Below are 72,089 nucleotides of genomic sequence, written 5' to 3' on the forward strand. Positions count from 1 at the left end.
TTCATTGGCGCGAGCGGGGTACGCGTAATCTGAGGGGTGCGCAGGGAGTTTTACACACAATTTCGTTGGCGTGAGCGGGGTACGTGTAATCCGAGGGGTGCGCAGGGAGTTTTACACGCGATTTCGCTGGTGCTAGCGGGGTACGCATATTCCAGGGGTGTGTGGGGAGTTTTACATGCGAATTTGCTTGCGTGAGCGGGGTACGCGTATTGGAGCAGTGCGTGGGGAGTTTTACACGTGATTTCGCTGGCGTGAGCAGTGTACGCGTAATCTGAAGGGTGCGTGGGGAGTTTTACACACAATTTTGCTGGCGTGAGCGGGGTATGCGTAATCCGAGGGGTGCGCAGGGAGTTTTACACGCGATTCCGCTGGCGCGAGCAGTGTATGCGTATTCCAGGGGTGCGCAGGGAGATTTACACGCAACTTTGCTGGCGCGAGCAGTGTACGCGTAATCCGAGGGGTGCATGGGGAGTTTTACACGTGATTTTGCTGGTGCAAGCGGGGTATGCGTAATCCTAGGGGTATGTGGGGAGTTTTACATGTGATTTCGCTGGCGTGAGAGGTGTACATGAATTCCAAGGGGTGCGCAGGAAGTTGTAAATGCGATTTCGCTGGTGTGTGAGGGCTGAGCAGCGTTTTTAGCGTGTTTCGTGGTTGGGGGCTGTTTGCTTGTCCACTGGCCTTTGTGCCAGTGGACACCTTTTTAAGCTTACTCACCCCAGACTTGCCTCAACACATCTGCCATTGGAAAATAACGACAACCTATGACATAATTCTGGTTCAGCTGGACACATAACGAGTCTCTTGCACTCACACACCCATCCACATGCCTGATCTCTTGGGTTGCTTACCGGAGCCTAGCCACACCAAGCAATCCCAAATCTTGGCCATATGCACACATGCATTCTAAACCTCTAGGGGAATTTCCCATACTCTGGACTGTGATTCCCAAAGGCGTACCCACCATATGCGCATTCAGACTACAGTAATGGTAAAAGGGGGCTATATAAATGACAATTACAATTACAATATAACTCCTTTCAATTCCAGGTTGTTTGCTTGAAAGCATCAGAAATTATTCATGCCCTTGAAATTATATATATTTGCAAGTATTGGTTTCTGATGCTGAAAATAACCTGCAATTGCACTGATTCACTTCCCCAACTTTCTCACCAAAGCCCATCACTACACACTCTTCTCTATATATTTAATTACTCAGCATTCTTTGACAGTGTCGGCACTACTCCACAGTGAAAGCATTTCCCCTAGTAGGTTATGCTGCACTTGATTATATAGCCTTCTAACTCTCAAATCATTTTACTGTAATTCAAACACCAGGGGCTGCACTCTTCTCTTTATGTGATCACATAAGGATCAATCCTAGGACTTCTACTGTTCTCGCTCTACACCTCATCTCTTGGCAGACACATCGCTGCCTGTCATACTCATTTCACATTCTTGCTGAGAACTCCCTCCTTCTTCTCCTTCCCCAACTGTCCTCTTTAGTTCTAGGTATGTGTTACAAAATGTCAACCGGAGCGGGTGTAAACACTGTTGTTTTTTTGATTTGCTTCAATAAAAAAAATGATATAGGTGCTTTGCAAACTTATTATTAGTACAGTATTTATTGTGCACAGACCTAGCTAAGCGAAGCAAAGGAGTGCTTTACAATCGTAGTGGAAAGAACACAGTGCAGGGAGCAGAGAAACAAGGGATTGGGGAGCTAACAAATAACGAGAGGTGGGCAATTTGTCAACAAGGGATCAACAAGCAACCCGGGAAGGACACAATGGGGATCTGGTCAATCTGTATCAGTATCAGGTAGGTGTTATCATTGAGGCATTGCTTGAAGAGGAGGGTCCTGAGATTAATCCTGAAGTGAGGTGGTGAGTCTCATGTTGACAGGGCAGAGGTTCACAGTCATGGGCGCAGACCGAGAAGGCCTGTTTTCTGGTTCTAATTTTCTCAGAGAGGTACCTTGGGGACTTCAGGGTATCAGCCTTGTAGATGATACAGCATAATTTGAAGATGATGCAGTCTTGCAACAGGGGCCAGTGCAGTTCAATAAGGGTTGGGCTGATGTGGTTGAATTTGCAGAGTCCTTTGATAAGTTGTACAGCAGCATGCAGGAACCATCTCAGGCGTTCCAGGGTAGTTGACGGAAGTCCTTCCTGAATGGCATTTACTCCATCCAGGTGGGAGAGGACCAAGGTTTGGACTGTAGATTTCATGTTGGTTTCTGGGGTAAAGGGCTTGTTTTTCCCCAAGAGAGAAATATATTTGTGTCTCTCTTGCTATATGGGGTTTGAAGGGTCAATGGTGAACACAAGGGACTTGGCACAGGTAGCCAGCTGGGGTGTGAAGCCCTCAACGTTGATGGCAGAGAGTCAGGTCTGGATGTCAGGGTGATCATTATTGTTGTTCAGGAGTAGGAATTCAGTGTCAAAGTGGTTGAGCTTCATGCAAGCACTGGATATCCATGACTGGATCAATGAGAGACAGGCCTTGAGCCTGTGGATGTCTTTGATGGAGGATTTATTGAGGTAGAGCTACATGCCATCTGAATATTTGTGTACGTGGATGATGTGTGGAGCGAGGAGGGTTCCAAGTGGGTTCATGTATTAATTAAACATCACGGGGGAGAGGATGGATGCTTCCTGGATTGTGATCTGGAGGAATCTATTTGCACAAAATGGTGGTGATTAGCAAGGACAGTTTTGCTGATCCTTCTGTTTCTTAAAGGTAGGTCTGCTAATCAGACCAGCCTTGCAATACGCTCCATGCCAAAATGATAATTTAGTTCAAACAGCTGCCTTGCTGTAACCATTTATAACATGACATTGCATTGTAAGCTCTGCAGAGGCACAGAACAGGTTTAAGGGAAGGCTATATTCTAAATGGGGGGGGTGTTAAGGTGAACCATTAGTGACCTAAAAAAGCATAGTATGTCAGTCCAAAATAAAGGGAATGTCCAACCAATGTTCTATACAAATATATACACTTAAATCAAACAACTAGAACACATTGAAAGTACTGTACACAAAGGAAGAACAGAGAAGATGCAAAGTACTGGAGAAAGTAGCACTCTGAGCATAGTTCCAGGGGTGGTAGGTAAATCACTAGCCACAATAAGGATATCTTGGATGAAAACAGGAGCAACCATGACCTAACTAGTCTCTAGGCTCCAAGTGGACAGAGAGGGCACTTCAGATCAACAGTACCTGGATTCCTTTCTTGGAGAGCTAACAATGTCAGACACTGTGTAAAACGCAGGTGTGATGGGATGAAGCAAAGTTCGAGCACATTTGATCGTGTTTTCCCAAGAGGCAAGTGGGCATCAAATAGGGGTGAATGTCGTTGCTTGGTGTAGTAGAAGGGTACCACTTAAGGATACAGGTCAGAACGGTCCCAGGTATGCTAAGCAGTTAGCCATGCCAAGACAGGCTTTAGTCTCCAGGAGGGGTCAATGAGTGATGCTCCAGCAGTTTGAGTCAGTCAGTGACGGTCAATTAAATAGTGTTCTTGGGTGCGTTGATGTGTGATCAATGAGGTAGCAGGTCAAGAGCTAGCTGTATTGAGCCATGGTTTTAAACACTGTTAGAGTTGGTGTGACTCTCCAGTGATTTGATTTGGGTCCCTATGATGAGCAGTCACTTTGGGTCTAGCAGTTGATGAGACTCAAAGTGTTGAGCTGGTTGAAAGTACAAACAAGTTTGAAGTGGTGGAGGAGCACAGCAACCAGCGTTGGTGACTTCTCACTGTTTCTAGGTGTGGTGAACATGGAGAGACTGTTTCAGTGTGGTAGAACAGGGAGCTTTGGCTGGTCTGGTTCTCTGGTTGTTGTGAGGCCCACTCAGGGGGACTCAAAGACAGTATGGTTCCATTCAGGGTTTGCTCTCCCAGCTCAGGAGATTCTGGTGAAGAGTGCTAAGTCCTGATCCAGAGCAGAGATCACTCCTGATGTGCTCTGGGAGTGGGTAGGGAACATATATTCCTCTTTTCTTGGATGACTCCTTCTTCACATCAGGCTGAGAGATTTGGAAAGGACAACTTTCCCTAAGGAAGTCAGAACCACCTGCAGCCTTAAAGGATCCGAGACGGTCTCCAAGAATCTGAAGAAGGGATGGGAGACCCTTGCTTTGAATGATAAACGTCCTCAGGTGATTGGACTAAAGCTAGACTGTGTTAGTGGTCCAGTCCCTGCTCTTCGATGAAGTGGACTTTGCCCTTAAGATGTCACACTCAAAGTGTTTTGCTCCCGATGAAGTGGAGGGTACAGGAAAGAGAGAGAGGGAAAGCATGAATCAACATGGTGGAAGTTTACTTTTACTGACCAGAGGCCTCCCTCTTAACATTATCTTGCCCCTTTCCTTCTTACTGAGAACAATGGGCTTTAGAGATGCTGCACCCTAGTGTGGGGCTTCTCCTTTTAAATGAGTGTGTTCCTTTGCAGCTGCCTGTTCTGCAGATGTCTCGGGTGGAGGCTGTTACCTGCCCCCACAAAGAGATCAAAGAAGAATTCCTGCCCTTCATTTTCCTGTCCTGTCATTTGATGGGCTACACCTGGGTGACAAGAATACACATCTTTATTTGTTTTTTAATTATTTGGAGTTGTTATGGTCGCGAAAATATAGAGACTTTTCAACGCAATACAAAAGTTAAAACATAATAATAATCCATCATATTAATCATACATAGTTTGTCTTTTTACAAGTTATAATATTACACTCCAATTATTCTACATAAAGACACATACACATGAAAAATATACTCGAATTTTCGCCAAACCTTTGCAATATTTAAATCTAGATTCATTAAACTTCACATACACATTTGAAATTTATAAACACCAGCCAATTCATCATTTTTGTGTTTTCCCAATTTTTATAGACCCAGATGGTGAAGGAAATGTACTACCACGTATCTCACCAACTTCCTATTAGCGTGAAATAGCAAGCCCCACAATGTATCCGCTGTCATGACACTATACTCAGCAAATAGTTGCTTATAATGAATACATCTGACCAACAACAGTTCTGAACATTCTGTGCAGAGATGCTTAAGTGTTTCCACCTGCTGTTTACAAAAGCGACAGTTTACTAGCACAGTTCCAACAATAGTATGCCTATTTAACACATCGTTAGTCAGCCATAAATTCAAGCGAAATCTCATAAAACCACCTCGATGTACTGGGCTAGGAGATTTCACCATATAATTCGCAACATTGTGATATTGTTTCATCTCGAAGGGGTGATCAATAAAATTTTGATATTTTGAACATGCTGTTCTGGATTTAATCCAATCTATCTCCCAGATTTTAGTTTTCACTCGATCTGGATTTTCTACTAGCAAATCTGCGTCAATTTGGGCTTCTTCTAATATGCTATGAATTTTCATGCGCCACATTTTAGGGAACAAATCTACTGAGCTTAACAAGTAGGTTGATATGATGTTGGTAATACCCTTTGTTCGTTTATTCATAAGACATTTACGGTATAGCGAACATAATTTCCATTTATAGCTTGCATACAAGGAGATTAAACCCAATTCATGTCTTATTAATGGAAAAGGTTAGGAATTGGGTAAGTGCAACACTTGCTCCAATACCGTCCTTCTCTCAATGCCCAATAGATATAAGTCATCAGTTTTTGAGTCTCAGCACCATACAAGATAACTGGGGTTACTTTTAATTTAAAGTAGGTAATCAGCGGCACAATTGAAAACTTACAATACTAGCCTTAATAATACGGGCTTGCGAAATTGCCGTTTGAAGTTTTAACAATCCTTGTTGGTTATATAGATCATTTGCCAGTTGGTTGGATATACTCATTCCTAAATAGATGTAGGATGTTGCCACTGACATTTGACAATTTTGCAGAGGCCATCCCAGACTGGCTAGACTTTGTTTTCTTGTTCCAAATTGAATTATTTTTGTTTTTGGAAGGTAGATAGTTATGCAGTTTTTCTGAGCATATTCGTCCAAGGCTCCCAGTAATGTACGCAAGCCTTTTGAAGTACGTGATATGAGGACCATATCATCTGCGTACAATAACGATTGTATTTGCACACCTATAATCCTTGGGGAATCAGTGATCAACTGCCAGAAAGCATAGGTCACATCCGAAATAAAAAAATAAAAATAAAGCTGAGGCTAGCAAGCAGCCCTGCTTTAGGCCTCTAGCAGTTTCAATTGGGTCTGATACTAGACCACCCTTCGTCAGTCTAACTTAAATAGTGGTATTTGTATGTAATTGTATGATCCATTTTAAGATCTCCCAAGGGCAGTGTGCATCAGCAAGGTTTTTATACAAGAGCTCTCTTGGAACTGCATGGAATGCCATCTTAAAGTCGATGAAGACTACGTACAAGGCTTGTTTATACTGGTAGGCTTTTTGTATGATACTTGTAAGTGTGATCATGTTGATGGCAGTACCTGTGCCCGATAAGAAGCCCATCTGAAATGGATCACAGAGATTCTTACTAGTCAGCCATCTATTAAAGACATTTAATAACAATCTGGCAAATATTTTCCCGGGGCAATCGAGTAGTGCTATCGGTCTATAAGACCTAGGATCTTCACGATCACCTTTTTAAAATATTGGCAATATGATTGATTTTTGCCATGTACCTGGAATATTGCCAGTTTTAAAGACATGGAAAAATAAACGATGTAAGATACCAGCCCATTCATTCGGATACATTTTAAGCATAGCATTATGCAGCCCATCTGGACCAACAGCACGAGATGTACTTAATTTGCTAATGCAATTTTTGATATCATCGATATCAAACAAGAGGTCATAAGACAATACCTCACTTTGAAGGGTTAAATGCATATTAGAGAATGGTGATTGATACAAATCTTGGAATGATATCGAATTTGTTTGGACAGCCACTTGGTGGTTTCCTGAGGACTGATTAAGTAGGGCCCAAATTCCAGTTGTAGACTTAATAATTAGTTGCTTTAGCATTGCTGACACATCAAGCTCATTTTGTTCACATCTTCTATTTTTATGCCACATTTTATACTGTTTATTTAATATTTAATCTTTATTGCAGCATCAAATGTGGCCAACATGTGCGACCGGCAAATTTCTTGCCTTAATTCTGCTTTCTTGTACTTCACATGAAGATCAAATACGTGAATATGCTGATGCTTGATGGTATTATCCACCAAGATGATTTGCCTAAACATCTGCATAGCATGGGTATAATCATCATTCTCTATATTATTATCAAGATATATTTTTTTCCAAATTTTGATTAAGGTTATTTAAGTTAGTTCGTGACCATCTCAATCTAGTGCCCTGATTGTTCACGAATACATCAGCTATATTTGTATATGACTTCAAGTGTGTTGATATAATTAAAGAGTGTTGGGTTAACATAAATATAATCCAAAATGGCATCCTGAGGACTTTGATGCCATGTCACATGTACTGGTATGTCCCCCCGCACACTCCCATTCACCATAATGAAGTTTCTTTCCACCATAATTGTGGACCAAGTCACTTCATTCCCTGATAACTCGACTTCCATACTCGAATAGAGATGTAGATTAAAGTCGCTCAATATAATTATGTACAGTATTCCAATATCTCAATGCTAAAGTATCTAATATATTAACAAATTGTTCAAAAAAATGATCAGTTTTCAATGTATTAATACTCCAGTAGATATCAACTATCGCCAATTTCCCTTTATTGGTAATTCATTTGACTACTTGGAAGGTGGGCGAAGGGGACTGGCAAAGCTCAGTTTGAAAGCCAGTGGTTTTCTTAACAGCAAGCAGTAAACCACCTTTCGGTCTACCTAAGAAACCTTTTACAGCCGGTGTAAACAGAATCACATGAGAGTCCCAGACTGGTGGTAACAGAAGTCATGTTTCCTGTAGGGCTATGATATCAATTTCAGCTAAGTCACCAGTGGATAATGAGCTAAAATGGCTATGCCCTCTTGTATTCCAGGATATCAAGCTTATGCTTTTAGTTTTTGGAAATTGTTATGGTGACTTTGCTTGATTTGTTAAACCTGGCTTTGATGATCCACTGCATGCTGCTAAAAAATTCCTTGGCGTATGTCCTTGTGTCGTTATTACGTTGGGGGGCGTTTCTTGCATTAGACCAAAGCCCATAACAAACAATGCCATTCTTGCTTGCCAGAATGTATTTGCTACCAAAGCTGACCGCATGTACATCCAGGCTGTTGTCAGATCACTGTGATTGATAAATTCTATCTGATCAATATCTACCATTGTTATTGAAGCCAAGTCTGGAATTTCTGCACATATATTTAACACGCTTGTTCTATTCAAATCATATTTTTTGTATGGGAGATCTCTACACTTAATAATTAGACGATGTTGACTCAGATCTTATTTTTCTCTGTTTTTGGGAAAGTTTCTCCCAAGCATGGTTATTAGATCTGGCAGAAATTACACCTTGTGGATCAGTATTACTCATTGATGGAAATTGAAGCGGGCTAGATACTCCATTGTCCAGATTGGTATGAGTGGATGACTGGGGTCCCTTTAGGAATGGTGTTATCGATGGATACAATTTTCCTGTCGAGTGTTGAGGTATTACACTTTGATTAATGACATTAGATTGCATTATATATGCGTCAATAGATGCCTTAATTTCCTCGCGTATATCTTGTCTAGAGGCTGGCATTAAATTTGCAGAGGGTATTGTTAGCATTTGCATTATCTGATGTTGATGATTATTGACTAGATTTAACTTTGCGTACTCTGTCATATAAGCTTCAACAGAGACTTTGATTTATCATGTAAGTCTGCAATAGAGGTGTCAGTTTTTGTGGTGGCCTTGGTCACTAAATGATCCTGTCCCATTTGCTCATTTACACTCTCAATTTGGGCAGTACTTACAATATTGTCTTGATCAAGGCTAGATTGTTGTGTGTTATTGATTTGTTGAGTGTTTTCTTGATGGACTAGTATGATCTTTAGCGATTTAGTAGACTCAAGCTTTAAGTAAGATTCAATTGAGCTCTGAATCAGCTTCTGAATGTCTGTCATCGAGGAAGACACAGGAACATTGACATTTTGGTCATGTTTCTCAATTGTGGGAACGTTCACCTCAGCAATCTGTGGCAATTCAACTGCAACATGTGAACTTTTCAGTGTTACAGGATGCTTATTAGTGGCATCTACATCAATCAGGCTTGCCAGCTCATCAAGTGGCTTGTATGGTAAACATTTTGCAGAGATCAATTCTTCGCCAAATTCATGTCTATTGCTTTTGATAGTACTTGTGCTGGTTTTAATTGAATTTATTTTAATGAATTTTCTGGCCTTGTGCTTGGCCGACTTGTTTGTACTCTTGGTCCTCTGCGAGATTACAGGCGCGGTTTTGTGCCTTTTACATCCCCTATAAGATCTAGTTGTTGTCCCTACTGCTCCAAATACTTTAAACATGTTTGTGTGGGCGAAGGCTTTTAAAGATGCTCCAGCGTCCATTCGAGGTTTGGCCACTATTGCTGACGTAACCGTAGGATTTTGAACTTCTATAGCTACATCGATGTTGTCTGGACTAGCATTGCCCTGACCCTGAGTATCTATTTGGGCCACTGAGCAAGGTGCACTTTGCTCCACAATGCCTGGGCCTTGAGTGCTAAGGTCATTGGCCCGCGGTAAGGACAAGGGATCATTAGGGATTTTTGTGTCTTGTTCCACCACGGACCCTATGGCTTCCACACAACTCAACTCAGTCAGGGATGCCTGTGGGCCCTGCTGGGCTTGGTTCGCATTTGTTGACACCAAAGATAGGAGTCGCTCGATATACTCCGTTTGTTTTGTATCCTTCATGTCCAGCATTTCATAAAGTTTTGCTATGGCTAATAGGGCCATATTCATTTCAGTTAAAGTATTATTCAGAGCTGGGGCCTTCGGAAATGAGCTCCTGCCTGCGTGATTGGAATTAATGAAGAACTCGGAAACACAAGCTGCTGGATCAAATCTGAATTGTCTGGGCGTGGGGGCTATACATGAGACTGATTCCTCTACATAATGAGTGGATGATTTATCATTGTGCTTGGGTGTTCTTGAAGGCTTGTCTTTTTGGTCATCAGGACTGGGCAAAACTGGCGAAAATGCTTCTATATTCATTCTTGTGTGATTTTTGTCATCTCTCCCTTCTTCCAGCTATATTAAATCACCCGTATTAGAGCAAATATATAGCACTCCGTTACTACCTTCTTGGGTTTTATTAGACAAGTTAATACATTTTATGTCCTCTTCACTTCCCCTATCATGGTTAGATGAGCATGTGCCTGTCTTAGTTTTTGCTGCGCCAATACGGAGCACAGCACCGGCTGCAACATAGTTTCATCAGTCACATGAGGTGATAATTGCTGGTTGTCTTCAATAAGGCACGCAGCAATTAGAGTGGTGTCTGTAGGAGCACCATTCATATCATTTTCACTTACTACATCCATATTTCCTATATGGTGATTATCTGAGATTTCCTGCCTTACACCACAGATATGCTTACCTGTGGTGTTTCCAACAGGGGTCAAGATTCGGTCAATAGGGGGGGTGAATACAATATTACACTCATCATGGGGAGCTACGCTCTCAGTAGGACATAGTCTAATCTCATCCGACACAGATGCTGAGCGCTTGGAAATAGAGCACCCAGCACGCGGTAAAAGACTTGTCAGGCGGCTCTGAAGAAGAGCTTTGCCATTTGCATTATCTCGAGATGGTGCATCCATTTTAGCCCTTATTACCGAGATAGGAGGCATGTTACTGGTTAAGGTATAATGTTTCATCCAAATCAGAATAACAAAGAAACAGTAAAGGAAATGAAACTATTAACTAAAACAACCCTAACCGTACTCACAGTTACTCCTACTTGATAAACGTGATCTCGGTTAAAAAGGAAATATGAAACCAAACAACTTAAAATAAATAAATAATTAATAAGGAAAAAAAAGAAATCACAACGCCCTCGCTCCCAACGCTAACTCGCTAGACAGCAAGACAGCAGCCAAAACACTTTCCAAAGCACTTCCCAAATGTGCACGCACAAATGCGCGCGCGCTGTGCTTTTGTTGAGTTCTGGGAACGTTCTGAGGAAGTGGGTGTGTAACACGCAAACCAATCAGCTTGCTGCAATTGTCCTCAAAGCGTCACTGGGTCCACAAAGCCCCAGCTCGCGCTACGTAGCACGTTATACAGGCCTGGGAAAATCCTGTGCAGCAGCGAGACAGCAGCCAAAACACTTTCCAAAGCACTTCCTAAATGTACTTCCGAATACACATCACATTCCACAGCAGAGATGACTCACACATGATGACACATGTGTAATATCAATTGGATGCGGAGGTGTAATCATAAGTAGCAACATGCACTATGCTGAAACTCAGGTATAGTTCAGGCATATCTTTATTTTAGAGATGATTGCTAACCTCCACCTCACATGGACCAAACACCCCTGACCAAACTGTAACTCTGTACTGAAAGCTCATAACACCTCCCTTTTAGCCTCCATTGACCGACACGTACCTCTGAAAAAATGTACCTGCAAGCCAAAACCATCAGCATCCTGCAACAAGCAACAAATCAACCACAGCAAAAGTGTAATGAGCAAAGAGGAGAAAACCTGGCCCCATTCCAGCACTGCATCCAACCTGGCATTCCTTAAGGATCTCAGAGCAACCCACTCCAACCAATCAAATCAGACGAGGCCTCCTACGATCAGAACAGCATAGCAGAAAATGGCAACAAAAGCAGATCCTTCTTCAAATCGGTCAATCACTGTGTCAACCCGCTACTCAACCCTGCCATACCACACTCCATTGAAAAATAGACTGCCAACAACATCTTCTTCATTGACAAAATTATCCAGATTTGTAAGCAGATAGGCACCAGCTCTGCGTCCACAGACCCTCCTCATGTCCCTCCTCGTGCAATCTCCACAGCCTGGAGAATATAAAAGATACTCTCTTGAGAGGACCAGGTAGAAATCCAGGCTGCCTTCAAAGCCACATCATATACAGAGGACATCTTCCCACCATCCATCACCCAGACCCTCCCTGCATAATCTCTCGTTCCCTACTTGGATATCATCAAAAGCTCCCTTACTCAAGGCAGCTTCCCATCAACCTTAAAGACATGACAAATCCTCCCTCTACTAAAGAAACCCACTGTGCTGCCCAACGACCTAGGTAACTAGCGCCCCATAACCCACATTCCCTTCCTAGCTAACTTCATCGAGAAAGTGGTAGCTATGCAACAGCAGCAACACATCAAACCAACAATATCCTCTAAACCTACCAATCCGGATTCAGATGCAGATGCAGCATGGAGAGGGCAACCATACAAGTGGTTGATGACACCCTCAACATCCTTGACGATGGCCACCCCCACCTCCTGGTTCTACTCTCATCTCAGCCGCTTTCAACACAGTAGACCACCGGGCACTCATGGACACTATACATGAGTGCATGGGGATCAGCGACCTTGTCCTACGTTGGTTCATGTCCTACATCACTAGCAGTTTGTTCAGATGGACACCTCTAGATCACCAATGCTAACCAACACTTGTGGAGTCCTGCAGGATTTAATCTTGTCCCCAGTGATCTTCAATCTACACATGGAGTCACTGCGAGGCCTCCCAGCCACAAACAACATCCACATACACCAATACACCAAAGATACACAGTTATACATCAGATGGACTCCATCAAAGAAAATCCACAGGCTCAAAACCTTCCTCTTGCTGATCCAGTCTTGGATGGCCAGTACATACTTAAAGCTCAACCCCTTCAAGACTGAATTCCTACTACTCACCAACAACACTAAACAGTCAGACATACAGACCTGGCTATCGAACATGAACCCTGAGGGCTTCATACCCGAGCTCACCTCCTGCACCATGTCCCTCGGGTTCAACATCGACAAACATCACTCCTTCAAGGCATACATACCTAAGAAAATTCTGACACCTTGGTATTAGCTCTCTCTCCTGCAGAAGGTCAAGCCCTATCTCCCTCCACACAGCTTTTCATCTACTGTTCAATCACTGGTCCTTTCACACCTGGATGGGGGCAATGCCCTCCTTGAATGACTCCGCTCATCCTCTCTTGTGCCCCTTTGTTAAGACAGTTTTTCTGAAATTCAACTAAAGGCTTAGTAAAACCATTCAACTGAGGCAGTAGAAGACTCCACTCTTAGTATAAGGCTGTACCACCTGAGTATGGGGTAGCCTAGGCAGAGTAGTTAGGCTTTTTCTTAGAAAGTAGAGAGGCCTGTACAATCAGTACAAATAAATTGTAATACAAATGGTCCAAAGAAACACTGAAACACTATGTATTGTAATATTATAGAAAAGCACAACACTATGCTTGAAGGTACACAGACCAAAGCATATAACCTAATTTGGAACGCCTAACAGTAGTTCTAGGGAAGTCAAAACCAATAGTTACTGTTAGATTACTTTCTGTAAAGGGAAGCAGATCCTATCAGCTGTACCGTGACGCTCAGCAAGAAATCACTTAGTAAGTCAACTGGGCAATACACTTTTCAGAATAGTGGAACATCTATTTCAGGAACAGTATGAACCTATAACTTTGATTCAGGATAACACAGTTATTCTAGTGGAGTTGGATCTTGGGGTGTAATATTTTCAGTTCACAGACTAAGGGAAACAATGGGCCTCATTCCGAGTTCGGAGGTAACCATGCCGCTATTTGCGGCATGGCTGCCTCCGAACTCATCCAAACTCCGACCTGGTGAATGCAGTAATTACCGGTCCATTCCGGGGTCGGAGCGACCAGTAATTCCCCATTCACCAGGGCCATTCCCCATTCCCATTTGAGCCCCCATAGGGCTCAATGGGAAGGCGGCAATAACAGTACCGTAAATTACGGTACCGTTATTGACCCCGGAGTCCCTTTGCGGGTCCCATCCTTAACACCTGCTAAAAGCAGGCATTAAGGAAGGACCCGCTAAGGTAACTCGTAGTAGGGTGGTAAGGGTTTAACGGCACCGGTCTCGTTACCGGTGACCGTTAACCCTTACCACCCTACTCGGAATGAGGCCCAACTCAAACTTATTTTTGGCTAACACAGTTACGCTCAAGGTAAATACAACCTATGCACTTTTGTCAGGAGCTACCAGCATCCTAAAAGGTAAGTATGACCTAGGCAAAATTATTCTGGAGAGGGTAACAGCAAGTTGGTGGAAGCAACAACCAATTGGTGGTGCTCATACTATTATCCTAACAAGAATAATAAAGTGCAGCCAATAGCATTGTTTTTTTTTTTGTTGTTGTTTTTTTAAGAGGGGTTCCCAATTCACAGGTGAAGTTAACTATTTACCTACTTTCTGTTAAAATGGCAAATCATTTCTAAGGAAAGTAAGACTGTGAGAATATTTATTTAAGAAGACACAGAGCGTATTCAAGGTAAGTAAATCCTGTAAACACTTTTCAGAATGGCAGAACATGTCTATGGTAAGTAATAGCTTTTTGTAACTATTCACTATGAGAGTTTAAAGTTACCAACTAAATCATTTAAAGTAAGTCAACTTTTCAACACTTGTTTTACTTTTTAAGGCAGACCCCCTTAAAGTATCCAGCCCTTCTCAATTCTAGTCCATGAGTTCTCTCAGAGGCAGAAGAGGGATCCTAGAGGTCTAGGCGACAGCTTTAGGCAGGGTGAGATAGGGCTCAGTTGCAGGCAAAGTTCATAGTTCCAGAGGAAGACTGTTCGAACAAGTAAGTATTCTATTAGTTGAGGGTCCAAGTACTTCACAGAAGACACTCTAGGAGGATTCCAGCAGTGGGTCTGGGTGAACTGGACGAGGGACCTCTAAATTACAGAAAACACCCCACAACTACAAAGGAATCACAATAGACCCAAAGTAAGTAAATATAAAAGCCAGCACAGTACCTCAGCATAGAAGAAGATGTTGCACAGCAGGAGGACTTTGGGATCTGCAGCCAAAACCCTGGTAGTTGAATTCTTTCATCAAGAAGACAGAAGGCAGGACACTGGAAAGAATTTTTCAGCCAGGATCAAGGTTTTCCTCATGGCTGGATGGATGCAGCTCTGTGGATTTGGCACATTTTCAGGAGCACAGAAGAAAACAGAATATCAAGGGTCAGAATCTCATTGTTTGCAAAGTCCAGCACTCTGGCAATGGGACATTTCATACTGGATTTGTGTCTCTGGAGCTTAAGCAGGATGCCCAATAGGATTCAGCAAGATTTGAAATTCGGAAGATCATGTACCACACAATGGCACGAGGTCTAAGGCTATTGGAGTATTGTCGCAGCACAACCTGGGATGGCTCAACATGCAGTACATCTTGTATCTAGTGTGTCTCCCCAGGTTATGGGTCGTGGATCATCATTTTCGGAGGCTCCAGGTCAGTTAAAAGGAAGGGCTATTTCAGGCTACGGTTAGACAGCAAGCTCTCTGATTGCTGGAAATTGTCTCAGCTGCGGTTTCTTCATTGTCCTCTTTGGTTTTGGTTTCAGTGGTCGACTACCTCATCACCTTTCAGGTTTGCACATGTATGGGGGAACCCAGCCAATCAAACAGCATTGCAACATTCAAACTTGGGGACTTGGCAATCCTTCCAGGACATCCAGCCTCCCAGTTTGAGCTGGAATCTCACACTCAGGCTGGAAGACAAAAGAACTGCAGAGTGTTGGACTCCTGCCACACTTCCTGCCTTCACAGCCACTCTGGAGACTGGGTGGAAGTCCACAGGACTCCTGCCGAAGTCAAAAATCACACAAAGGAATTTCCCACGCTGCAGGTCAGGGGAAGGAACAAGAAAGGAAAAGGTACACTAGAATGGGAAAAAAAGAAGACAAGTGCCATTTTGGTAAAATGAACAACCATGGGTGCCTTTACCTGGGTTGCAGAAACAGTCTGTGATAAAGGTGCACCAAATTAATAGAAAGGTTCACTTCCAACAGCCATTAAAAGTAGGTTTGTCCTTGTAACATAAATGTTACATTTAGAATGAAAAAGTTGATACCCAGTATCCCCCCAGCACTCCACATAAGGTGGAGGGGTGATGGTCTCACCTAATAACATGTACAAGGGATCAAAAAAAAATATTATTATTATTATTATTAAAGATCCTTTCTACCCTTGGGAACTGTAGTTTGCACAAGGTTAGCCAGAGAAAGTTAAAAGGTGAGCCCCAAGCGCAACCAAGCAACAATAGGCAGTATGTGCCAAAAATTGTCAAAGACACTATGGAGAGTCTTACAAATTACCACCAAAAGAGTAAACAACTCTGTGAGTGTGTAAAAAGGTTCCCACTCACTGAGGCAAACATCCACCAATAAAATTTTGATACAGGCCAGGGAGATTTATCATTGCTATGAACATCTTACCTAAAACCCTGAGAAGTGCCCTACACGTGGGCGCACGCCTCATCAAGGGTCTACGCAGATACAACCACATCACCCCGGCCCTCATCGACCTTCACTGGCTCCCACTGTGCATGCACAGACCAACTTCAAGTCTTGCTGCATCCTATGTAAGGCAGTCACCCTCAAATCACCCAGCTACCTTGCAGAGAAACTCAGCATCTCCGGCAGACAGAGCACCATCAGAAGCCAGGACATGTGCAGACCTGAAATCCACCGCTACTAAAAGGAAAGGACCCGAAGAGATGCCTTCTCTGCTTACGGCCCAAGACTATGCTGCCTCCTCCCTGTCAGCATCTGACTCGACCCCATGCTCCTACATATCCCATAATAACTCAAGACCCACCTCTTTAACAAGTCTCTCCTCAACAACACTTAGGTCATCCTTGCGCCCCCTGACTAGCCTGATGACCTCCCCCCCCTCTGCTCCCTGCCACCCTATGGAGCTGTAACCCTCCCCTGTGCCTCTCTGCATCCTACCCCCTGCTGTATATTTGTTCTGTTTTTAATACTGAAAACACTCTTTTATGCATCTGTACAGTTGTATACCTCTGTGGAGTGCTCAGTTGTGAATCTGTATTGTTCTATACCACTGTAAAGCACTTTGTTGCTTTTCAAAGGTAGGTCAGCACTCAATAAATACAATAATAATAATATAATAATTGTGTTTGAGATTTATACATATATATATATATATATGTGGAATGAATTGTTTATTGAGCTATATATAAAATAAAACATATTTTAAGATTACATATGTGTGTTACCCAGTACCTATTTGGTCCATGGTCTGGATGATCTCTCTTTTTTGAAAGAGAACAGAGGGATTACTCGAGAGCGAAGGTTCTAAGGAGAAGTGACACATTGGCTCCCAGGTTTTGACTTTTTTGTTTGCTGAATGGGCAGAACCTCTGTGTCTCAAAAACAAGCCCACGGTCTCTTTTTTGTTGCTGTTTGCATACTATGTCAGCCAAACAAGGCCTCACTCCACTGCAGGGATGACTAGTTTACATGCCTTAATATAGAAGGGGACTGCCATCGTATGCACATTAATGTCATTTGAAGTACTCCTCTATGGCTAGCTATGTTACGCTAATTAGCTTCCATACTGCACCACCCTGTAGTGGTCCAAACGCTATGGAGCATGTCTGTATCAGGTTCTTTTTGCCACTCTGCACCCTTAGGGTTAACCAGACTATTGCCTGTGCAAGAAATGGACAATGAGAAATGGGAAGAGCAAGTGCGTATCCGAAATAGTATGAACGACATCAACAATAATGAGGACCGGAAGTGACTAGCGCTTGTGGTGATATAGATGCATTGGAGTCATAACAAATGTATGAACACGAAAAGCTGATTGCAAAAGGGAAATCTCCAAGGCTAGCAATAATGCGCATGTTACAGTGAGGGTAGTTTCTAATGTTAGTACGAGCATCAATGGTTGGGAGGTTGTGTGGTGGGCATGAAATGTGCCCAAGCCGTTCCCGTGAAGTCAGGCGAACATGATTTGATAATCATCAAAAGCACCAAACCGCGAACCCCCAGATGCCATTCACATGAAGTCAATGAGCAGGGCCTACGTTACAATTCATCTCTGACGAGAGCGTCACGAGGCAACGCAAACAGTGAATCCCGCGGGATGCTCGGCTACAGTCACTGAGCGTTGACATGCGTCGCTGCGGGTCTGACTGAAGGATCACGGGCCAGTTCATAAAGGAATCCCCTGGACTCTTTATGACACAGCCACTGAACAGGGCAAGCCTGCGTGATCCGGCGTGGAGCGGCCTCGAATCATATTTCCCGGCCCCACACAGTGACTGGGCGTCCTGAGCATCACAGCAGGCCTGACCTCACAGCCATGCAGCCGAATAGACTAGGCAGTGCCATGGCATCATTCTCCCACTGTGAGGGAACCACTGTAATGCAGGCCTGGTATTCAAGTCAGAAATACGCGCGGTTAGAAAAATATAATCTTTACTGTTGTGTCCTTCTGTTTCGGAATTGTGCTGTGAAGTACTAGGTCCATAAAACGGTAAAATAAGAAAAATGGTGAGAGATCACAAGAAAGTATTTCATCTAATTTAAAACATGTGTGCACGTGCCATCTATCCTACGCTGTGTAAACAGGTTGTCTTAATTAGTCTAGGTGTTAGAAACCAGTGGATGAGGATTAGGTTGCTTATATGTGACCATGAAGATGAGTACGGAGAGGTGGGACATCAGGACTAGGAAGCGGATATTGATTGATACATTGATTCATTGAAAGACAGTTGGAAATACATTGTGTTTGTGAATTACATCTACAATCAGAGGTCAGTACATAGATTTAAAAATGGCACATGGGAAAGAAAGAAAGAAAGAAAGAAAGAAAGAAAGAAAGAAAGAAAGAAAGAAAGAAAGAAAGAAAGAAAGAAAGAAAGAAAGAAAGAAAGAAAGAAAGAAAGAAAGAAAGAAAGAAAGAAAGAAAGAAAGAAAAGAAAAAAATGAAAGATAGGACAAAGGGCCTCATTACGAGTCCGGCTGTAACTGAGCCGGAAAAAAAGGGGATTCGGACTTGTATTACCATTCCGCTTCCGTGATTCCCAGAATTACCGTGGCATTACTACCCCGGTGACCCGGGAATTCCGGAGTCGGAATTGTGTAAGTCCCCATGCGGGTTGGGGACAATGGAAACACTGGTTCCGTCTTTGACGGAGCCGTTGTTTCCATTTCCGCCTGCAGGCGGGTGGTGTTAAAACCGCCAGGTCAGACCTGATGGGAGTGACACCTCCGGCCTGCAGGACTCTTAATCAGCCGGTCCGGAAAGAACGGTGGTGGCCGTTTTACCACCACCATTCTTTCCGCACCGGCAGGGTCCTAATGAGGCCCACAGAGAAAATAGGAAAATGCAGTGCAAAGAGAATATTGCACCTGTTAAAAGTGTCTCAAATTGTTTCTAGAATGCTCTGTCTTTCATATTTTCTGGGGGGTATCAAACTTCTTTCACACTTTCCATTGCTTGCAGTCAGCATCTGAGATATTCTGATTAGAAACGTACAATACAGGCCTCTGTCCTGTAAGCTTTTGGTCTGATGTTCATTGCTGATTTTAGAAAGGAGGCTATTCTTTTGGTAATTTCTGCTGTGTTGTCACTGAGTAGAACCATGATGGTTGGCTCAGTTGCACGGAAGACTTACTTTCACAAAACCGCAGTCTGTTCTTTAGTAATGTGAAGAATGGACATATAAGAACAACATATATACGAGTTTATGTTACTAGTCTGTAACTAGTCTGAAGCAAGTGCGACTTGTTGATGTAGACTTGCATCTATGAATGTTGGAACAATTTCCCCTTCATATTGTGCAGGTTGAAGCCTTTATTTTTATTATTAGCGGCCATGTAGTTATGGTTAAGTCGCTAAACCCATAGGAAGAACACTTTTTGGGCGGCTTATAACTTCGCTCCCCCTGGACGAATCCTCACCAAACTTTGCAGAAAAAGTATATGGCCCACTCTGATTTTTTTGCAAAGTTTGGTGATGTTTGGTCAAGGGGGGGGGGCAAAGTTATGGGTGGTCCCAAAAAGTTTTTTTTTCCCATAGACATGATGGGGAAAAAACTTTGCTCAAGCCTACAGCCCAAACTGCTGGACGGATTTTCACCAAATTTGCGGCAGGAGCAGCAGCTTGGTCCCGAAAGCATGCTTTCGTTAATTTGGTGTAAATCCATCCAGTATTTTTTTTTAAAAATGTCTAAAACGTAAGGCAAAAAAATGAGTGATAGCTATGTCTGGTCCGTGGACTCACTTCCCTGTTCGGTCCACGGACTGGCCTCTGATTGGATGTGCTGTCCACAGACAGGCCTCTGAATGGCCAGAGAAATTCGCTGACTTTTGCGTGGTCTGCGGCCATCGGGGCGCAGCCGCTGATTGGGTGGTGGGAAAACGTGAAATGTGTTGGTTTTCCTGAAACGCCCGCTGGATTTGGATCTTGGATTCGCTAACTTTTTGGGTTCCGCGAACAGCGTGGTGAAAACATTTAAAAAAAGCAGCATTTCACTTGTCAAACTCAACAAACAATCTCTGGGAATGTGGGGGGGGGGTGAGGACTGGATTGGATATGGTCATAATAAGCCAAAAAACTGGCTGTTTCACCCCCTGAAGTCTGCGAACACTCCAGATGTCCTGGCACAGTCCTGTGGTGTTCGCTGACACTTCAGATGTCCTAGGACATCTGTACCTATTTCTGCATTAAAGGGTTGGGGAAAACCAGTTTTTGGATGGCTTATAACTTTTGTGCCACTCAATGAAACTGCATGTATTTTTGCAACTTTAGTCTACAACTAATCCTGAATGGTTCTGCAAAGTATTGTGGGATTCTGTCAAGAGAGGGCAAAATTAGAGGGGGGTCCCAAAATATTGTAAAGGCATATAAATGTGGTGTCATTTGACGAATCTGCACAACATTTGGCAAAAAGATTTTGGATCTAGATATAAATGGTTTTGTAAAGTTTGGTGGGATTTGCTCAACAGGGGGTGAAATTAGAGGGGGTCTCAACATTTTTAGATGGGTTATAACTTTGTTGCTATTTGACAAATGTGGACACAAGTTTTGAGAAAGATTATAGACCCAACCTTCAATGTTTGTGTAAAGACTGAATGGATTTTGTCAATTGGGGGCTAAGTTATATGACTATTGTTTGTACATACATTTTGACACTTTTAAAAAAGAGCAAACTCGTGAGGAGCATTGGCAAGGACATTAAAGCATAGTTTCTCAAATGTGCCCCTGTTTTATTTTTTGACAAGTGTAATAATGTAGGCTCAAAAAATAGTCATAGACCTTTGGTGACTGAGGTATAGCCTGTGGCCGTGGGCAGTAGCCAGATTGTCTGAGTCATGGCATAAGGTCATGACGTGGACAATCTGACTACTGGCCATTACCGCTTTACCGCTAGGGACGAAAAATGGTGTTAACGTGTCTTTGTCTACCAAGGACCGGCTATTTGGTAAAGCTATTCAAAGGTAGAATAGGTTTGAAAGGGAAAAACACTGCTTGTGGTAATATGTTCATAGGGATTTGCAGGTTGAAATGACAAGGGAAGAGGGGCTGTGTACGGAGCCCCACCTTCTGTTTCCATGTTGGCTGTCTTGGAAAAGGCGTCCCGCTGTAGGAAGAAAAATCTATGTTTCAGCAACCTGGGTTCCCGCTTTGGGAACCAGGGGTGCTAATGGCCTTTGTCCCCCATTTCAGGGGCTGCAATGGACAATAATGGTTTGTAGCCCTCCTTATGTATTTGTTTATTTATTTATAACGCACCAATGCCTACAGACATCAGGCTGTGTGGTTACAGTATTTGTTGAGGAAGATGAGGTGGAGGAAGGCAGCTTACTACTTGCGGAGAAAGGAATAACCTCTCCGAGAGCATTGCAGTCATTGGATTTGGTGTGGCGGCGTATGCAGGTGGTCCCGTAGGAGTACTGTCCAGGTAGTCTGCGACTGAGTACTCAATGTCATCAATGATATTTGTGATGGCATCTTTGATGTCCTGGGTGTTAGTCTTAGTAGTGCACGGTGGTAGTGCAAGTTATGGTTGCTTAGCTTACCATAACTGGTGAATATCAGGGGTTTTTGATTTTACTTATAACCACAACATCCTTTTAACAAAGTTTTTTAACTGAATTTCATAGGTTTTAATTAGTGCAACTTAACCATAACGTCCCTTTAACAAAGTTTTTTCATTGCATTATTATTATTATTATTATTACTATTATGGTATTTAATGAGCGCTGACCTAGCTTTGAGAAGCAACAGAGCTCTTTACAGAGGTATACAACAGTACAGATGTATAACAGAGTGCTTTTCAGAGATAACAGAGCAGATATGCAGTGAGGGGGTAGGATACAGAAGGGCACAGAGGAGAGGTACAGCAGTACAGGGTGACCGGGAGGAGAGGGACAAACTGCATCTACCGAGTCAGGTGTGTTAGGGAGAATTCTCTGTTTAGGCTGAATTTCCTAACCTAGTGAGTCCCCCAGCAGCTTTGCTGGATTTCTGGAGTTTGTTTTTTTCCATCCTGCCAAGAGTGAGACTCTTTTTCTCCCACTCTTGGACATGTATGTGTGTAATTCCTTTGAATGTCAATGTGTTCTATGGGCTATGGGGTCTTTTACTCCTTATGGTCTCATATGTTTTTCTATGTGTGTTACACCGCACCCTACGTGCCGTAGCACTGGGGCGTCGTAGCGGACCCCCACCATAGACTCCATACCCGGGGACTGACTACTGTCTCCCCGGGCATGTAAAGTCACCATTGGCTTTACTAGACCTAAATTTACTAACAGAACTAGTACAAACCATCTTATTGTGGACGTACTAGTAGGGGTAATTCGATTACTCCTGGATCTGTTATTCGAGGGGGCACTGTCCCGTCCCCCCTCGTCGAATTTTGCCTGGTGGCAGTGGAAACTACTTGTTATGTTCACCCCGACCATAACCCTATGGGATTCGTCCCATTGTTGGAGATTGATACTTTTTCTCGTTAATCTCTAACGTACCACCGGTCTACTTATCTTAAATACGTTTATCGGATGGTATTTTCTGCCAGAACTCGGTTTGTAAAATGGCGTCTGTGTTTGTCTCTGTGACTCCTAAACCAAAGGTTGAGCCCTTTGTTCCACTTTTGGCGGGCTCTGTACAGAGACCCTCCAAAGTGGTGCCATTCTGTCTGGGTTACCACAGGGGTTTGGGAGGGGGTTTAGTCACCCTGGACCGAGTTGCCTTGCCAACTCCGGTAGCACTCTGGAGTGATTGGCCCAAGTGGTGAGCCTCCCCGCTCACCACTTAGCATGTGTTGATTGACAGCTAGGCTGAATGAATGGGGGTTTTCTGCATAAAAGCAGGGCTTTTGGGACTGGATCTTCAGAAGTCGCCACAGGACCTAAGAATCCGACGAGGGTAACGCTGAGCCGACCTGCACGATGAGACCTCCGGTGGAGCCCTGCAGAACCGACTCACCACTTCCCGACGACAGAGGAGATCTCCCTGCCGGAGAGTCTCTTCCCCTGGCTGGTGGGAACAACCAGTCCCCTTTGCTTTTTATTCACCTCAGGATGCAGTGGTCGAATTGCCCGTGCAGAGCACCTCGGCAACCGGATAGCCACTACCCCTGTACCGCGACCAAAAGGTGGTGCCTTGTGACGGAGCACTCCGCGGCTGCACTCTTCCCTGGTGGTGCACCGGACTTCACTTTCCTTCGACGACGAGAACATCTCTACTCTTGGCAAAGACCCAACGTGCATCCACCACCAGGAACAATTGCCCCCGCCGGAGCTGCCCTCCACAACAAGGTACCGTGTCCGCCTGGCTTCCCTTTCGATCGGTTCGAGTGAGGTGTCTTAATCCTCTCCTTTCCGTTGGGTCGCCTCCAAGCTTTCTCACGTATTGTTCTGAACTGGTTCAATCTGCCGATAACAATTTGCTACAAAGACTCAAACGCTTCTCCACTAGAGACTTTTGGGACATATCGCCTTGCCTCTCTCCGAGTGGACCTGGCCTCTGAACTTTATGATCTATTGTGGTTCGTGCCTTCTTGCCTTGCATTTTTCCCGTGAAGTATTGAACTGTGTTGATTTCGTAACCTGCTTATTTTTCTCTCCCGTCCTAACCAATATTAGAGTGCCCTCTAGGTTGAGGTATACACCCCTGTCTGTAAATAAGTGGTGCCGGTAGAACCTAGACTTGTCGAAATATTGCTAGGGGGATTGATCATTTCTTCTTCGTAGAGCAATTGTGTTTGATTTGTTTGCCGTGATAGTGCCATAGTGTTTTTGATAGATGTTTCGTTATAAATAAATACCTTAATATCTTTACACTGAGCCTTGTTGCGTGTTTGTTTGTCTTACTGTGAAGAATTGCCCTATCTTGTATACTCCACATACTGCTTAACTCTTCTTGAGGGAAGTCTGACTGCTCAGCCACAGCTACCAACAGTGAATCTGTGTGGTACAGACTGCTACCAAGTGGGTTTACTGCCAAACACCTGTAGTCCTAAATCTTTTGCAGTGGTCCCAGAGGGAACTGCACAGGTTTCCGCCTAACAAGGTGGCACATGGGTGATGTGGTGGGCTAGGTGTTGAGGAGGAGAGATTCCTTGAAGAGATGGGTCTCATTCTTTTGCGCCATCTATCTGAGATCTTCTACTTTGCAGTCATTTTCGTGCAATCCCTTTTCCTAAACACCCCTTCTGATTCTTGATACAACTTGCTTGATAAGATTTCTTTTTGGATTAGACGGCTGATTAGTTCATACAGCTGCAGCGGCTTAAGGAAAATGAGGATTTATTACATATTTCAGTGGGTTCAGCATGTTTTGTGACATTTTTCCTTCTAGGCTGTGTCTACGATTTTGGACCCTGCTGATTTTAAGTCTAAACCTAGCCTGTCAAAATGTAATCTCCTCGTCAGATTCAGTATCCAAAAAGCTGTGGGAAAACCACTTGGCAGCATCATTATTCATCCACATCTTTGAACATTTCTAGGGAGAATGCACATCTTATCCTTTGGGCATAGCGTGTGTTTAAGGCGTAACCAGAATGTTCTGCATGTTTACATTTGTTCTAGATATGATTTCAACTCAGGGCGTGAGTGATAGGGATTACAAGGTAAAGGTACTGCGTCACTTGTTCCATTATGTCTTTCTCAATAATAAAAATGGGGATTTCAAATACTTTTGCCATTCCTAAAAATCATCATCGTTGATGTACTATATTTCATTTTACGAATGTTTTCCATGATGTACGTGGTTATATTGTGTAAAATTAATTCCAATACTTTTGTTTGTCCCTACCAAGATAGACTTTGTCTATTATTTGATTTATAGCCTCAAATGGTAAATCATTAATATAGAGGGAGAAGAGCGCGAGTGTCAAAAGCCAGAACTGTCTCACTCGCCTTGAAGTTTGCAATAGTCTTCCTAATCTTCCAGAGTGAGTGATTTCATGTATGATGTGGTATTTTTGGCAAGCAGACTGGATTTTTCTAATAAAAATTAATTGGAACAAGGAAAGGAGTATATGTACATTAGCAGTTGGGTAAGACACTTTAGCAAAAAGAAATTCGGTCTCTTGGAGTTTTAGGAATATACAGATGGTAAATTCTCAAATTGTCAAAGAATATAATAACATGACAATCGAGGGAAAAATGTATCTATTTGGAGAGGATTGGTTCCCACGTTTTATTCAAGAACGGTTAGAAGCAATTAAGAACTGAAAAGGGATACTGACTCTGCAGTAGCATGCCTATGAGCATATAGGAAAAAGAGCAAGAGAGATAAATGAATAAAATATTACAGTAATCAAGAAGGAAAAAATTATGTGTTAAGTATGGCAAAAATATGCAAATTGGATAAAAAGCCATAGGTATCTCTTGGTGCAGCAGGATGGTGAATTGACAGGGTCTGTTATTTTAGCCAAAAGCACTGTACATTTCTAGACTCTGGTTAAATGGTTGAACCATGATGAACATGATGTTCAATCTAACCCTATAAATGAGGAAAGAAGAATCAAACATTTTGAGATACTTTATAATTATAGTATCTAAGAACTGCAACACTAAAATAGGGAGTGATGCACCTTAATCGGGCATTCTTCAAACCCAAAGATGGGATGTTCAATGTATGAATATAGCCCAACCAATTGATATTTGTGGACCATTGAGGGATATTGATAAGAGGATGACAGACTGTGTATTGGATTAAGAGTAATATTGGTGCTAACAGGTTTGATCATCGTGACATTGATATTGGATATTATAGTAGTTGAATTGTAGGAGTTCCAAGCCCATTGTCTACCTTTACAAAGACTGATTGGGTCAAAGCACATGTCGGTCAGGCATTTAGGAAACAGGACATATAACATATTTGATGTCATATTATGAGTGATGCTAATTCTCTGTCCATTGTGAAGATGTTGATGATTATATTTGTTGGATTATAATTCCATTTACTCTATGAAATTGGTAAAGCACGATTTGTCTCGTCTAAATTCTTCTCAACTAATAGGGAGAAATGTTGGAATCTTAAATTCAAATACGAGATTATCTTTAATGTAATTAATAATATATCAAAATCACGAGCACCAAGCCTTAATGGGTTAAGTAATGCTGTAAAAAGGATGCTCCAGAATTATGGTCTTCTATCCTTCTCTTGTTAGTTAGCGATAACATAATGAAAAAGGTTATCCCCCTTTTAATGGAAAATGTCTAATATCATCACCATATATCAAAAGGGGGATAAGCAACATCCTATTAATGGTAGACCCTTCAACCTCTTAGATGTTACAGCAATGTTGTAAAGAGAGATTGAATCCTGGATAAACAACACTGATAGGGTGACAACATTTCAAACTGGATTTCAGAAGGGGATAGGAAACCCACTAAATATTCTAATTATGGAGGTTTTAGTACAAAAAAATAAATAAAACAAAAGCAACTGTCCTCTGTGTGTTGCCTCAATAGATCTGTTGCTTGCTTTTGACATGACGGACCATGGTTGGTTGTTGGAAAAATTGAGAAGATGGAAGTTGCCAGAGAACCTTATGAATATAGCAATTTACCAGCATAGTAATATTGTGATCAGGGTTCTTATTGATATGCAAGGTGAACTTTCAAGACAAATTCCCACTATGAAAGACTTGCACAAAGGCTGTGTTTGCACCATGCCTTTTTTATTTATTTATATCGGATTTGAAGGAGTACCTAGACAAGCGGCCTATGTTCCTCCTAAAATAACATATTGCAGTATTAGCCGTATCACATATGTTGAGGATGTTGTAGGGTAAGGCCTAAAAATGTATGTTATAAAAGTAATCCAATGAGCCAATTAAAAGTGCATGGAATCAAGAAAACACATGTTTATTGCATCCAACCGCAGCTAGGAACAATGCTGGGAACAATCCACCAATCATTCAACTTCATATCAAACATTGTTTCAGAATACATTCAAATGAATATTCGCTGATTGGTCAGTCGTGGTTGCTCCATAGGAAATTCTATACAAAGCCTATCCCTATTGGTCTGTCCTATCCTTATAATCACTACCTAATGGTAATGATCTCATGGCATGGTGGGACCATCTAGTAGGCCGGTAGAGAGACACTCCCAGGACCCCCCTTGTTTGTGCATATTAAGTAGCTTTGGGTTGTCACCCTAAGTTACTAGGGTAATCCAGACGTAGAACCCTTGCTCACTGTTCTTAGAGAGGCACAGCTCCACCTCACTGACGAGGCCCAACCAACCCAAAACACGTGTCTGGGGTTGCTACTAGCACTCTTGCTCAGAAGAGAATTGCCTGTCATTTTGGTGCTGGATTGCCATTGGGCAGTACAACGACTGATAGGTAGGGGATATTTCTCTTCTGTGAAAGGATGGTGAGCTAAAACCTCTGGTTGAGACTTTAACCTGGGATATAGACTGTTAGAGAGACACTCGCAGGACCCCCCTTGTTTGTGCATATCAAGTAGCTTTGGGCTTTCACCCTAAACTAATAGGGTAATCCAGACGTTGAGTACTTGCACACTTTTCTTAGAGAGGCACAGCTCCACCTCACTGACAAGGCCCAACCAGGCCAATATATATCTGGGGTTGCTGTTGGTGTGTACAGTGTGACAGCAAAAAGGAATATTTCAGTTCCTTTCTTATGAGACGAAAAGGTTGGCACCAAGTTATCATTCTCTCCCTTGTGACTGCTCAACCGGCAGTTAATGTTGCGACTTTTTGTTGAAAACTTGTTTCCCATTTATTTCCTTTCTCATGATGTGCCTTCATGAAGTAATGGGTGACTGATGAGGGACTTTTTTGTGGACACCTTCAAGTGCAGTACCTCGCGACCAGTTACAAGTTTGTGCTTTTCACTTTTAGATATTTAGTTGAAAAGGATGAATATTTAGATCAATCCTCGCATAGGAGTAAGCTACTACAGAGACACAGAGACCCTCCACTCCGTTTGTTCAAAATGGTATTGCTGGGATGAGCTTACAGTTGTCGGTGCACCACAAAATAAAGAAATGAAAACATCATCTTGACAGAGTGTTTTAGATTCCTTGAAGGTTTTGAGTGTTGTAGCTTTGTGGATGACACGTGTTTCGGCAGGTTTACATTGCCTTTTTCAAATCCAGGCCTTGCTCACTTTCGTGAATGCCAGCATAATGCAAGAAAGGGAGGTAAGTCATGGGTTCAATCCCACCTCATACGGAGGTGTCCTCCGTGTGCCGAGTGGTCCGCGGACATGTGTTTTGGCAGGTTTACATTGCCTTTTTCAAATCCAGGCCTTGCTCACTTTCGTGAATGCCAGCATAATGCAAAAAAAGGAGGTAAGTCATGGGTTCAATCCCACCTCATACGGAGGTGTCCTCCATGTGCCGAGTGGTCCGCGGAAACGTGTTTTGGCAGGTTTACATTTCCTTCTTCAAATCCAGGCTAAATATACATATAACATAAATGAGAAAAAAATAATCACTCTTGAGAATCACTTACAATGTACAGTTATCATGTCGTCACTGGGTGCAAATATAGTACTCTAGTCATGGTGTCAAAGGTGTGAGTTTTAGTGGAGCTCAGTGATTAGTTGGTCCAAACTGTAAATAAGTTCATATACATTAGTGGAAAAGTTAGTAGGGGAAATGGAGATGATGGTTGGTACAATTTTCAAATTAGTGGGTATGAAATAACTAATTATATATAGGCAAGATAGAATATAATATGGTAGTATAGACATGGTAAAGGGTCTTACCCTTGCTCACTTTTGTGAATGCCGGCATAATGCAAGAAAGGAGGTAAATCATGGGTTCAATTCCACCTGTGTGGAAATTGCAAACGGACCCATTAGTCTCATGCCCTGTGTTCTAGATTGGGTGTATTGTTATTTATTGGCTCATTATTTTGTGTATAGCTTAATTTGCTAGCGACTTAGTTTCATAGTAGTTAGATAACACGCTATTGGAAACTATAGCCACACACAATGTAAACATTTGTTGTAAGTAGAATGAAAATGAATTGCTTTGCATGATTATCCACAACAGTAATGAACGCATAATATTGCCTTCCTTTCTGAGGCTTTAATTTGTATTTGTTCAGATAATACAGATCATACCGTCTAAACATGGTTCAACATTCAAAATATAAGGAGATAAATAGCGCGTGAACATGTTATGCTCCTTTCCGGGGCTGTTATTTGTATTTGTTCAACTAATACGATCATACCATCTCAACACAGTTAAAGATTCTAAATATGAGAAGATAGATACATGTGCGCACGTTGTGCTCCTTTCTTTCTGAGGCTTTGATTTGTATTGTTGAGATAATACGGCTCATACCGTCTAATCACAGTTCAGGATTCAAAATATAAGAGGATAGATACACATGCGCACATTGTGCAACACATGTATGTAGAATGGTGGGATAAAGAAATACAAGACCCCCTGTGTATGGGTGGGTAAAGAGCGAGGTCTTACCTCATTCGGATGTGTCCTCCGTGTGCTGAGTGCTCTGCGTTGAGTGTGCCGGCCCGTGTACGTGAATAGGAAATAAGTCCTTCCTTATTGTTTTACACGGCAGCCATATTTTGGGAAGTTCACAACGTGAGGCCAATAGTTAGAATATGAAATATGCCCAATTAAAGATGTGAGCTTAAGGTTAATACAGGAAAACCAGATTGTTTGCTTGATCACAAGTGTGTTTTTTGTTATCACATTTACGGATGATTTTAGAAAGGTAAATACTTCACACAAGATCAGCATATATGATTTAGGCTAAATTTTGCTCTCTAACTGTTCTGGATAGCGAGTATTGACACCACATAAATTGCATTGTGGTTAATGTAGTTTAAGTCAAATATGCAAACAGGAAAGGAAAGAGGGAGTAGGGCAAATAAATACTAATTAAATATGTTTCATAAGGATTAAAGGTTTTGGCTTGTCCAGTTAGCACAAAATATTGCATAGCTCGTGATGCCAGCTGTTTGAAGAACAACATGTATATGTACAAGTGTATTCACATTGTATAGGAGACAAAGAGAGATGCATAATACATATAAGAGTATCAGTGCAGAATGTACAAGATATAATATGAGGCAATAGGTACATTAAAAGAAATGTGCCATTTCATTATCAGAATTCAGACCAAATTCTACAGATCGATAGCGCCAGATTAGTCTAGCTTCAGCTCTTCTTCTGAGATGTAGTTCCTCATTACCACCTCTTTTGTTCCTCTGGATTTTTTGTAAGCCAATAAATTTGATGTCTTTTTTATTGTCCATCTGGTGAGCCATTTGCCAATGTTGTGACAGGGGCAGGATGCTGTCTTGACTGCTTATTGCTGAAATATGTTCTCTTATGCGTGTTCTTAATTCCCGTATTGTACTTCCAATGTAGATGAGTTGACATGTACATTGAATTTCATAAACAAAATATTTGGAGCGACAGTTCATTTGTAGTTTAATTGTTGTTTTGATCCCATTTTTGTCTGTAAATGTGGTAGTTTCAGGTAGGGCGTGCTTGCACATAGTATAGAATCCACATTTTCCAAAACCTGGTTGTTGGAGCCAATTTGTTTTAATTTTTTCATCATAAACCGGTAGTAATGATGGACTAATACTCATTTTTAAGATTTTGTCTGTTTTAAAGATCAAGGTTGGTGTGTTTCTAATGTTCTTGGCGATGTGAGGATCCAATTTAAGAAGGTACCAATTATTTTTAAGTACTTTCCTGATCACTTTGGTATTTTCACAAAAAGTGGTGATAAATTGAACTGTGTCTTCCTGTTTGGTTGGTTTAATTTTAGGAGTCAAAGTTGCTTGTCTGTTCATTTGTCTAGCTTTGGTTCTTGCATTCTTTATTGCATTTCTGGGGTACCCCCTGGCAAGAAATCTATTAGATAGTAGTTCACACTCTGATTCAAAGGCTGATGTATTTGTGCAGTTCCTTCTGGCGCTGATGAATTCCCCTTTAGGAATATTTTTGATAAGCGGTTTGTAGTGACAGCTGGTAGCAAAGAGAGTTGAATTAACTTCAGTTTGTTTTCTGTAGGTTTTGGTTATTAATTTGTCTCCTGAAGCGAAAATTGTGAGGTGTAGAAAGTTTATTTCTGAGTCATTTGAGATTCCAGAGAACTGTAGACCAAAAGTATTATTATTGACTTGTTCCAAAAAGATGTCCAGGTCAGTTTTGGTTCCATTCCAGATTAGTAATACATTGTCTATGTAACGAGTCCATTTGACTATATGATTTTTAAAAGCTGTTAGTTAGTAGATGAACAGATTTTCAAACATTCCCATTACAAGATTAGCAAGGGCTGGTTCAAATTGAATGGCCATTGCGACGCCACATGTTTGTTTGAAAAAAATAATGTCAAAGATGAAGATATTATTTTCAAACATGGTTAGCAACATTCCTTTAACATACAAACATAGCTGAAATGTGATGCAGATTTGTCCTTAAAAATATAGTCCATTGTTTTTATTGCTAGGTTGTGTCTGATTGAAGTATAGAGGGCTTTGACATCCCAGGTTGCCAGCAAATAGTTGTCTTGCCACTGTATTTCAGCCAGTATCTTAATGATTGAGGTTGTATCCTTTAAATAAGCTTTCACCTGAGAGACCTTAGGTTTAAGTACATTGTCAATATACTCGTCAATAGGTTCAGTGGCCCATCCAATGCCGCTTACAATTGGTATACCCTCGGGAATTTTTTAAAAGGGCTTTAGTAACCTTAGGAATGAAATAGATAGTGGGTCTGGTAGGTTTAGGTATGGATAATGTTGTCTTTCATCATTGGTGATTAGGCCTTGACGATGCCACCCGTCTATTAGGTACTTGAGTTCTTGTGTGATTCTTGTTGTAGGGTTACATGTGAGTTTCTCATAGCAGTTAGCGGTTTCAAGATGGTTTTGAGCCATTTGTAGGTAATCAGACCGATTCATTATGATAAAGTTCCCCCCCTTATCTGCTTCATTGATTACAAGTTGTTTGTTTGCCTGGAGATTCAGTAGTGCAGATCTTTCCTGATTTGTAAGGTTATTTGCGCCATGTTTCCAGTTTTTGTGGTCAGATTTTTTGAAAGAGTGGTGTAGATCATGAGTAACTGCTTTATAAAAAGCATCAATCATATTGTACGGTGCCAATTGAGGTAAAAAATGTGATTTTGGTTTGAGTTCTTTAGAGGTTAAGGCTGCTGACTGAATCCGTAACTCATGCATAGTTTCATGTATTAGGTAATCGGCCGATTCTCTGATTGATCTCAAAAGGTGGATATTACCCAATTCCTCTATTGTTATATCACTAATGTCTGGTCTTTGAGTTGGAGTTTTCCTTTTCTCTACTTGGGTGGCAAACAAAATGTTTTAACTTCAATTTACGGACACATTTGAATAAATCAATATGTAGGTTAAATGGTTCACGAAAAGAAGTCGGGGCAAAGGACAGACCTCTGTTGAGAAGACTAATTTCATCTCTAGTGTGGTTCATGAACAAATTGTCTATTTAGATTTCTTGGCTGCCTCTCTCACTGCAGCTCTGGTTAGACCTCGATATGCGTTTAGATTGTCTGGATTGTCTGAATCCTCCACTTCCTCTTTGCCCTCTTTTCTGACAGGGAGTTGTGAAGTGTCCGGTGCTTTGGTTAGTTGAAAACGGACCTGTTTCAAGGATATATTTCTGTTACCTTTCTTATAACGTCTAATTTGGTTCAGGAAGCCATGGCCTGTTTTCTTGATAGTTTCTTGTGTGGTTTCTGTGTTGACCTCAGGTTCGTCTTCGGGTTCAGAACTTGCTGAGGATGTATTGGGAGTTGTCTCTTTAGATACTGGTTTAGTAAATGTATTATATTTTTCTAGAAAAGTGTATACTCTGTCCTCATTATAATCACGGTTGTCCCTGTAGAATTTTCTCAGTTTTTCTAAGTTTAATATCATCCTGATATTCTTTTAAGATTTCATACATGTTTAGGATTTTTTTCTCCTTGGTAACTTATAGTGCTTTTGCCTCTTTGATTTCTTTTTTGAAAAGTTCAATTTGATCTGTGGTTCTTTTGTGTTGCCTACTCTCTCTTTTGGCCTACTCTCTCTTTCCTTTCCTGTCTGCATATCCGACTTAAACTACATTAACTACAATGCAATTCATGTGGTGTCATTACTCGATATCCAGAACAGTTAGAGAGCTAAATTTAGCTTAAATCGTATATGCTGATCTTGTGAGAAGTATTTACTTTTCTGAAAGCATCCGTAAGTGTGATAACAAAAAACACACTTGTGATCATGCAAACAATCTGGTTTTCCTGTATTAACCATAAACTCACATCTTTAATTGGGCATATTTCCTATTCTAACTATTGGCCGCCATGTAAAACACTAAGGAAGGAAGGATTTATTTCCTATTCACATACACAAGCCGGCACACTCAATGCGGACCACTCGGCACACGGAGGACACATCCGTACGAGGTAAGACCTCACTGTTTACCCACCCATACATGGGGGGGTCTTGTATTTCTTTATCCCACCATTCTACATACACGTGTTGCATAACATGTGCACGTGTATCTATCCTCTTATATTTTTAATCCTGAACTGTGATTAGACAATATGATCCGTATTATCCGAACAAATACAAATCAAAGCCTCAGAAAGTAGCACAACGTGCGCACACGTATCTATCTTCTCATATTTTAAATCTTTAACTGTGTTGAGACGGTATGATCCGTATTATCTGGACAAATACAAATAACAACCTCAGAAAGGAGCATAACATGCGCACGCGCTATTTATCTCCTTATATTTTGAATCTTGAACCATGTTTAGACGGTATGATCCGTATTATCTGAACAAATACAAATTAAAGCCTCAGAAAGGAAGGCAATATTACTCTTTCATCACTATTGTGGATATTCATGCAAAGCAATTTATTTTCATTCTACTTACAACAAACGTTTATATTATGTGTGGCTATAGTTTCCAGTAACTACTATGAAACTAACTCGCTAGCAAATTAAGCTATACACAAAATTCGCACGGCATGAGTGTCAAAATAATGAGCCAATAAATAACAATAGACCCAATCTAGAACACAGGGCACGCTCTTTGTATTTATGCATACTCGCTCCTTTAATTAAAACAAATGAAACTAATGGGTCTGTTTGCAATTTCCACACAGGTGGGATTGAACCCATTGCTTACCTCCTTTTCTTGCATTATGCCGGCATTCACGAAAGTGAGCAAGGGTAAGACCCTTTACCATGTCAATACTACCATATTATCTATTCATTCTATCTTGCCTATATATAATTACTTATTTCTTACCCACTAATTGGAACATTTTACAAACCATCATCTCCATATCCCTTCCTAACTTTTCCACTTATGTATATGACCTTATTTACAGTTTGGACCAACTAATCACTGTGCTCCACTAAAACTCACACCTTTTTCAGTGACTAGAGCACTATATTAGAACCAGTGACGACATGATAACTGTGCATTGTAAGTGATTGTCAAGAGTGATTGATTATGGTTTTTTTCATTTGCTTTTCTTTTTTCTTTTTCCCATTTGTGTTATATGTATATTTAGCCTTGATTTGAAAAAGGCAATGTAAACCTGCCGAAACACGAGTCCGCGGACCACCCGGCACACAGAGGACACATACGTATGAGGTGGGATTGAACCCATGACTTACCTCCTTTTCTTGCATTATGATGGCATTCACGAAAGTGAGCAAGGCCTGGGTTTGAAAAAGGCAATGTAAACCTGCCGAAACACGTGTCATCCACAAAGGCTACAACACTCAAAACCTTCAATTAAAATGAATCTAATAGACTCTCTCAAGATGTTTTCATATCTTTACTTCATGAAGTAATGGGGTGTGCTTCTTGGCCTCTTGCTTTGGGAGCATGTGCACAACTATATTGTGTAGTCAATGAATGGGTGTGCATGCCTATATATCTCAATACAGGTTTAATTTAATACACACCAGGATACTCTACATGTTATGTTCCTATATCCCTTGGTTTCAATAATCTTAATTAACTATCTCTGTATATTCTTGGCAAAAAACGGCCTATATCATCTAATGCTTTAGCTTGACTCCTAAGTGAATATTTCCCTATAGGAGGCAGTGTCTGTCTTCTGTCTGAGTGACTTTGTTTTATACAAGTCTCTGCATGTTGCCTCTATCCCACCAAACTGTGGCTTTGCATTTGTTAGTTTATAAGAACATGGACAGGAACTTCATTGGTTTTATGTTTCATCTGTTAAATGTGTGGGATCTTGCTGTACCTTCCTATTTGTACCCAATCCCTATGCCGCTTTTACAGCTTCCCCTCACTGGGTCTGCTCATGGTTGCAACATCTGATTAAATCATGCTTTCTCATTCTGTTTCTGGAAAAGAGATTTACCACATAATTCTGACCAATTGCAGCACACATTTACACACTGCATCAAGGCTGCTGACCTTGTCTTTGTGTCCCTTTTATATGAGCTGAAACCAAATGCATTTTACAGTGTGGAATTAACAATGGATTTCTGAGGGCTAGTGAATTTAAATGGCTCATGAACCTGTTTTTATGCTCAGGCCTACTCTGTGTGTCACACACCAAAGAGATGTTTAATATATGTTTATTGTGTCTTAGATTTACTATCTTTCAGTGTTTCTGCTGAATGCTTATATGACTTCTTGAATCACTCTTCTTGTCTTTGTCTTGCTTACTTGGGTGTGTATGTCTGGTTAAGCCTAATATGTGTCTATATGTTACTTTTCATTGCCATTATTTTACATGACCTAAAGTCTAGGTGTAGGCGTGTGTGTGTGTATGTGTGTGTGTCAGGGCATGTTTGTGCCTGTTTTGCTGGTTACTGCCTATCTCACATCAAGGGGAGATGTTTGAAGTGTCCATGTATCATGTATGCTATCTGACTCTCTGGCCTTTGGTGTGGTTTCAGGCTTGTGTTTCATTCTTTTCTGTTTGTGTTTTCTCTCATTTGTGGGACGTTGTACGTTCATCCCAACAATGTTATCTTGATGAATCACACACAAATAGAGGCTGGTCAATCAGTTTGACATCTATACTTCTGAGAATAAGCTAACATTTATTTCAGCAAAACAATGATATTTAAATTCTCAGGATCCAAAGGAAAGAAAGACTTTGTGTGGCAACTCAGAAAGCAGCCCCTAGATGTAGTGCAGGAACTAAAATACCTGGACTTCTACTTGGTGTCAAAGCCTTCATTTTAAGATGCAAATTAAACTTACTTAATTAAGTGCACATAGAAGTATGGAATCTTGATACTGAATGTTCTATTATTTAGTAAAATAAAATCACAGTCGTGCTCACTTTCAGAGAAAGCAATGATACCAGAAACCTGGTGGAGGGGCAGGACACACAGTAGATATTGTCCAAAGAATTGGACCCTGACTGTTTTATTCACAAAACTTTTCTCAGGACATCAAGACTCACACAAAGTATAGTTGTTGTCCTTGATGCAAAGCAGACATACACGAGAACTACTTAAGGACATTTCTCTTTGAGTGTTAGTGTAAGTCTCATGCTGGACTTCTACTACACCCTACTGAGTCTAAGACTACTTGGTACATGGTAGGGAGGCGCCCTAACACACACACACATATGAGCATTAATTCCTCAAGAGCAGGTGCATTAGCTATGCGTCTCATGAGGCAACCTGCTTCAAAGATATAGGAAGTCTTGCAAAGAAGACTGCGTGCTGGAGACAGCGATAGTTCACACTAAGATTGTTACACAAATATGTTACTGTTCAAGGGGCTGCAAGGCCTGAGAAGGAGAGGTTACAGAGACAGATGACTGGTCCCATGGGAGAGAAGCTCACTGTTTCAAGTTTGTTGATACAGTGGGTTAGTTTTAATGTCAGGGGCTGTGGTGCTAGTGTCCATGCCGGAGTCTGTGGTGCTTATGTATGTAAGGTTGTGACCTTTATACCTGCAAATATGCACCCAGTATGCAGCCACAGCAGATCTCATGTTTGACCACACTGTAGGTGCCGATTTGTGCAGCACTGAGAGAAAACACAGCAGGGACTTCATTTTCCAGGTATCTGGCCGGCAGACAACATGCCTGTACAAACGTGCATGCTCATGCAACAAGACCAAAGAAGCAACCGTGCTCTGAACTTCAGCCTGGAACGATGCAGGTCTTGAAGTTAGGGATGAACCCATTGACAATTTCTTGCGGGGATGCTCCCTCACCTGTATCTTAGACAAGCCTGCTCTGACAACGATAGGTAACGCGGCTTGGCAGCATTTTTGTTCGGACCATGAAACCCAGTTTCGGTTACCTCATAACAAGTGTACACTTTGCAATTAAGTGCTAGACTAAAGTGCATGAGTGCATGCTGTATGGCTGACTCTGGTTAGACCAGCGCTCGCACAAGCAATGAATCTGACCATGTTTTCTATACTCAGATGTTCTGAGTGAATGGATAGAGACAACTATCCCACAGAGACACAGGAAAAAATGGAACAAAACGAAAATGCATACTCAGAGCTATGTGTCTGATATTTTTGTGTAATTGTGTCTATACACTTTATTTGGTTGTTCATATTAGAGCCTCCTGGGGGAATCTTGCATGGGGCAATGTGAGAGTTAGAGGCCTTGAGTGCACCACGAGCTCTAATGTGGTAACAGGGCCTAGAGAGGTATTCGGACCACAGAAATAAGGGTGAGACTCAGAGACGCACCTGGGTATGGTATGGTGTACAAAGTAGACAAGGTGGTACCTACCACAGAATGTATGTGTGCATGAGGAGAGATATGCAAAGCAAACAGGTGCTCAGTAAGGAGCAGAGGAGCACCTTTCCCTAACTCCCCCTACCTGTCCATCTCATCCCCTTGCCCTCTTTTTGGTTTCCCTACAAACCCCCTGACCTATGCAAACAACGGACCCTAACCTTCTATCCCCGTGGGGGTCATAGCATCCCTGCTTATTCAGAAGTGCAGGTGCCACAAATCATGGGGGGAGATAGGAGCTTGTGCTGCCTCCACGTGCGAACCAGTGGCAACATGACAGAAGCACAGACCCACGTATATTCGTCACCTGGATGTCATGAACTCCACACCAAGGAGGGCATGTTGGAAGCCCTGCGAGAGAATAAAGTGGGGCTAACCGCCATACGCCAAGACTATGCAACCCTAGTCACGCAGGTCCAAGCCGTAACAGCCCAGGCCATACCTTTGCCTCTGAGAACACCACCCCCGTGCAGGTCACCACTGAACCACCTATACCATTAGCTCATGGAGTAATATGATGGGGATCCCTCGAAATACACAACCTTTGTGATGCAATGTCAGTTGCACTTCCTTACAAAGCCAGCAGCATTTCGTACTACACAGGATCACACCGTCTTTGTGATTTCCTACTTTGGATGTGACGCTGCAGCTTGGGAAATGTCATTGGTCCAGGAAGATATATAACCCGCTTCACTCACCCTGTTGTTATGCCAAGGTGGGAAGGTTTTGATTACAAATGTTATGTTGTTCAATCACATGGTGTTAGAAGTGGAGTGGTCTCAGGAGAAAAGAGATGCTTTGTTTTTATCAGGGGCTATGGGAAGAGCTCAAAGACTTAATAGCACAGGTGGCCCCTCAACTAGAGGCCTAGTACACATTGATAGATCTGGCATTGCAATTAGATCACCACCAGAATGAACAAAAGCTGAACAAGGAGAAATGGAACTCCAAACTGTTTTTGGTATGATTAGATCATCAGAGGGTCCAAAACGACCAGAGAAGAACTCAGAGGGGGAGCCCATGCAAATTGGGTCTGTATGTGGTTCCCTATCCAAAGTAGAAAAAGACAAAAGATGACAAGAGAAGCTATGCCAGTAAGGCTGGTGATTTTGTACGCTAATGCACTAGTAAGCCAAGAGGAGGGAACCTGGGAAACGACATTGCTCACCAGTGACGAGGGTGGAACAGCCGAACCCACAAAACAACAGCTGCACCCGGTAGCCTACTACTCGTGAAAATTGAATTTGGCAGAACAGAATTACATTATAGAAGATCAAGAGCTACTAGCCATCAAAGTGGCATTCGAAGAATGGTGTAATTGCCTCTTGTGAGTGTGTCATATGGTCACAGTACTAACCAACCATAGACATCTACAGTTTCTAAAGTCAGCCAAGGCCCTAAGCCCAATATAGCTGTTCTGGGCAATGTATTTTGCAGATTTTGAACTACTAGCCATCAAAGTGGCATTCAAAGAATGGTGTCATTACCTCTTGGGTGTGTGCCATATGGTCATGGTACTAACCGACCGTAGATACCTAGAATTTCTGAAGTGAGCCAGGGTCCTATGCCCAAGACAGCTGCACTGGGCAATGTATTTTGCATATTTTGATTTTGTTGTCTACTGCCCAGGGCTAACAAACAAGAAAGCAGTTATCCTATGTCAATACCCAGAGACGGAACAACTGCTACAGACAGTGCAAGAACAAAAACCAATCATTCCCCTTACACAGATGATTGGGAGTGCTGTGATGGACAACCTCTGAGCAAATTCGAAAGGCCATATCGGGTCATGAACTGGTGCAATCCATAGAAACATCAAATGGTAAAAAATGTCTTGTTGCAGTGGTGCCATGATTCCCGATTCACAGGGCACCAGGGAATCACAAATGCCCAAGAATTAGTAAAAAGACACTTCTGATGGACAGTGATGTATCAAGATATTGACCACTATGTGCAAGAGTGTGATCCAAGTCTGCAAAACAAGGCAGACCATCAGAAACCACAGGTCTCTTGTCACCCTTATCCACTCCTCCCACCCCTTAGCACAGTATTTTTGTGCACTTAATAGTAGACCTTCCACCAAACCAGGGCTTCACTTCATAGCTAGTAGAAGTTGATTCCTTGACAAAGGGCTCCCTGCAGCAAGCACTCTCATTGATTTGTTTTTGCAATATGTAGTTTGCCTCCATGGTGTTCCTCAACATATCATCTCGTACCGAGGGCCACAATTCATCTCTCGTTTCTGCTGCGTGTTCTGCAAAAATGTGGGAATTAACATGTATATGTTCACGAGCTACCACACAGAGAAAAACGTCCAGGCGCAGAGGGGGTACCAGACCATAGAACACTATCTACACTGTTTCACTCATGGTCTTGAAGGTGCCTGAATGGATTCTCTCTGGTTGGCAGAGTTGGCGTACAATAGCCCAGTACAAGCGTCTACAATACATATTCCATTCTTTAGTACTTACGTGTACCGCCCACAACAGGCTCTTGTATGTCAGAGTTGACCTAGCAAACAATTAAAGCATATACAGTACATCTGGAACAAGCGTGGGAATGTATCTGCTCAAACCTAGATATTGAAAAGAACATTTACAAGCAATACACTGATAGAAAATCCCAACCAGGTCCAGTGTATAAGGTAGACAACAAGGTCTGGCTGTCAACACAAATTGACATCTACCAGATCCTCCCAATTAACAACCCTGGTACATTGGACCATTTCCCATTGCCACTGTTGCAAACCCTGTTGCAGTGTGATTGACACTGCCCTCCCATGTGCGGGTGCATCTAGTCTTCCACGTGTCCCTATTGAAGCAAGCTTTACCCACTACTTGTACCATTAGATCGCTGCCAGTGCTGGTCAAGTGGTTCCCAGAATATGATGTCAATGCAATACTGAATTCCCGCATTCGAAGTGGCTGCCTCTGTTACTTAGTGTATCGGGTGGGTTTTGGCCCTTAAGAATGTTCCTGGGAAACTGCCACCCATATACATGCTCCTCAGCTCTTCAGTACTTACCACACTCATTTCCAGAATAAGCCTGGCCTTCAGTGAGCAGGGGGTGCACAGAATGTGAGGGGCTGTGGTGCTGGTATCCATGTTAGGGGCTGTGGCGCTAATGTATGTACTGTCATGAACTTTAAGCGAACACATATGCACCCGGTATGCATCCAAATCAGGTGTCACATTTGTCCAAGCAGTAGGTGTATAATTATGCAGCAACGAGGGAAAATACAGTGGAGATTTTATCTCACAGGGATTTGGGTGGCACACAACATTGGCTTGGACACGCCTGTACAAATGCGAGACCGAAGAATCATCTGTGCTCTGAACTTGAACCAGGAAGGACATACGTATTGAAACTCCAGACAAACCCATTGGCAATCTCTCGCCAGGCTGCTCCCTCGCATGCATCTTAGACAGGCCCTGCTCCAACAAAGATAAGTAACGCGGATCAGCCGCATTCTAGTTCGGATCACGAAATCCAGTTTCGAGTTACCGTACGTGATACTAACAAGCATAGACTTCACAGAACACGAAGAGTCAGACTAACATGCATGATTGCATGCTGAATGACTGACTCTAGTTAGACCAGCATTCACTGTTAGGCAAAGATTGTATGCAGTACCCTTAGGGTGAACTAAAACAACTTTGACTACAGGTATAGAAAACCCAACCTTTGGTATAAGCTTGCACTACACAGTTTTGTTAGCGTGTTCAGCAGCCAGGCTTGTGAGCTGTAGGGGAGTTACACAGAGATTGACAGTGACAAGTATTCAAATAAACACTTACACACAAGGTTTCTTGAATAAACAAATACTAATGTATTCATCAGTCAGTTAGAATAAGCCTTCTTCAGAAGGGAGCAATATAATAGTAACACACAAATACACTTCAATACTATACACACTTAGTTTCTAAGTCAGTAAAGACCCTTTTGCGATGGCCCACAGACACAACCTACACCCTTAGGGGACTTCACTAGCTAGGGTTCTGGGGACATTAATATCTTACTGTTGGCATTTAGAACACTCTTGCAAGTTGGTTAAAGGAAAAGGTGATTAGAACAAACAAGAGACCACAAATATTCTTAAGTAGGCAACAATTTTGGATCTCCTAAGCAGAGTAATTCAGAATAACAGGCTAAGCCAAAGTCAATAGGCAAAAGTCTTATATAGGATGAAGCACCTCTGTTAGGTAAGTAGAACAAGTCTTTGCACAATGTTTCAGAAGTATTTGAAGAAGAGAAGAATCAAATGTAGGGCAACAAGCTGTTTAGGCTTGTGAGTGGCAGAAGGTGCAAGCAACTCTACAATGAGAGGTAAGTTCTCTCAGAATTTTCAGTATCTTTGTATTGAAGAAAAAGTGCAGTAGATGACTTCTGTTCCTGTGCAGCTTTGCAGATATCTCTGTTCCTGGGCCTCGTGGTGGGGACCAGAAGGAAGACTTCTGGGGATTCCTGCACTGCAATGAACAGTCACCACTCGCAAACGGCAATCTTTCCAACAAGTGGCATTGTGGTGTTTCAGCTCCTCGGGACTACCGCAAATAGCAACACTGCGGTTTCTGGCTGTTGAGATGGACTTTCCTTGCTTCTGGGGTCCTGTACTCTGTTGAGGGGGCTCAGGCTTGGTCAGTACTGCTTCCTGGGAGTCTGAAGGATCTTCCTGGCGCTCTTGGTCAACTTAAAAGCAATGCACACAATCTGGTGTTCCTCTCCCTGGCTATACGGTTTCCAGAAGAAACTCTGTAGAAATTCAATCATCACTGAGAAGGATGTCCAGGTGGCTTACTTTGGAGTTGATTGGTCCCACCAACTCAAGGGAAGAATTCGTCCTTGCAGGGGCTTCTCTGTCGATACAAATTTGGAGTTTCAGCACAGCAGCAGGGCTTCACCGGGCAAACCAACCGTCCAGGAACAGGTGTCCTCTTCAAGTTCTTCCTAGCTGTCAGTGACCCAACAGGTTGGCTGTCCTTGCCGGACAGTCAGCTGGCCAATCACTACAGAGTGCATTTGGGTCTCCTAGGAGACTAAGCACAGTGAGTTTCGGCACCTCCCTCACTTCCTGCCCAACCCAGACGCCCTGGAGCCAGAGCCAGTCTTCACTTGTGAATCCCACCAAAGGCAAAACAAACAATTGGGACCAAACCTGGTTTGGTGCGCAGAGTAAATCTCAAGAAGGATCTTTCCACAAAGATATTGGTGAAAAAAGAAGACCGTGGCCATTTTGACAAAAATGGCACCCTTGGGTGCTTTACTGCTCTGCGAATGGTAGTTAAAACAAAACCTCTGCCACCAGCCATTCAGTGCAAAAAGAGTAACATAAAAAAGTTACAAGAGAAGCCAAACAAAGCGGATACTAGGTAAACCTTCCAGCACCCTATTGTAAGATAGTGTGTGCTGGGTCTAGAAAGTTACAAATGTAAGTAAAGTCAATTTCACTTTACTGCTCTGTGAAACAGTAGTAGAAATCTGAAAGACTTCCCTGTGCCACTGCACTGAAGGTGCTGTGTGACACAATGTAAAAGATGATGCCTATGGAGTTTGTCAGGCTCCATAACCAAAAGAAACACAAAGTTCACAAATCACATTAAAATACATGAGAGAGTGGGAAAAAGAGTCTCACTCTCTCCAGGTTAAAAAAAAATCAAGTCCTCAAAATCCATCAAAGTTGCTGCTGGTCTCTAAGGTGGAGGGAATTAGCACATTTCTGAGAATTCTTCCTAACACAAACACAAGCAATAAACCTGACCATGTTTTCTTTCCTCAGACGTTCCAAGTAAATGGACAGAGAGAACTATCCCATAGAGGCACAAGAAAAAATGGAACACAACCATGCATACTCAGAGCTAAATGGCTACTTAGTTTGTTTAATTCTGTGTATACACATTATTTGGTTGGTTATATTAGAGCCTCCTGAGGGAATCTTGAATGGGGCAATGTTAGAGTCAGGGGCCTTTGCTGTGCCATGAACTCTAACATGGAAACATGGCACTAAGGGTGAGACCTGGAGACGTATATGGGAATGGTATGGTGAGCAAGGTAGCCAAGGCGGTACCTACTGCAGAGTGTATGTGTGCATGAGTAGAGAAGTGCTGAGCAAGTGTGGGCTCAGAAAGGTGCCGAAGAGCACCTTTGCCTGACTCCCCTACATGCCATTTGCATACCCTTACCCTCTTTCTGGTATCCCTACAGACCGTTCTACCTATCCAAACAACAGACCTAACCGTCTCCCCGTAGGGGTCACGGCATCCCTGCGTATTCAGAAGTGAATGTGCCATGACTCCTTGGGGAGATAGGAGTTTGTGCTGCTTCTGCGTGGGATCCAGTGGCAGCAGCAACATGACATAGGGTGTAGGCAGGGAATGTACTTACTATGTCACTAGGATTTCACTAGCCAGTGAAATCTGGATAACTTAACCTACTAGTTGACACCTTCAACAACTCCATGGCTACCGCCATTGATACCATTGCCCCTTTGAAACTACGTAAAAGTAAACCAATAAATCACCTGAATTTGTGGTACACTCCCTATTCAAACTACTCAGGAAAAAGAAAGCCAAACTAGAACTACTATGGAAAACCAACCCATCACCTGAAAACAAATCCAGTCTCAAGAACATCTCCGCGCTATACAAAAGTGAGATAATTCACACCAAAAAAGATGCCTATAACGTCAGGATTGACCAGGCAGGCTCTTCCACCAAAGAATTATTTAAAATTCTAAATGAGCTAGAAAACCCTAATCCCCCTCCAGACAACTGCTCAAAAGATAAACCCTGGTGCACCAGCATCCAGAATTCCCTCAACAATAAAATCACAGGGCTCCAAACCAAAATTGAGAATAAACGCCAACAACTCCCCAGCAACAAAACCGCTAACCCTAGCTTAAGCCCACCAACTCCTAACAAAGCCAATATAGGCTTCACCTTTAAGAAAGTGACCATCTTAGAAGTCCAAAAAATCATCACTTCCCTAAAACCTTCTAATTGCAAAGGGGGCAGCTGCCCTGCCCAAATAATAAAAGACGCTGCCAGAGACCTCTCCCCCTTTATCACTAAACTAATCAACCTTTCATTTGCTAACAATTCTGTCCCCAACAACCTAAAACAATCCTGGGTGCTCCCTCTCCTAAAAAAACAATCCCTAGACCCAGCCATACAAACTAACTATAGACCCATCACCACTGTCCCTTTTCTGTTAAAAATCCTGGACAGAGTCACCTACATCCAGATTCAGGAGTACCTGGAATCTAACCAACTGCTGGGTATACGTCAATCTGGCTTCAGACCTCAACATGGAACTGAAACCGCTCTGGTTGACCTCAAAAGCCAGAATGATGAAATCAAAGACAAAGGCAATGCAGCCATCGACTTCTCTTAGACCTCTCAGCGGCCTTCGATTTAGTCGACCACGAAATCCTATGCAACCACGTATCTATCGCAGCCCACTTCTCCTCCTCTGCCTCCGCATGGATACAATCCTTCCTGGCGAATAGAACCATGCAAGTCTTCTCCACAACAGCTGCTGCTGACCCGATCCCCATCACCTGCGGAGTCCCACAAGGCTCCTGTGTCTCCCCCACCTTGTATAATATATTTACGAAGCCTCTATTTGACAATCTGGACCGTCTGGGTGTCTCCTTCACCAACTATGCAGATGACACCCAGATTCTCTTCACCATCTCAGGCAACTACAATGCGGACGTCACCCAGATCAACGAAATCTTCTCCATCATTCAGGCATGGATGGCCACCCACGGCCTCTGCCTGAATGATGAGAAGATGGAGCTTCTGCTGGTCGGCTCTCCTAATAACCTGTCTAAACTCAGTCCCAGCTACAAGAACATCATCATAGACGGTAACACCATCCTTATCGCTAAAAGTGTGAAAACCTTAGGTTTCCACCTTGATGCCAACACCAACCTCTCCAAACAAATTAACTCAACCGCCTCGGCCACTGCCTATACGGGTAAGCTAATCAGGGCTAGCAGACCCTTCCTATCCCCCAACAGCTGCCTCACTCTGGCCAGAGCACTCATTCAATCCAAACTAGACTATTGCAACAGCCTGTACCTAGGAGCCAACCAATCCGTAACTAACAAACTCCAGGTTCTCCAGAACAATGCTCTACACGCAGCACTCAACATCCCAAGGCGTGAGCACATCTCCACAACCAGGAAAGCGTGCAAATGGCTCTCCATACAGCAAAAAATTGACCTCAAAACTATCTGCCTCACTTACAAGGCCTTAAACAACCTAGCCCCACCGTACCTCTCCAACAGATTCACTCTAAAATCCACATCCAGAACCACTAGATCATCCAACTCCTTATGCCTGCTAGTGCCCAGATTTGCCTTAAAAAGAGCAGGAGGCGCTAGCTTCACTGTGCTAGCCTCCCAACTTTGGAACACCATAACACTCAAAATTAAAACCACTGAGTCCTTCCCGATCTTTAGGAAACGTGTTATTGGCTGGTTACTGAACAAAGAGTAGCATTTACCCTCATCTAACAGCCTCAACCATACCTGTATTATATGAAAATTGTTGTACTATGTACATTTTTTTGTAAATTGATGTACTTTGTAAATGTAAATGCATATCTTATGCCTGTAACCGTGTCCTTAAGCGCCCTTCTACCCACGGGTCTGGAGAGCTCTACAAATAAATTAAACAAACAAACAAACAAACAAGCAGTGAAATACCAGAACATATATTGTATTTAGGTACTCATATAGGTGATAGCCAATCAGTCGTGGGAATTGTAATACACCTGATATTTTGTATTGTATGTTAATCTTGTGATTTTCAGACTTAAATACTGTAATGTAAGGCGGGCATGTTGAGCGTCTCTCAGTCTTCCTGTTTATGGGACTGGCCTCCCAGACAGTCTTTCTTTTGCTCTAACATGTATTAAAACTGTGTTTTATTGCAACTTGTGTGTTTCCTCATTGTTTATTGTAAATCAATGAGGGTCTGCACTTCCCCAATGTATAGAGGAGCTTTAAAAAAGTAACAGGAAGAGCTGAAAGTGCAAAATGTCAGCACGTAATAGTCAATATACAAACAAAGTGGTGACCGATGGGCATAGGCCGAAGTGAGGAAGGTCTTGATATGAGACATGGTATGACAATATCTCACCTCATCTACCTCCACTCTTTGCAAGAAAACTGTGTGACATGGAAATGCCCGATCCACTGACTTAATCAAAATAACATCAAGGACAGTATGGCAACTGGGCAAACCTAAGCAAATATGATTTTCAAGAATTCTGAATAGACAATCTAGTTTTCTGTAATATCAGCTAACATCTTTTTCAAAGTGTTGCATGTTTGTCTTTTTGAATTCAGCTCAGTTAATATTGACTTTGCATTCAGAGGTGGCTTGATGCATTTTCTGCTTGTCTTCAGTAGTTCAAATAGATATTGTGCTATGCTCGTTTCATGACAGAATATTGAATTATAAAAGAGGCAATTGCTAGTTGGCAGGGTTTGCCATGCTACAGATTCAAATTGCAAATCTGTAATAACAGTGGAAGTGTAAACCATTAATTGATACTAAAACGGTTTCACAAATCTGTAAGCAGGTGCAGTCCCTGTCCAACATTTGGTGCATTAATATAGTTTTTTATATAGTTCCATTAACTCCCTAAGTTTGTTGTTAACTGTTTTACTTTACAGGCAATTGTGTTATCTCCAGTGGTGAGCATGGTAGAATTGTTGAACATAGCAATATGCTGTGAAATAGGGTTCTGCAATTCACTATGACTCACTTGTTACATTTGCACAGCCACTTCCACACACTCTTGGGGTTGTCTCTCCAAGTCCGATGGTAGTATTAAAAAGGAGGGAATCACAATGACTGGCCAGTGACGACTTTTCATGATGTAAACATTTGTGGAATTTATATAGGGGCTTTCAAAGGAAACATGCCATATTTGAAAGTGCAGACCCTTCTTCAGTGTGTGCCAACCAAAGCATTACGCTTCACCAACTAGCGAAACACCTTTGTGGGCAGAATTGTTTTTGAGTACACATCTTCCTGCTACATCAAGGCAGTCCAAAGAGTGGAAGATCTTCACATTACAAGACATAAAATAACAACATCTCACCACCTGTACAATAAAACTGTGTTGCTGCAAAGGTGTAGGACCTAACTGGGTTTCACCTCTATGAAAAGCAATGTGATGCAGCACCATCCACTGGACTCCATTGAAGCAGTGTAAACAATGTTTGATTGAATGCGATGCTCTCCATTATCTGATTGAGGTCAACATTATACTTTACTTTGAAATTGCAAGTAGTCAACAAATAACAGAGAAAACAAAGTGAAATTGAAATTCACCAATCATTCTTCCCTAAGAAAAGCATGGTATGTTTATAGGCTTAAATAAAATAAAAAAAGAATGGGCCTCATTATAAGTTTGGCGGTAGCCTTTCTGGTAAAACCGTCAGGGTACAGCCAAACTTGCTAATATTTTCGGTGCCCAAAAATTGGCAAATACCGGGTCATTACAGCCCTGCTGGACCCGGTAATTGCCCATTCGCAGGCGCCGGAATGAAATGCTCCCCATTCCCATTGAGCCCTATAGGGCTCAATCGAAATGAGGAGGTCAGATGCACCAGCACCATTCACAATGGTGCTGGTGCATCCGACATGCTCTGCTCACGGGTGCCAGTCTGCCTGCCAGGCAAAAAGGCATAACGCATATTGTCACACTACTATTAGAAGTAGAAAATGTGTAGGTGCACATGCTTCTGTTACATGGGACAGAATATACCTTCTTGCTGCAGCTTAAATCTGTGAATTCTCATGTTGCCAATACCATAGGTTCATTCAAAAACAACCATTAGTGATGCTCTTTTTAAAGTAAACGTGTCAACACCCCATTGCCCGTCACTTTTATGAATTCATAGACAAGTCATGGTCCATATTTGGTTACCAAGGACAATAGGCCATTTTTCTAGACTTCAAAATTAACATTAAATATGATGCTTATATAAGATATTCAAACAAAAACAAGGTGTTCTTTCCTTAGGTAATCTACATGTCTTCCCTGTTGTTTAATTGATGGACGCCTATTCATCAGTTAAGTGACATTCCAAAGCAGTAGATTCTTGGGGAAGGCCATTGACCTTTAGCCTTGAAGAGCATTATAGAAAACAAGAGAACACTTTTTAGCTCTACTGTTTTGGCTCGGTGACCCTCCAATCACAGTATCTCGAGTAATCTGGTTGTTGCATCTTATAAGAGTATGACGGTAAAAAACCAAAGACCGCTTATTCTAGTAACTCTCATGATACTCCATTGAAGACAAGCACCAAATTGTTGATGATTGTTGTCCCAGGAGGATAGCTCAGCGGCAGCGTGCAGGTCTTGGAATCAAGACGACACGAAGCAACACAGGTTCGATCCCCGGGTCCGCGCTTAGAAACCTCTGGGTGTTTAAGCGTGTTATAAATACGTAACTAAGACAAAAAAAACACAATTACAAACAAGCAATTCTTGTAACAGCGCCTCGATGCCTGCGGGCTGTGTGTGTGCTTTATAAATGTAAAAAACAAAAAAAAAAATCATCACTATTTATTCTGTCCTCTGCGTCACCTATCTTCAGGTTGAAGAGAGCCAACGTGAAGGACAGAGCACCAACGTGAAGGACAGAGCATATGAACTGGGATTTAACTCATCATCACGATAGAGTGAATTAAACCAAAGAGAACTCATGGAAAAATAGGACAAATGACCATGCCCTGATTTAAAAAATGCCTATTGCCGAAACACATGTCATCTTAAGGGCACCGACCTATGGAGAATAAATAATGATGATGATTAACAATTCGGTGGAGTATTGTGAGAGTCACTTGAAGAGCATTATGTTTCCCAAAGAAGAGTGACTATTCCATTAAGCTGCCTTTACAAATGGCTGTTTGTTCAATAGACTATCTTTCTCAAATAAAGTTTACAACTGGCAAAGCAGAAAATCATACACATGAAATTCAACTAGAATGCTGTAGTCAAAGTGGCATTTTGAAATACATGATCAGTTAGAACGTATGTACCATTTGTCTGATTAGAACACTGAATACCGATGCAGTAAAACTGAAAATACAGATTAGATGCACATAAAATAAGATCTTAAAATGTATTGCATATACATAGTTTTCATATTTTAGTAACTATTTCATGCATGCATTGTCTATGGATTCAGAAAATTCATCAAATCTTAATATACTATTTTTAACAATAGCACATGGCCATGTAGAGAGTTGTATGAAACATGCCTTTCTAGTTCAATGTTAGTTTCTCACTCCTTAACTATGATACACCTCACACATTCCTTTAGGGCACATATGCATTCAATGGGCTAACAGAAGCAAGGCGAGAGTCCCTGGAGGGACTGATAAAGTAAAGAGCACCTATCGTAGGGTGTGTCCAATCAAAATAATCTGTAGAATGATGCTGAGTTGGTGAAGTTTAATGGGTATTTACACTCAAACACATTGGAACAGGGGAGAGTTTTGGGAAAACAGAGAAACCTCCAAACTTGTCCATCCTGAGAGAAGCATTTTCAGATTCGATCTGGATATAGCTCATGTGATATTCTCTGTAAAAAGGCCTTATGCAGACTGCACTGAATGCAGAGGTATTTCCCAGAGCAGAACCATATTACCTGTGTTGTCCTTTTAAGCAGATGTTTTAACTGGAGGGAGAAGCCAATGGACAGAGTATCCTGAGGCCATTATATGTCCCTAACTGCCCTTGACCTTTGAAAAAAATACAAAAAGAGAGTAAATAAGGCATAGATTCTTGCAACTTTTTTCTAAGAATTAATTAAGCCCCAAATAGGGGATACAAGTATTTTGGGGAAACGTCAAACAAGGTGATTTCAAAGTCAAATTGAAACCCTTAGAATTATCATAATATGAGTTTCCTTGTGCAATTTTGGATCCCAGAAAGCTTTATTCATGTCACATTATAATGTGGAATGACAGGTTTGTTGATTGTTGTCTGGAACCCTCCTGTGAAGCAAAAAACCTTGGTGTCATCTTTGACTCCTCTCTCTCCTTCTCTCCTCACATCACAGACCTTGCCAAAAATGCCCACTTTCAGCTGCACCTCCTCAGAGGCATTCTCCCTTTACTCAGCTTATGATATGATATTTTATTTGTATTGCGCTCTTACACAAGTGTTTCAGAGCATTACGGAGCAAGGGAGGAGAATCAAGGGAGGACAAACATTGATCTTACTAGGCCCAGTGACATTGAGGACGTGCAAGTGCAGAGGGAGAGGGAAGTGGGAAAGTGCAGGGGGGAGGGGAGAAGTGGGAAGTGCTAAGCAAAGGATAAAAAAAAAAACTGGTAGTGCAGCAAGCAGGGTGACAAGTTTTAACACACAGACAAGGGTGTCAGATAAGTGCAGTTAAGGGGACTCTATGGTAAGAGATACAGACCCAAGTGCAGGGGTTGCCAGGAGCCAGTGCGGGTGAGTGGATGGGTCAGCAGGGACCTGGTCCCAAAGTCAGAGAGTACTCAGGTGCAGGGTACCAAAGCAGAAAGATCAGCAGGGGAGAGGAAGAGCAAAAGCAGAAGCAAAGCGGAAGGTATTGAAGTGCTTACGGAACCAGAGATGGTTCTCCTCAAGTTTTAAAGTGGCAGGGAGGCTGTTCCAGAGGGAGGCCCCAGCTGAGGAAATAGCTCTATCCCCAACTCATTGTTGGAGAAGTGACTGACACTGCACCTGACACCGCCCCTCAGATACACAATGTCTCCAGAGTTCTGGCCCTCTCTAGGCTGGACTACTGCAATATCCTCTTCCGCAATCTGCCTAATTCCTCAATTGCCCTACACTTCAACTTATTCAGAATAGGAATACAAGACTTATCTTTGACCTCAAGTTCGGGGACTGCCACTAGTCAGCTCTAAAATCTCTGCACTGTCTCCTAGTTGCTGCAAGGATCAAATCCAAGACTCTCTGCATCATCCACAAGGCTTTCTGGGACCTGGGACCCTGCTACATCTATCTCTCTCTCTCTCCATAAATACCTCCCTGCTAGAGCCCTTCGGTCTTCCGGCTCCAATCCACTACAGATCAGACGCATTTCCAAGCAAAGAGTGGGGGGCAGATCTCTCTCTTCCACAGCAGCCTGCCTCTGAAATGGCCTCCCTGCCCCTCTCAGACTTGAGCCTGATCACCTTAAGTTCTGAAAGCTTGTAAAGAGACTCTTTTTCGCTTCTTACTTCCATCTCCCTCTCCCCTGCTAATGTCCCCCTCTGCCACCTTTTTGACTGGCTACCTAGTTGCTTCTGATTCATAAAGGGCACAGGCACCCTGTCCCCCAACCATAAGATGTACTTTCCCTACCGGGGTCCCTCTCCTTGCACCAGCCTGGCTGGACCTGTCTCCCTATTGAGCCCACACAGCAACGTCCTCACACTTAGCATGTGGACCTTCTTTCCCCTGCACTCTTTGCATTCCCCAATCGCGTGTCCTTCTGGCCTCCCCTTAGCATTTGCCTAGCCCAGAGGCCCTCTCCCCACCCTCCCTCACTCCCCCCAGTACTAAATGAATTCTACTCCAACTTGCACTTCTTCGCTCTTTAGCTTTAGCACACTCTGCTCAGACTGGCACTTCCCCCCTCCTACCCACTCCCCTGTACTTCCTGTTACTGCACTTGAATGATCTGAATGTCACAAGGACTAGTAGGAGCGTTGTTTCTTATTCTGCATCTGTTACCCCTTCTTCTGTCTTGTTGTGCCTCGAAAACACCATTTGCTGTTTAGGCGCATTATAAATACCCAATAAATAAAATATAGTAATTGAGATCTACTCCATAATGATCACATTGTACTAGGGTGTTGTTAGAGTGAGAAAGCGAGTCTCTACTGTCCCAGATTTTCAAATGTAAAAGAAACCCAAACCTTTTCAATTATTTGCAACCAATCAAACATCATACACGATTATATCAAATAGGGTATGTGCCCAAGCCAAGAGCCCATAGTTTGTCTTAGACAGAGTTATATATTGTTTCTATTTATATAAGCCAAGAATTGGAGATTCATCTATTAAAGAAAACATATTTCTTTGATGTCAATATGTGTTATCGTGCTCAGAGAAAAGTAAGTACATGATTTTGTTTCAAACTTAATTCGAAGAACTTCTTTACCTTTGACATGAATAGGGAGGTAATTTTAACACTAGCATAACTCTAAACTGTAGAATGTTCATTTTATTTTAAATCTAAATTAATGTCACTTTATGTGTCTAGAAATCAACATATTTGAGCCCATTGTCTGGATAAGTCAATCCTTTTTTGTTTTTCTATGTATGAATGTTTGAGTGTAGATGAAAAGTGAACTCTAGATGTTATGTTAACTTAAAATGTTAAATTAGACAAAAGTAGGCAGACGCCAGCATATTGATGTTCATTGTATACTGAGGTTACTTGTTTAAATGTGACTAACCCACAATTGACTGCCAGGCTACCACCAATATTTCTTTTATGTACTACTTTAAATAAAACAAAATATTATAATCAAAACAGCTTATCTGTTGACGCAGTTTGTGGAGTGTGGTTGTTACTGTGAGAGTCATTATATTGTGGATATTTCTCCATTATAAAGAATCAACCAGAATAGTAATTATTTGTACCATAGATATATATTATTACACCAGAAAACATATACTGTGTCTCGCACATGAATGACCAGGCAACATACCACATCAATATCATTATATTACCCCAGAAAGTGTTGTTTCCTTTGTGCCATAACTCTAGAGACTATATGCAGTTGTGCTAATTATGTATGTTATTTGTGATTGTAATGATTTATTCTTCAATTTTGCTCCTGCTATTTGACAACCATAGTAAGGCCCACTGAGCCACATTCCAACAGATCACACAATAGTACAACTGCAAATATGTTAATGTATCCCTGTGAATTGAGAGCTGCATTAATAATAATGTTTTGGCACAAAATAATGCATGCTTGTCAATTAGGACAACTATTGATACATTGTGAAATATGCAATAATTTGCACTTGCAATTGTTCATGTGTGTCCATATTGCATGGTTTCTTGAATATTTGCAAAATTGCAAGGATAAAAATAGTTCTTTTAGAAAGGACATATTTACCGTCAGGACATGAAAGAAAGTGGACTGAGACTTTGCACAACACACCAAGTGTTATGTTTGAACCTGTATGGTCCTTTTAATTAGGTAACGCATTGTGTGATGGATGGGATGGAGGATAACTCTCACACCAAATAAGAAGACTGATTCAAGAGTTGGCAAAGTGTCTGTTTTATTCTCAATTATCTAAAACAGGGAGTACAACGGACATCGACGGATGTTTCACAGCATGGTCTCAATGCATTTAATAAAAAAACATTACTTTTATAGCAAAAACTCATCATACGGAAGGTCATTCTACGTGGGAGCATAAGGGAGGAGTGTGAGCATGTTCTTATCAAGGTTTTATCAAGGTTCAGGCGTGCATTCCCAAATCTATTTCCATTGGACTCACGTGACAGGAGACTGTGAATCAGCCCATTTTATAGCATTTAATTGTCCTGAATAAAGAAGCTTGTCACTCATGGTGTTCTTTCTTTGCAACTTAATGCCTCCACGTCTCACATTCACTGTTCTTGAAGGACTGATAACCTGTTTTGGCTGCTTCAGCCTTTGTAACAAGGCCAAGCAGTCTTCCTTTGGTCCATCTTTGAGCATTGGCTTATTTCTTTGCTGTGACACACACACACAGCTATCAATCCTCCTTTCTCCACCGGTTGAGCTTACTATTATGACATTGAATGTCCAGATTCTACATATATATATATATATATATATATATATATATATATATATATATATATATATATATATATATATATGTTGGCGGCACCTCCTGCAGTCTATCCACTACGTACAGCCAGCCTTTATGATTACTTAGTCTACTTGCGTTACAGCAAATGTACCAAAATAAAACAACTTGCATTTTCTGCAGTGCTTCTTCACACATGCAATCTTCATTCTGCACATGAAAGTCTTCTCGATTCTTTACTTTGCCATGTGGAATATTTCAACCCATGCCAATGCACCCTACTACACCCCTTTGCCAATGGGGGAACGACTCTGCCAAAGATGGAGGCGATAACCCCTGTGCACGCCAAATCTGCAAAACTGTGCATGGTTCATAAACCACAAAAGGGCTGTACACCCTGCCACACACAGGCAAAGTTGATGTCAAAGCAGAAACACCCTGCGAGAGAATGCCAGTGGGTGGTGTTACCTGTCACATGAATCAAGGCCACACAAGTGGGCTAAAATCCGAAAATGCCCTTAAATACAGCTTCCTAATCAATTGAAACCTTCAAAGTGCTGTTTTGGAGTTAATTTCAGTCATTTCCCCAGTGAGCTATTGAAATGAAAAGTGCTGAAATCATAGATTCTCCAGTCCAGTCAGAGGAATCCAGTCCTCACTGACTGACAGCTGCATCAGAAAATTAGCTGTCAAATCCAGTTTAAACGAGTTTTTGTTTCCTGATTAAAATGACAAAATTCACCTATTTAAAGCATGTTTGTGAAGGGGTAATTCTTTTAAAATGTCCAAATCCCTTATAAACTGTGCTTATATTTTATATGTGAAATGAAAAGACTCTAATTTAAAGGAACCCAGTCTGGAGCTGATCAACTATTTAATTCTGATCTGACAGCCCAGCTCGGGAAAGATTCACATTTCAGCTTGACACTCAATTGCTACAGGAAGGCTAATGGCTGCCTAATGGTTCCCGCATAATGACAACAAGGAACACAATGAGACTGCATCAGACATTCGTCTTGTGGCTGAGTCAAGAAAAAAGGACAGGCTCTGCAGAGGAGGGACAGGATGCTTCCCTCTACACCCCATCCTGATCAAAGGGATCTGACAGCTGTTGTTTGCTGAAAGGAGAAAAAGAAAAAAATACTCTGAACTTCTTGGTGTTTAAATCTGCATTTGGGGTTAAGTTTGCAACTCTTTAACTGTGCAACCTAAGGAAGGGTTAAGTCTGAAAATTGGTAGATGTTAACCTAATTTTACGCTTTTGCTTTTAAGACATTGATGAAATCTGTACCACTTAAGGGACCAAAGTTACAAAAAAATCCTTATGGTAGCAGAACTATTAATGTTGCAAGCCTAGGATTGTATGTACATGATCCACTGATCAGCGCCCAGATGTGTATCGAATTAGAAATTATTAATCAAACTGTTATAATTAAAATTGATGAAATCCCATAGAATGAGAAAGACAGCTCTCACCAACATGGGAATTGGACGGTGGGATAAACCTTAAAAAAATGTAATGCATGTGTCTTATTTTAGTAGCGGGCATAATTGTAAAAATGTGTATTTATGGGAAAGCTAAATTGTGGTCAAAATGAATGTGGGAGTTCCTAAATCTCATCATAAAGATGGCAGCTCAGTTCAGACTGCCAACCAGGACAAGGCAAGTGCTGTGGCCACTCACAGCCGTGGGGGTGTGTTTTTGGAATTCTGCCCACACCATAAACTGGTAATGGTATTTGATAGTATAAATATACGAACTTCACAGCACATAGGACACTGCTTCCAGAACCCATCCAGATTTCCGCTCAGCACCTTGTTCGGAACTCTTCATCTTGTAGCTGATTCCAGACTTCTTTGAAGATCCAGATTTCCTTGCAGAATCTAAACTTTAGCATTGCTGAACTCTTGCTAGCTACACCCAATTTCAAACTATCCAAAAAGAAAATTCTGATTCAGCTTGGCTTGCTACCATTAAGGCTTGCCCGCTGAAACTTGCATCCTGTAATTTGCCATGTCCAGTGACCAGAAGGGCCCATCCAAATCCAGTCTGAGGTGCAGTCCAAAATTGACCAGAACTGCACCGCTGATCCAATCCCTCCAGAAGTGCCCTGCTGCTGGTAGAGTCTGACCGATCCGATGTCCAGAACTTTGATGGTTCAATTTAATTACAAAGGACTATAAATATTAACCGGAAGAACAGTGACCCATAGTATATCTGCATTGTATCATCCCAATCTCAACCCATCCCATCTTTAAATTCAGAACCCTAATATTGTTAGAATCCTTCTTGCGTTGATTTTTCTCATCTGTCTTACAAAACCATAACTCCTTAGTGATTTTGACTAATTAAAGTAAATCCCAGAACAAAATCGAGTATACACCACGTGAATGGTTGAACTGGCCACGTAGCTGTGAAGATTCATGTGTGGCCTCCTCTTTTTCATAATCATTAATATAGTATAATAAAACTTATCTGTCATTTTTAAAACCAAATTCCTGTTCCATTATCGTGCCTATTTTGGAAAAACGCCTCTCACTAAAACCTCTATAACTTCTTCAAATGTATAGATAGAAACTCTCACTGATACCTAAGACCCTTAGCTACATCCACAACTAAAACCGCATCACGGAACTGTGTATTTGGCCCATTTTTCTCCAATATCCCATAGTAAAGGTTTGCCACAAATTTGCAGTTCTCAAAAGTTTACATGTGTCTTTTTCCCATTTCAAAGTGCTTCTTCCATCCCATCCTGATCTAAAGTGTCTACTGTTGTTTATATTATAGCTCATGTGTGTTAGGACCTGTTTAGTGTTGCTTTCCTCAGAATTTCCATCCATTTAAGCATTTTTGTACCCTTTTGCATTACTTTACAAAACAATTGTCACCTGTCAGTTCAACAGTGTCAATTTCCAAAAACGGTTTTCTCTCTTGTTTGGGGATGGAAGATTGTATCTAAACTCTAGACCTTGTCTTTCATTCCTGAATACCTGCTGATTACTCACATTTGTGTAGGATTACTCATGTGTATTTCAACAAAACTTTGCAGGGGGAATATTAAACTAAACGCTATCTGTTCAGAAATCAAAACTGTTCTTTTTCCTGCGTTTCTATTCTGCATCATTATAAGCGAATTCAATTGCTTTGCTTATTTTCTGAATTGTATTGTCTCCGCTGGGTGATTGCTGTCCCATATATATTAAACTTATGTGTGATTTGAATATTAAATAAATACATACATGTTTACCTTTATAAACTAGCCTGATTCCTGGTTCAGTGTGACCTGGGGGGTGTTTTGAGAAGGGTGTGATATGAGTGGTATATCATTCAGAATATTGAACTTATAGACACAAATAAAATAAGGGGTTTCATTGCACACTACATGCTAGGCGAGACCTGGGCGTGTGCCTGATTGAAATCCTTTACAGCCATCTTGTTCTGTAAAATCTATGCCTTCTCTTCTTTGGTCATCCTTCTCAGTGCATCACACTCATTTCTTGTGATGTCATCAGTCTCTCCTTTTCACATCTTCACACTTTCAGGAGACTGTCATCTCTTCGGAGATACATCATATAGGGTTTTCTCAGGGTATACCTTGGGCCTCATTACGAGCTTGCTGGTCCGGATACAACGGTGCTGGTAAGCTTACCGGTACCGCTGTATCTGGACCGTCAAACTCTGAGTTGTGCTCGCATGTGCCTTCCATTCCACCAGGTTTGACCTGGCAGAATGAAAGGCACCTGCGAGCACAGCATGCCCGTAGCACAGGCATCACCACTCCATTGATCCCTTTGATTCTGGAACCTGCGAAAGGGCAATTACCAGGTCTGGTGGGGCCGGAATACCCCGGTAATTGCCTGTTCGTGGGTGTGGGACTTTCCTGCAAGTTTGGAGGTAGCATTGATGGTTTTACCGGCAAGGCTACCTCCAACCTTGTAATGATGCCCCTTGTCTCAAAGGCTCTTTGTGGTATAGGTACCATTCCTGGCATTGCACATGTCGCAATTTCCGGTTTCCAGCATATAGGCAAAATAGGAGTGGGACTTCCTGCAGAGGCGTTCAGCTGCTCCTCTACATGTTCAAGCAATTTTACTAGTCAATCCCGGCTGTAATCTAATCTCACATCTTCACAGTGTTACATGTGTTACTTCTTCTTTATCCAGACCTTTTAATACTGAAATTGATATCAATGATGGCTTGACAGATTTTAAATACTCCACCAGGTCAACAATAAATTGTACTTTTTTCCACCCATGACAGAATATTGAATAAAACCCATTATTAGATATGTATTGCATGCTGTTGATAAGAACTGCCACTATGCACAGCAGGAAAAGGTGACATATAATTGATTTAATTGCCACTGCTTGTGGTTGCAAACATGTGGGCTGTGGGATGTATTTACCCATGCATCCGAGCCCTACCTCAAAACTGTGCAGTACTGACATGGAAAACATCATGATGGCTAGAGCTTCCCAGAAAATGCACAGGAAAATCCCATTTCGCCTATGTTGTGAGCTCAGAGAGGCAATGCTGATTGCCAAAAGCAAACCCATACTGTTGGGAATTCATTTTTCTTGAATGTCAAATATGGCAAAATCATGGGCACAGAATTACTTTACTGCAGAAACACACCAATGCCATGTCCTGAACATGGACTATATACTCCATGTAATATCACTTGCTGAAATGAATCAATCTAAAAAAAAAAAAAAAAAAAATCCCAATGATGGATGCAGTAACCACAAAATCCTGATGGTGGCGCTAGCGGTCTAAACTCTGACAGGAGAGCTGTCTTGCAAAACTGTCTAGTGCAAAGAAAGGGGTCTTATTTCATCAAAGGTTCAAAGGGGTTGCCTGTCCTGAGAACTCTTGACACTTCAGAACTCAACACAAGAAGCCAGGAAATCACAGGGTTCTGTTAATTAAATGCAAAGTGGCTCCCTGGCCTCCTGATCTCAGCTTGCAGGACACCACACAGAGGACCCTTTCCTCTGAAAGGAATATGTTGATTTTGACTGTTTTACTGTCAAAAAAGGCCTGCCTGCCAGAAGACATGTGACTGACCCACCCAAGTCTTGGAGGCGGACTCCAACACTCTGAGGACTGAATTGAAAGTAAAATATATATTTTACAAAAACACTGATAACTCTTTGTAATCAAATGACAGAAATGTATAACTTTGAGAGCCTTAATTTAAAAAAAGTACCTTTAATTCAAGCCCAAACTCCAATTTGTGTGATGTTCTGGGGCAAAACCCTGCTAATTGTTAATATTACAGACACTGTGTTTAAATTAGACAAATGAAAATTCATTGGTATAAGTATGGACAGGCTGTGTACATATGTATGAAGTTGGAAGAAAATCCGATAGTGGGAACCAGCTTAAAACGCGCAAAATATTGCCATTTCTGGATGCAAGCGCCAGAGTCAGAACAGGGGCTAACATCAGTAATGCCTCATGTATGTATGTCATTTTAAACAAATGTGTACCTGTGCAAATATGTCTTTTGTTATCAAATATAGAATGTGTGCAATTTGACAGGGGAGTGTCCTCTCTGCAAGCCATAAAATGACATCGCTCTGACTCACAGTTCCTTCCCCAATCAAGTGAAAAATGGAAATTTGACCAATGGCAAGTGGAGAGGGGTAGGGGCTAGTGATGCTGCATACACACCCACTTTCAAAACCCATAAAAGCAGAGAGTCAGGACAGATAGGGACCTTCATTTCCATCTGCAGCTAGAAGCTCTGCTGGAAAAATCCATACTCTACCTCCATCAATCTCCAGAATCCAGAAGCAGTGCTGTACCCAGAGAGAGACCAGAGTCCAGTCTAAAACCTGACCAGATCCGTGACGAGGCCCATTTAATTCAAGAATATAGTGTGAGTACCTAGCAGAACTGTGTAGAACACATCTCTTAGTTAAAATCATATAATTCAATCTATTTAATCTAAGTAGAACTGCCTCCTAACTGTCACCTGTCATCTGCAAAGCTGTCACCTGTCATTTCTAGTTGCAAACTGTCACTTGCCACTTTGAACTTTAAAATTTCAAATCTGAAAAACGACCTTCACAAAATCGCTCATATCTCAGCGACCGTTTGTCTTAGAGACTTGCAGTAACTTTCATCTGGAAGCTGAGATCCTAGGCTAGTGATAGTCCTTGTAGTTCTTCTGTAATAGCGCCCAGCGCATTCGCGAATTTTACCGCGATTTGCAAATTTCTCCACGTGTAAAATCTGCTGCTGCTTGCCTTCCATTTGCCAGAAATTCGTTTAACCTGCTAACTATCCCTGCATCATTGCTAGTGTGAGCCTGGACTAATATTAACTAGATACCACTCACCCTGAACCTCTGAAAGGGAATTAAAAGCATTTCCAGCATATTTCTCATCCATTGCTAGCACATATAAAAGCATTTGGGCCTGTGTTTTCAAAACTCCTATCTGTTTTCTTTAAGCGTGCTTGGGGGGGATTGAACTGAATTACATTGATTGCATTTCTGAGAACTTTGTGCTTTCCTCCCATTTCCTTGCATTGCATAAAGGGGGGGGGGTGAATAGCCAGAGAAAAGTGATTACATTGTTTGGTTGAAATCATATTGAGTATTTTCTGTACTGCATTCATTGAATATTGCATCCACCTGAGCTTACATAAAGCATTCTTTACCACCTTCTTCTTTTGTTCCTATTTACCAGTGTGCTATCTTATCCATTTCATGTCAACTCATTAGTGATTATAAAGAAGTGTGCTAGTGCCAGATTCTCCGTTGTTAATATTTATCATATCAGATTAAGTGTGATATTCAATTATTAATTTATTATAAAGTGTGATATATATATATCTCTTGTTTAAATTATCAAATAAACCTTTTAACTTGCAAAACATAACTACTTCTTGGCTCAGTGGGGTCAGGGGGATTCCAAGAGAGGGGTGTTATATAGGGGTAGTCATCCAGAACGCATGAACTGGACATAAAGATATATCAATAAGGGTTTTCATTCAGTATTCTGGACTAGGCGTTGACTTAGCTGTAGTGTTGAATTGAATCCTCTTACAAATTGGGGGCTCGGGCCGGACGTTTGGGTTAGATTTACCATTTGTGCAGATTAATACAGCGTGCCAGCTGACAAGATACACATATCCGGTCGGATCACCACGCTGTGTTAAGCTGTAAAGCACTCCTCAAAGGGACACTCCAAGAAAAGTTCTGTTCTGCAAAAATAAAATACTAACTTCTGTAAGTCAGGACAGAGACCAATCTCTAGAATGACGACCTTAGTAGACATGAAAATGGCCAGAGAGCACCTCTTGCATAAGCTATTTGTGAGAGGTGAATGGACCGAACAGGGCCAGGATGCGTGGTTGCAGGCAATCACACAACAGGTCACTGAAACAGGGCCAGATATATATGGAGATCAGGGTCCCTTACATGTGGCCCTGAGTGAACTATACATCGCCCCTAAGGCCAAAGATGAACACCACAAGATTGCCAGGGTAGCAGCATATTTATATTTACATATGGGAGACATGCAGGATAGATGTGCTGAAAGCCAAAATCTGGCAAATAGGCAACAGATGGCGTTAGAGAAGGTCCAATCTGACCTGGTCTCTTCTGAGCAGAGGCTGCAGAGGAGCCAGGAGTCAGAAGATGATAGTAGGCAGTACATCATTAAAATAAAAGAGTATATGGGCATCCTACAACAGGAAAAGACAGACCAGGATACCAGATTTCTGGCCCTGCAGAAGGAGCACCAAGACAGTTTGGACTCCTTACTGCAGAACCAGAAAAAGTTGGAGCAACAGATCAATTTCAACAGGGCATGCGCGGAGCAGGTAGTCACCCTGCAAAGCAAGCTAGATAGAGAGAAAGAGGAGAGCAATAAACTGATTCTGAAAGACCTGGATACCCAGGCAGAGTTTGATGAGGAGCGCCAAAAAGCTGGTGCCTTTCAACGGCAAAGGGACGACCTGGCGGCACAAATGCAGGCTCTTAATCAGGAAAGAGACGCCTTAGGCCAGGAAGTCTGCCATTTAAAAAGAAAAATGGAAGAAAATCACCTGGCCCACCAGGGACTGGGTGACCTCCAAAAAGAACACCAGAACTTGGTAGAGCACACCAGAAGGGTGGAGGATGCTCTAGCAAGAAAGGAGCAGGCCAATAGGGACACCGCTCAGGAGGTAACCCTCCTGCAGCAAAGACTGGCCCAGTGCTCCAGGACCAACCAGGAAGCACAGAGGGAAAATGAGGCTCTCTGCCAGCACAATGAGAGGCTCCAGCAACAGGTAGCGATGCAGGAGAGACTGATAGAGTCTAGTAAGGCCTTAGTGGAGGAACTGAAAGCACAGGCTCTTGCATTGCAACAGGGAGCAGAGGCGGATAGAGATGAGGTTCGCTGGGAAAGAGAGACTCCTGAGCATAACCTTAGGAGCCCTAGTGCCAGAGGCCCCCATCTCTACCCGTCCCTGAACTCTGCCACCCCCATGTCCCCTGGCGCACATGAGCACCGGGCCACAGGGATGGCAGATTACTATCCAGCCAGAAGCATGGGGCTCATAGGCCAGTACCTCCCAGGAATGGATGGGCGGTCATCCGGGTATGGGCACCCAAGCATGGTGCAATTCAGTGGGGAACCACAGGAGAATAGGCCCATTAAGGGCATCCTGAAAACCTCTGCCCAGTTAGGTCAGTGGGGGGGGGGGTACCCAGCAAATCCTGGCAGCAAGGAGGAATCTGAAGACTCCTCTGAACTGCGCAGGACACAGGAGACCAGGTCCCCACATTCTGCCAGCCATTCCCAGGCTTGCAGAATCCGGGAAAACCTGGAAGATCAGACAGGAACCTCTGGGAGCAGTGCCTCTGAGTCCGAGGACGAATGGACAAGGGTTACCCGAACCAAAAAGGCCAATAAGGCAAAAAGGGCCTTGCTTAAGGACCCCTTAAAGCAGATTAAGGCGATCAGGAGCGTCATCACGCCTTACCATAAGAACGCTAAGTATTCTGTTTGGGAGCACTTAGAGTTGTTTGAGCAAATGATGGAGACTTTCCATTTGAAGGACAGCCAAAGCTGTATTCAATATGTAAAGTGGACCTTCTCCCCGGAATACTCCAGTTTCTTTGCGGGGCTGGAGGACCAAAATCATTTAAGATGGTCCACCTATAAGGCGGCCATCTTGAAACATTTTTCTGTTCACAGAAATCCTCAAGAGGCTCGCAAGGCAGCCTACAATTTGCAATGTGGGGAGGATCAGGCCCCACAAGAATTTGTGCAGGAGTTAAAGCGTGCTTTTGCACAGACCACAAGAAGGGTGCGCACGGATAGCAGAGAATTTATTAATACGTTTTTCCATGCCTTGCCCAAATATATCATGACCCAGCTCGTGAGGGATTTTCACGAGAAAAGATCTTTAGACTGGGTCATTGAACAGGCTACCCAGATCTATGAGGTGCAGAAACCGATAGATAGCAAAAGTAATGCCCAGAAAAACCCCAAAGCCAACAGCACCCCTGCTGCTGCCAAGGTGGCAGAGGTAAAGGTCACCCCCGTTTTGGATTTGGAGATGGGGGGGCCTAAAAACCTACCTGCACCTAATAATGCTAGGCCCAGGAGGTCCTCGGGTCAGTCACAGACAGGGAGCCAAGGAGGCAGCCCCACAAATGGGGTCCCTCGCTCTCCTTATTATGTAAGTCCCCGTTACAAGGGAAATCGACCCATCCTGGGTTATGTGTGGACTCCTCCAGCCCAAGGGGGGGGATCCAGCCAAGCACCTAACCCAGGGAACTTCCCTCCAAACTTCCCACAGGAGGGCAGAAATTTACCAAACCCTGGGCAGAACTTTTTCCCCAGATATCCACCCGACTTTCAGCCCCAAAACCATCCATCCTTCTTTCCCCAATTCCCTGAGCCCAGACCACTGAATCCGGGAGAGGGGAGGCCAAGGGTGGAGGGGTACCCAAATCTTCCCAACCCGGGGTATTACCAGAGGAGGGACAGCTACCCTTCCCGGGATCAGCCCAGGGGAGAAAACAGGGCCCCGTATCAGCCTGAGCGGGTTTCCCAGTTAGAGCGCCAGGTTCAAAACATGGCGCGGGATCTGGGTCACATACTGAGGGCTCAGCAGAACCCTCAGATGGGCGTGCCGGCGCAGAACGCACCCAACTCTGGACCTGGTGCTCCAGAACAATGACGGGGGCAGCACCCCGATAACTCACCGGTTCCCAGGGAGGAGGCACAAAGGGAAGGGGGGTGTAAAGCCTTGGAGGAAGCTTCCTTCCTCACTTGTAAACAGCCCCTGGAAACCCAGGAACCAGAAACAAAATCTCTTGCCCCTGAAAGTCTGCCTCCTAAGGAGCAGAGAGGGGGTAGGAGAAACGAAAGACCCAAACAGACTCAGTTTGAGGAGGAGGTACAGATCTTCCAATTTGAGGGAGAGGGATCCTCAGAGGATCCTGGGAAAAGGATCTTCTCCTTCAGAGAGGGGGGAACTCCTCCCAAAGAAAAATGGGTCCCTAGGGATGCAAATCCAGACTGGGGAGATGTGGAGACTGAGCTATCGCCGCCCACCATCTCATCCCAGAACCAACAGCAAGAAAATCCCCTCGTTCAAACCCATCCTGGTGACTGCCTCCAAAAAGAGGGGGGCGGCCCAGAACCGGAGCCAGGGGAACCCACAATGGCTCTGATCTCCAGTTGCCAAATTTTTCTTTCAGATTCCCAAGGCTCTCCACAGAATTCTGCCCAAATCTCTTCGCTAGCGATGTCCAAAACCAGAAAATTAGCCCACCAGTTGTCCAAAAATGTACATTATCTGTGCCCCCTTGAGGAGAAGGAGGGAAGATATTATGCCCCGGTACAAGTACAGGGGCAGGGTACAATCTCAGCGCTGGTGGACACTGGATCTCAAGCTACCCTTCTGTCCAGAAGGGCCTTTGATGAACTGAATGCAGGAAGGGGAGAGAATTACCAAATTCCTCTCACCTCTCTTCCTGGACAACTGCAGAACTTTGACGGGAAGGAAATTCCCGTCGAGGGGACGGCAGATTTGGACATTAAAATTGGGCGACATAAGTTGAAACACCCGGTCATAGTTGTGACCCCAGAGGGCACCCCTTGTTTACTAGGGAATGACCTCCTGAGAAGGTTGTCACCCCTAATAGATTGCGTAAACAAGGTCCTCTGGACCCAGCCTAGCCGACCAATAAAATTAAAACAGAGTGTCAACCATGTTAGTTTAAACGGCACCTGCCACATGGTTGAACAAAAATCTGACCAAGTAGAGTTTCACTTCCAGAACAACCAAATTCCAGACGTGACAGTAATAGCAGTAGGACAACAGACTGGTGATGGGGGGTCCTCTCTATTTCTGAAAATCAACCTTCCTTCCAGTCTAAGGTGGTATTCCACACTGGAAGGAAACACTCTGAAATTCTATACTAATCCACAATCAGAAACTCCCACTCCTATAGTCCAGAAAGATGTGAAATCAGCTCAGAGCCTGGCTGATATTCAGCAAATTGGAGAGCAGTTGTTCATCCCTGTTCAATTAAATGATGGGAAGGACTCTGTTCTCGCTCGAGTGTGTGTGAACAACGGTAAGAGCTTCATCAGCGAAGCCATGTTTCGCCAACTCCCAAAAGATCCAGCCATTCCCACCTTCAAACTGATAGACAAATGGGAAATGGACCTGGAAGCACCCAATTCAAAACATCTCCTGCCAAGCAGGTGTATGCTCAAAATCTCCATTGGCAACAAGAGCATAGTCCACAATTGTTGGGTCGTGCGAGACGTCACTGCCGCCTTTTACTTAGGCAGTGACATTCTCAATCGCTTTGCCATTAGTTTGGACCTAATAAACTTCAAAGCTTGGTCCCGATTAGCGGATAATCCCATGGGCTTTGATGATACAGAAAAAGCATTTAGGTCAGCTCAATTGCTACCTTATGCCATTGAAATTCAGGTTAACGAGGAAGTCACCATCCCAGAAAGGACCCGACAATTCTCCCTGGAAGTGAAAGTTAAAAGGGGACAAGAGTTGAAAAACCCTGATGCTTACATACATCTAAATGCTTCTCTCCAACAGCAAGGGTTGGGGGTAAACCCAACTCCATTAGTCAACATAGAACATGACACCATTCCAATAGAGGTGGATAACAGCGACTTAAAGAGTATTACTCTAGCCGCAGGCACCATTATTGGAATGGCGGTTGATGACCGACATTTTTCCATCGACTTAGGAAATGAACTGTTAGGACCAATCCCCAAGGACTGTTTTGACAGTGACAGCGATGACAATACAACACCAGACAGGATTTTTACCCGGCATGGGGGGAACTTCCTGGTGTACACTTCCTGCCCCTATGGTAAGGAAGATGTGACTTGTGACTTCAGGAGGGATGAGGTGATTTTCCAGGTCCATGAGGGCTGCCTTTCCCACCTGAAGCCTCCGGTCCAAATCAGCACACTGACCAGGGACTTCTCCACCCAGCTGGAGGAGGCCGCGGAGATAGCCAAACCAGAAGTCTTTCCAGGCTTCAGGCAGATGGTGGAAGAGAGAGTCAACCTAGCTGATGCCTGTGTGACTCTGGAACAAAAGCAAAAGTTGAAACAAGTTTTCTTGGATTTCCAAGATCTCTTTGCGGTAGACTCGTATGACTGTGGTCGCACCGACATCCACACCACAACAATCCCCACGGACCCTGGCATGACTCCTGTGTTTGTGAAGCAATATCGCTTGGATCTCGCATCAATGGAGTCCCTTACTGAAATAATTAAGAACCTTGAGTCCCGGGGAATAATCCGTCCAGTCCACAGCACCTTCAATAATCCGGTGCTGGGAATATTGAAGCCAAACGGCCAGTGGAGACTCTGCGCCGACCTCAGGGAGCTCAACAAATGGGTCCATACTTCCCGATGGCCTCTGCCCTACATTGACCAAGGGCTGGCCCAGATCCAGGGGTCACAGGTATTCACTGCAATAGACCTGACCAATGGATACTGGACCGTGCCTGTCAGTAGGGGTGACCAATACAAGCTGGCTTTTACCTTTGGGGGCCAGCAGTACACCTGGACCCGGACTCCCTTCGGATACCTCAACTCCGGCAATGAATTCAACATTTTTCTACACAAGGCCATGCCCGACTTGGGTGCAAGGGGTAACCTGGCTTATGTAGATGATGTCCTCATCAAAAGTTCATCTGTGGAGGAACACATAGCGGATATCCGTTATGTTCTGACACAGTTGAGGGCCGCCGGAGCAAAACTTTCCTTTCAGAAAGCACAGTGGTGTAGAACCCGTGTTAATTTCTTGGGGCATGAGATTACTCCTCAGGGCCTCTGTCCCCAGGAAAAGAAAGTGGAAGCACTTCAGAAACTGAAAGACCCCACAACTCTGCGGGAACTAAGGAGCCTCCTTGGACTGACTAATTACAGCAGAAAGTTCATTGAGGGCTACGCAGAGATCACCAGACCCCTGATTCATCTCCTGAAGGGGGGGGGTCAAGTGGGAATGGGGTCCAGAACAAGCCGAGGCGGTAAAACAACTGAAGAGAAGCCTCTCACAAGCGCCTTGCCTAGCTTACCCTGTCAGAAACAAGGAGTTCTTCCTGGCGACGGGGTTCTCTAATACGTGCTTGACGGCCGTATTATACCAAACGCATGACAAGGTCAATAAAGTAATCTCCTATGCGAGCAAAACTTTATCCTCTGTGGAGGAAAAATTCAACGATTGTGAGAAGGCACTCCTGGCAACGGTGTGGGCATTGAAGAATTACCGCCCGTTTATCCTGGGGGAACACATCATAGTGGAGACTCCACACCAGCCTCTGCAATATCTCCAAAGTGACAGAATCTGGGCCGGAAATGTGAGTAATTCCCGAATTACTTCCTGGATTCTGTCAATGCAAGGCTTTCCTGTGGAGGTCAGATATGGCCAAAACAAGAAGAGTCCCCTCGCGCAAGGTCTGGCTGACTTGCATGATTGTGCCAGAGAAAACTGTCTCGAGGACGAAAGTCTAAAAATCAAGGACAACACGGAGGCATACCTTAATTCCCCACACAAAGTCTTTGAAGAAGACAAGTGTGAGGGAATGCCCACTGTGTATGTGGATGGATGCTCTTACCATGTTGACAACAACAGGGAGAAAGAACTGGTGGCCGGCGTAGGGAATGCATGGGTGAATGAGTCCCCAGAACCCTCCGCTGGATACAAAATTGGTCCCCGAAGTAGTCAGGTGGCAGAATTGATGGCTGTGCATCAGGCCATCCTCACTGCTGTCCAGCATCAACTCCACGAACTGGTCATAATCACAGATTCGGATTATGTATGGAACGGGTTCGTGGAGCACCTGGTTAATTGGAAAACCAGAGGCATGTTATGTGCTAGCAACAAACCCTTGAAACATGGGAAGTTGATCCAAACCATTGATGATCTGGTCACATCGAATGGGATGACCATCTACTGGAAAAAGATCAAGGGTCATTCCAAAGTAGAGGGACCAGACAAAACTGGAAATTACTTAGCTGATCAGCTGGCCAAAACCGGGGCCATCCAAGGGGATCTAATTGAGATTGAGTCCCTGTTGGGGGAAATCCAGGTCACTGCTATCACTAGGTCCCAGACAAATGCTCACAACGACCTCTCAATTGCACAATGGAGTAAGGAGACCCCTGATGCTGATTTGATTACCGCTCAGAAGGGGGATCCAATAATTGGTAAATTTTACCAGCACCTTGAGGACCCTGAGAACTTTCCCCTGACGGATACCGATTATATTGGGAAAGAGGACCTAAGAGTGTTGATGAAATGTCCAAAAATGTTCCGGATCCAAGACGGTTTGTTGGTAAGGAAATCCAAAGCTGGCCACGATCAGTGGGTGGTTCCTACCTCATTCCGAAGCCTGATGTTAAGTCACGCCCATGATGCGGCCACCGCCGGTCATAGGGGGTTTCACACAACACTGGAAATCTTAAGAGAGGTTGCATACTGGCCACACATGGGCCAGGACCTCAACCAATACTTGAAGGGGTGTCTTGTGTGTGCACAATTTCAGCCATCATCCCTCACGCACCGCGCGCCTCTCCAAAAGCGGGGGATGACACTGCCATGGTCAGATTTACAAATCGACTTTGTAGGCCCTGTGATTCGCTCTGCTAGGGGGAATAAGTACATGTTGACTGTGGCATGCTTGTTTACCAAGTGGGTGGAATGTCTCCCAGCCCCAAATTGCAAGGCAGAAACTGCAGTTGCCTTGATGATTAACCACATCTTTTCCCGTTTTGGTCTACCTCAAAGGACTGAGTCAGACAGGGGTAGCCACTTCACCAGTGAAGTAATGACAAAGATGTGGGAGATACTGGGGGTCAAGAGAAAGCTACACATTGCTTATAGACCAGCTTCTTCTGGGGCAGTAGAGAGATATAACCGGACAATTTTGAGCATATTAAAGAAGTTTGTGGCAGATTCTGGGCCAAGTTGGGATATCCGATTACCTCTGGTCCTAATGGCTATCAGATCTACCCCTTCATCTGCAACCAAAATGTCACCATTTGAGTTGATGACTGGACGCAAGATGGTGCTTCCCCAGCATTTGCTCTACAGGACCCAAGAGCAGACACTGATAAATGCCTCCACTACTCATGAGTATGTAGAGAATTTAAGGAAACACCTCCAACATGCTTTTGCTTATGCTCAGCAGAATCTAGAAAGATCAGCTGATAGCATGAAGACCCATTATGACCTGAAAACTTCCAGGAAGGAATATCAGGTGGGAGACCGGGTCTATCTATACAACTTCCAAAGGAACCAGGCCAAGCAGCGCAAATTTTTGCCTACATGGAAGGGACCCTTTCAGATCATCGACAAGATCTCCCCTGTGGCCTACAAAATCCACATCCCCAAAGGTCCTTTGGCAGCGGGGGAAGACAAGTGGGTCCACATAAACCAGTTGAAATGTCGCCATCCCAGGCACGCTCTGCAACAACTGGAGGAATCCTCTGGAATCCTAGCGGGTACTGTCTCAGACTAATTCAGTTCCAATCATAAAACATACCACATCTAGTCTCTAAAATACTGTGATTTGCATGAAACTGTCTTAGTTATACTGTTTTTTTTTTCAAAATAAGAATGTAATGTTTCGTTATGATGAAATGCATATGTTGCCCCACTATCTCAACAGTGGTGGAAAAACGTCTATGAGTAGGTATTGCCGCTCTTCCTTTGTCGTCCTAGGAGAAGGAAAACTTGGAGATGGGCCAAGGAGGACGATCCGGAGACCGGGAGCAGAGACGCAATGGGCCCGTGTACCGCCCAATACTCCCATCAGGACCGGCGAGGAGAACCGATCGATCAGTACCGGATGGAGGAAAAGATGCTGAACTGTGCCATCTACCGGAAGAAGATGAGAACTACATCCCAGATCTTGCGGGTCCCATCAGTGAAACCGAATGGCCATCGCAAGAGGGGGGCTTGTGGGATGTATTTACCCATGCATCCGAGCCCTACCTCAAAACTGTGCAGTACTGACATGGAAAACATCATGATGGCTAGAGCTTCCCAGAAAATGCACAGGAAAATCCCATTTCGCCTATGTTGTGAGCTCAGAGAGGCAATGCTGATTGCCAAAAGCAAACCCATACTGTTGGGAATTCATTTTTCTTGAATGTCAAATATGGCAAAATCATGGGCACAGAATTACTTTACTGCAGAAACACACCAATGCCATGTCCTGAACATGGACTATATACTCCATGTAATATCACTTGCTGAAATGAATCAATCTAAAAAAACAAATCCCAAGGATGGATGCAGTAACCACAAAATCCTGATGGTGGCGCTAGCGGTCTAAACTCTGACAGGAGAGCTGTCTTGCAAAACTGTCTAGTGCAAAGAAAGGGGTCTTATTTCATCAAAGGTTCAAAGGGGTTGCCTGTCCTGAGAACTCTTGACACTTCAGAACTCAACACAAGAAGCCAGGAAATCACAGGGTTCTGTTAATTAAATGCAAAGTGGCTCCCTGGCCTCCTGATCTCAGCTTGCAGGACACCACACAAAGGACCCTTTCCTCTGAAAGG

This window comes from Ambystoma mexicanum, chromosome 9, assembly GCF_040938575.1.
Source record: "Ambystoma mexicanum isolate Mex_15411 chromosome 9, UKY_AmexF1_1, whole genome shotgun sequence".
NCBI classification, from domain to species: domain Eukaryota; kingdom Metazoa; phylum Chordata; class Amphibia; order Caudata; family Ambystomatidae; genus Ambystoma; species Ambystoma mexicanum.